Below are 72,089 nucleotides of genomic sequence, written 5' to 3'. Positions count from 1 at the left end.
TTATCCTGGCACATTAGATATTTAAAAATAAACTATTATTTGCCATTATCTATGTTATCAGTACTTTTAGATATGTGAATGGTGAAAGGAGGTAGAGTAAGCAAGCAAAGACAGTAGGGACAGATAGATAGATAGATAGATAGATAGATAGATAGATAGATAGATAGATAGATAGATAGATAGATAGATAGATAGATAGATAGATAGATAGATAGATAGATAGATAGATAGATAGATAGATAGATAGATAGATAGATAGATAGATAGATAGATAGATAGTGTGCATCCGGAAAGTATTCACAGCACATCACTTTTTCCACATTTTGTTATGTTACAGCCTTATTCCAAAATGGATTAAATTCATTTTTTTCCTCAGAATTCTGCACACAACACCCCATAATGACAACGTGAAAAAAAGTTTATTTGAGGTTTTTGCAAATTTATTAAAAATAAAAAAATTGAGAAAGCACATGTACATAAGTATTCACAGCCTTTGCTCAATACTTTGTCGATGCACCTTTGGCAGCAATTACAGCCTCAAGTCTTTTTGAATATGATGCCACAAGCTTGGCACACCTATCCTTGGCCAGTTTCGCCCATTCCTCTTTGCAGCACCTCTCAAGCTCCTTCAGGTAAGATCTCTCCAGAGATGTTCAATCTGATTCAAGTCTGGGCTCTGGCTGGGACACTCAAGGACATTCACAGAGTTGTCCTGAAGCCACTCCTTTGATATCTTGGCTGTGTGCTTAGGGTCGTTGTCCTGCTGAAAGATGAACCGTCAACCCAGTCTGAGGTCAAGAGCGCTCTGGAGCAGGTTTTCATCCAGGATGTCTCTGTACATTGCTGCAGTTATCTTTCCCTTTATCCTGACTAGTCTCCCAGTCCCTGCCGCTGAAAAACATCCCCACAGCATGATGCTGCCACCACCATGCTTCACTGTAGGGATGGTGCCAGTTTTCCTCCAAACGTGACGCCTGGCATTCACACCAAAGAGTTCAATCTTTGTCTCATCAGACCAGAGAATTTTCTTTCTCATGGTCTGAGAGTCCTTCAGGTGCCTTTTGGCAAACTCCAGGCGGGCTGCCATGTGCCTTTTACTAAGGAGTGGCTTCCATCTGGCCACTCTACCATACAGGTCTGATTGGTGGATTGCTGCAGAGATGGTTGTCCTTTTGGAAGGTTCTCCTCTCTCCACAGAGGACCTCTGGAGCTCTGATAGAGTGACCATCGGGTTCTTGGTCACCTCCCTGACTAAGGCCCTTCTCCTGCGATCGCTCAGTTTAGATGGCCGGCCAGCTCTAGGAAGAGTCCTGGTGGTTTCGAACTTCTTCCACTTACGGATGATGGAGGCCACTGTGCTCATTGGGACCTTCAAAGCAGCAGAAATTTTTCCGTAACCTTCCCCAGATTTGTGCCTCGAGACAATCCTGTCTCAAGAGGTCTAGAGACAATTCCTTTGACTTCATGCTTGGTTTGTGCTCTGACATGAACTGTCAACTGTGGCACCTTATATAAACAGGTGTGTGCCTTTCCAAATCATGTCCAGTCAACTGAATTTACCACAGGTGGACTCCAATGAAGCTGCAGAAATATCTCAAGGATGATCAGGGGAAACAGGATGCACCTGAGCTCAATTTTGAGCTTCATGGCAAAGGCTGTGAATACTTATGTACATGTGCTTTCTCAATTTTTTTTATTTTTAATAAATTTGCAAAAATCTCAAGTAACTTTTTTCACGTTTTCATTAAGGGGTGTTGTGTGTAGAATTCTGAGGAAAAAAATGAATTTAATCCATTTTGGAATAAGGCTGTAACGTAACAAAATGTGGAAACAGTGATGCGCTGTGAATACTTTCTGGATGCACTGTAGATAGATAGATAGATAGATAGATAGATAGATAGATAGATAGATAGATAGATAGATAGATAGATAGATAGATAGATAGATAGATAGATAGATAGATAGATAGATAGATAGATAGATAGATAGATAGATAGATAGATAGATAGATAGATAGATAGATAGATAGATAGATAATCTTACTAGCAGTGCAGAGCTTTATTTTGCACATAAATTGACCTTGCAAGTTAATTCTGTATTCATGCAAAGAGAGGACACACATGTAATCCAGTAGTTATTCTCTTTGTTATAGATCTTATTTTTATCCTGGCACATTAGATATTTAAAAATAAACTATTATTTGCCATCCTCTAGGTCAGCACTACTTTTAGATATGTGAACGGTGAAAGGAAGTAGAGTAAGCAAACAAAAACAGTTGGGACCCCAAGTATGAAAATGCCATTTACTGATTGGTTCAAGTGAGGAGAGGGGAGAAAACAGCTTGCTTCAGCAATTAGTGTCCATTTGGTTGACAGAAGACAAACTGATGTTATATGGCCTGGTGGGTGGTTGACACACCATGATGGTTGAGGGCTTAGCTGTGGTCAGAGGTCCTCTTGGGTTAGCTGCTTGTCTGACTGTGGGGAAGAGGCAGACGTAATTTCCTGTATCCCCTTTGATACAAGTGACAGAGTGGTCACATGTTAGGCATGTCCTCCGATGCACAACCAACAAGTGCTAAAGACAAAACTGAGTGAAGGGAAGGAATCTTATAAAGCTAAAACAGAAAAACATTCTCAGTCAGAATAACATGAAAGATGTCTGAAATGGACTGGGCATAATTACTGGACTTGGCCAATCCAGGGCTCAGGTGCTAGAAAGGACATGTCAACAAAGCTAACGCCCTGAACGAATTTTTTAAGAGATTTTTCCCCTCTCACTGTAAACTTCTTCCTTCTTCAAGAGCATGCTTACCTTCAGAAACACAAACGGTGTCCCTTGATGTACATACGTCAGACATTATTAAACTTCTGGACTTTTTACTTGTCCAGAAAGCGTGCCCCTAACCTTTCTGCCCTCTGAGTACAGGAGGAAAGGGGAAACAAAAAAAAAATTAAAGCAAAGGAAATAAGATGAGAATCTGGAATGGAAACCAATGTCCCAGGGAGAGAAAAGAACTGGTCAGCAGAAGTCCCGTGGATTGCTAGTCTGGCGGATAGCAAATCAAACCTGCTGAGCGAGAGGAAATAGAGATGATCGAAAGGCTCAAGGAAACTGTGACAAACAGACGTGTCCGGGATAGAAAGACTGGAGGACTCAGTGGATACCACCTGAGGTGGCAGGGAAAGAGGGCCGAGGGGACCGTGTTATTGACGTCTCGCACCTGCTGAACTCAGAGAGAGATGGGACTCTGGTACAAGAAAACATGAAAGAAAGGTTCTGTTATATTCCTGCTTTGACCTATTTATTGGTTTTTAATGGATTTTTTTTCTTTTGCACTATTAGTTTTATTGATTATTGATTGCATATTCTCATTTTTTTGAAGACTTTTAACTGCACTGCACCATTGACACTTTTTTTTTTTGTAGCTGCGTTTACCCAAAATTACCAAAGTTCTGCAGCTTCAGTATGCTTTATGGGATTCTGGCAAAAAGCTTCACGCATTGAAATGATTCCACAGACAAAGTATCTTTGTTTTAAAAACTTTAGTAAAAATTCAAAGTAAAACAGCTCACACAAAAATAGAGAAAATATTGGTATTGCAAGAAAAGAAAAGTTCTTGTTTTAGAAAAATTCTTTTCAAAGCTTATAAATCTAGTTTTGTTTCTTTAAGTTTGCTTACAGCTGAACCATTTCTAAACAGTCAGAAAACTGTATGCTTATCTCATTTTCATACTCTAAATGGTCCTTTCTGTCTCTGCTAGCACTGGAACACACTCAATGATCACACTCTATCTTAGTTATAGCAGGAAAGTTCATATCTCTTATTAACTTACAGAGGGTAAAAGACTATACCATTGTCTATGGCAATGAAACAAAATTATATTTTCTTCAAATTAAGAAAACACTAATTTCTGTTTAACTTTAAGCATTAACCTTCTAAGATTAGCTCTTACACTATTAATAAATAAGCACTTTGCACATGGGTAGCACGGTGGCACAGTGGGCAGCGTTGCTGCCTCACAGTTAGGAGACCCGGGTTTACTTTCTGGGTCCTCCCTGTGTGGAGTTTGCATGTTCTCCCTGTGTCTGCGTGAGTTTCCTCCCACAGTCCAAAGACATGCAGGGTAGGTGCATTGGCGATTCTAAATTGTCCCTAGTGTGTGCTTGGTGTGTGTGTGTGTGCCCTGTGGTGGGCTGGCACCCTGCCTGGGGTTTGTTTCCTGCCTTGCACCCTGTGTTGGCTGGGATTGGCTCCAGCAGACCCCCATGACCCTGTGTTTGGATTCAGTGGGTTGGATAATGGATGAGTGGATGGCACTTTGCACATATTGCACTAAAACCTGTTGCAGTCTGCTCACTTGTCCTGGTCCATCCTCGGTTCATGAACTACAAGATGCGTCAGAAAATGGCTGGTTCCCATGGCTGCAGGCACCAGGGCATCCCAGTGTGTTTGGGATAAAAGGTCTTCTGTTATCATTTCTTTACATTTCCCACAATAGGCTCCACACCTCTAATATACGGGAATGACTCAGGCGCCACCAAGAATGGCAGCCTTTTCAGCAGCTCCGTGTTAATGTGAATTTCCCCTTCTGATTAATAAAGTATCTATCTATCTATCTATCTATCTATCTATCTATCTATCTATCTATCTATCTATCTATCTATCTATCTATCTATCTATCTATCTATCTATCTATCTATCTATCTAATGTTATATTAGAATATGGGCTCAGAAAATTTCATTGCACGTGCTGTATAAAGAATTGGTAAAGCGAAAATCAAGTTCAGAAAATGGAAATGTGGATTAATGGTACTTCCTTATACTGGCTGACTAAGCACGCAGAACTTCAAATTATTTTGAGCAATGACCACTCAACCAGCACCTTATAAATACTGACAAGAATTCTTTACCCTGTTTCATATTAATGAAAACTGCTACCTTTTGAAGAAATCATGATGAACATACCTGCCAGTATAATTGTCAAAGCATTTCATCAAGGCACAATGACGTTTTTTTCTATCAAGTCTCATTTTTGTGGTGACTCAAATATGTTCACCCTCCCTGTGCTACAGAATTATAATGGTCAAAATTTGTATTTAAACTTATCCTAAAATAATAATTTCATTAAGAAATAAGAAAGCTTGTAACTACGCATAATTACCCAAGCTTCATCACCCCCTTTAGATCTGTTTCACCAGTCATCTAGAATATAACATTGTTTAATGTTGTTCTTAGAGTTTAAATCTGAAATTAACTTATTTTGCTTAATAATGATAATGAATCTATCAATTAAAACTGCTAATGTCGTGTGAAATCCAAAAGCAGTCTCTAATTACCATCTTCTAGTACAATAGACGATTGTCAAAAGGATTACACACATTTCATTTTTGGTCTTTACAACATTATTCATTGAAGTTACAGAATAATAAATGAGCAAAATATGGACACCACAGAAACCAAAAAAGAAGCAGGAAATGGCCACGACCATCACCAGAACTTATATTGAAGTTCTTTAAATGTTCACTTTCCTTATTTGTCAAATAGATAGATAGATAGATAGATAGATAGATAGATAGATAGATAGATAGATAGATAGATAGATAGATAGATAGATAGATAGATAGATAGATAGATAGATAGATAGATAGATAGATCTTTACTTCACACAAGGAAGAAATATGCCTTTTTAAAGAAGCTCTTTAAATAAATAAATATAAAATATAGTATATATCAGCGGTTCTCAAACTGTAAGTAACAAAAAAGGGGGTGCAAATGTTGCCATATGTGGCGTAATTTTGCTATTCATAGGAAAAGTTTAAACTTGTAGCAGTGTATCGGCAGCAAAAAATATAGGAATAAATTTTATTAGGGTTTCAAAAAAATGTTAGGGAGGCGCTATTAAAACTGTTATGAGAACTCGGGTCGCAAATACTTAAACATTGAGAAACACTGGTATATATACACACTTTGCTCTGAACATATACCAGAATGACTAAAAAGGAAGAAAAGAAAATTTCTGACTTGGTAGCCCCAGCTGGTATAAAGGTGCCCCCTCAGTGTGACACACTTTTGCTGAATAATTCGTTGTTGTTATTGTTGATGTGTCAGAGACATGATGTGCAGCATTGTTCATAATGGCATTCATGTTTTGTTTTAATTCTCTTCTCCACTGCTACCTGGAGGGGGTCCAGAGTGCATCCCGTAACTGTGCCTCCCCTTTTAATTAGCCTGTTAATTCGGTGGGCCTCTCTTGAAGTGATGTTACCAGCCCAGCACACCACAGTGTAGAAAATTGCACTGAACAACACAGAGTTACAGAAAATGTGAGAGATGTCACTTCCTACATTAAAGGATCTCCTTCTCCTAATAAAAAAGGAGCCCACTCTGCCTTTTATATAGACCCCCCCCCCCCCAAATAATTGTAGGAGTGCACCACCTCTACATCCACTCCTTAATAGTGACCAGATATAGAGGCTCTTTGGTGAGGTGAAAGTCAATAACCAGCTCCTTGGTTTTGCTGATTTAAAGATGCAAACATTTCTTTTGGCACCAAAAAACAAAGTACTCCACCTGACTCCTCTTCTTTGTCTCATCCTCCTTTTCGATAGAAGAGCAAGCAAACACTCTGAAGAGTTTTGATTAATGAACGAATGGATAAATGAAAGAACACATCCTATGATGCTGAAAACTTGGTTACATTGTCACTGATGTTACTAGGAGTAATAGAAGTTATTCAAACATCATAACCCTTTTCCAGGCGACCCAACCATGATTGATCCAAGTCTAGAGGAAAACGATGAAGTTGATTCCAGAACTACATGGTATAAGTTATGAAGAAAGGGGGAAAGAGCTGAACCATTTCAGTTTAAGCAAATGAAGATTAAGAGATGACAAATGGACCGGAAGGGGCGGGGCCTCTTTGACTCAATTACCCTCTTTGAGTGTCTTCTCAGCACTGTGTAAGAGACAAAAGGAGACGAGTCCATTAGTGACAGCGCCCCCTCTCGTTCCAACAAGGTGTTGCATACCTAAGATGTGGTTAAAAGGTGACAACTATTAATTTAAAATTAGTTTAATGACAACATGGGGGCACAGTGTTTTTTTCTCCTCCAGCTTAATTTTTTCTGTTCACCCTGGCCGTCTGACCTTAAAAAACAATCATATATATATATATATATAGTTTTTTGATTGTAGCAGGTGAGGGGACGCTGGCGCACGCATGTTGTTGCCACTCCTCCCTGTTAACAACACTTTTCACAAAATTTGCCTTAATTCTACACTTTCTTACGCTTGTTTTATTTCTATTATTGTACGTATAGTTCGTGGATACAGCTGACTCAAATTGTATGGATTTGGCTTAATATTTACAGATTTTATGGACACTACTTTGACTGGGAACAGCTGAGTCTGTGGATCATGGGACGAGACCTACGAACATTTCTTTGTACCTGGCGATCTAGGACCTCGGGATGATCTGTCTCCATGATTATATTATATTCACTATGCTGTTCTGCTCCCATTTCATCTCACAGTACTCTACGACTGGGAACTGATCTGATGTTCATACTAATCTGGCTTAAGGCTCCGGGGCAATCACACCTGAAATTACCAAGCGTTACTGTTTGTGGCTGTGTATTGGAACCTCCAAATCTTGCTACCTCCTTCTGCTATGCTTTCTGCTGCTTGCTATCGCCGCTCATCTATGCTACCACACCCGCCTGTCCTACCAGTTCCGCTGTGCTGTGCTGCTTCTCTACTGCTATTCAGATAAGTATTGCCCAGTATCATGCTAAAATACTCTTGTGACAAACTCCTTCTTATTAAACAGTTTGTCCAGAGCAAATGGTCTGACTGGAACATCCTAAAAGACGCCGGTATTTTGCAGCGCCCGAAATATATACATCGCGGGTCAGGTCTCAGCCACCACCGGGCTGCGAATGAAAAGACCACCGGCAGCATTTGCTCAGGAATACGCCGTCTTTCTCATGACCCTGGAAATAGAAGTGTCCGTGTGCCAAATTTGCATTATGTGGAAATAAACCCTGATCACGGCTCTGTGCAAAAAGAAGCCTCATTAACTAATATTGCACTGTTTAACTCGAGATCTCTTAATGGCAAAGCATTGGTGCTGTCAGAACTCATCACTGACACCAAACTTGATATTCTGTGTCTAATGGAGACTTGACAAAAACCAAACAAATTTGCGTCTCTCACAGAGGCGACTCCACTTGGTTTCACTTTCCACACAGAGCCTCGCAGCTCAAGGCAAGGCGGTGGGCTTGCAGTAATTGTCAGAGCAGACTTAAACATCAAACGAACCCCAATTGACTGTCCATTGTCTTTTGAGTGCCTGGCTCTTAAACTAATAATGGAATCAGGTCCTGTCTCACTCGTTGTTCTTTATCCATCCATCCATCCATCATCCAACCCGCTATATCCTAACTACAGGGTCACAGGGGTCTGCTGGAGCCAATCCCAACCAACACAGGGCGCAAGGCAGGAAACAAACCCTGGGCAGGGCGCCAGCCCACCGCAGGGCTCACACACACACACCTACGTACCAAGTACACACTAGGGACAATTTAGAGTCGCCAATGCACCTAACCTGCATGTCTTTGGACTGTGGGAGGAAACCGGAGCACCTGGAGGAAACCCACGCAGACACGGGGAGAACATGCAAACTCCACACAGGGAGGACGTCCCCCAAAATACAGTGCATCCTTCTTATCTGATCTGATTGAACTTTTTACCCACCTAAGCTCTTACTCTCAGAGAATTATCCTTCTTGGTGATTTCAACATCCATATTGACATCCCCACATCTAAACTGAGAAATGAATTCCTATCTTTACTGGACTGTTTTGACTTGACACAACATGTTGATTTTCCCACCCATTCTGGTGGTCATATATTGGATCTGATCTGCACTTCTGGACTATCTGTTGCCAACATTTAAAAGCAGTGATTTGGGACTCTCTGACCATAAATCAGTATTTTTCACTGTTTCACTGCCTTTCCTTCCTCTTACCTGTAAACAACAAATTTCTTATAGAAACCTTAAAAATATCTGTCCCTCTATCCTTTCTGGATCCATTTCTGATCTTTTACTGTCTTCACCTATTTCATCAACACTAGATAGTCTTGTTGACCACTATAACACAGCATTAGAAAAAACAGCTCCTTTAAAACATAACGAGGTTTCCTTTAAACGTTCAGCTCCTTGGTATAACTCAGAATTGCGATTTATGAAAGCAGCTGGCCGACGCCTTGAGAGAATGTCACGTAAGACTGGCCTCACCGTGCACATCCAGGCTTTCTCTGACCACCAAAGAGCTTACAGAGAAGCAATAACTTCTGCCAAGAACACCCACTATGGTAGAATAATAGAAAGTGGCCATGATAACCCAAGGGTTTTGTTCTCTGTAGTTAATAAACTACTCCAACCTGCATCTGGCCCAACTACCTCTTCTACTGTCTGGAATTCCTCCACTTTTTCCGTAACAAAATTAAAGATCTAAATAATTCATCTAACATAAATGCATCATCTGTTTATATCTCTCCCTGTTTTCCCACTCCATCCAGCTCCTTCTCTAAGTTCTCACCAGTCACGTCTGCGTTTGTTAATGACCTGCTTTGTAAGATGAGGCTGACTACTTGTGTACTGGACCCCATCCCCATCACACTACTTAAATCCTGCCTTCATGCCATAATCCCGACTGTTACAACAATAATAAACTCATCCCTTGACACTGGCTCTGTGCCGCTCACTTTTAAAATCGCTTCTGTAACCCCAATGTTAAAAAACTCTGGCCTTGATGCTGACAATCTTAACAATTTTTGGCCTATTTCCCACTTATCTTTCCTGTCAAAAGTTCTTGAGCGTGTTGTAGTTTCCCAACTCACCAACTACTTAACTTCTAATAACTTGATGGAACCCTTTCAGTCTGGATTCAGGGCGCGGCACAGCTGTGAAACTGCTCTGCTACAGGTAACCAATGATTTGCTTATGGCAGCAGACTCTGTCCAAACCAGCATATTAATTCTGTTAGACCTCAGTGCAGCATTTAACATTGTCAGATATGACATTCTACTGTCCAGAATGGAGAACATGATGGGTATCTCTGGCACTGCCCTCCAGTGGTTCAAGTCTTATCTGACTGATAGGCAAGAGTTTGTTAGTCTTGGCAACAGCAGGTCCAGCACAGTGCCAATCACACAAGGAGTCCCTCAAGGCTCTGTCCTCGGCCCTTTTCTCTTCTGTATTTATATGTTTCCCCTTGGCCATATTATTCGTAGCTATGGACTGGGTTATCATTTTTATGCAGATGATACTCAACTCTACTTTAATGTTAAAAGTGGAACTTCATCAGAGCTTTCTCAGCTCACAACCTGCCTTAGTGAAATTAAAACCTGGATGGAGCAGAACTCTTTAAAATTAAATTGCAATAAAACTGAACTCCTGCAAATTGGGACTAAAATGCAACTTAATAAAATGAGCTCCTTCCCAGTCCATCTTGGCGGTGATCTCATCAGACCTGCCTCTGCTGTAAAGAACCTTGGTGTCATTTTTGATTCCTCCCTCTCTTATTCTGCCCACATAAATCACATTAAGAAACTTTCTTACTTTCACCTCCGTAACATATGCCATGTTCGCTCCTTCCTCTCCTTCTCTAATGCTGAGAAACTTGACCATGCTCTTATCACATCCCGCATCGATTATTGTAATTCCCTACTGGCAGGTGCCCCTTCTAATCTTCTATCACATCTCCAGCTTATTCAAAACTCAGCTGCAAGAGTCCTTACTCGAACCAGCAGCAGCGAGCACATCACACCCATCCTGCTCTGTCTCCACTGGCTCCCTGTGTCCTACAGAATCGAATATAAAATCCTACTAATAACCTACAAAGCTTTAAATAACCTCGCGCCAAACTACATCAGTGACCTTCTCCAACACAATGTGCCTGCCCACCCACTAAGGTCCTCTGATTCTGGCAATCTTGTTGTGCGCCACAGTAATCTACACTCCATGGGTGACAGGGCCTTCAGCTGTATAGCGCCCAGACTCTGGAATGACCTACCAAAATTAATCAGGTCAGCTGACTCCATGAATTCTTTTAAAAAAACAACTCAAAACTCGTCTGTTCAGGAAGACTTTTAGCTCTACTTGACTTTATTACCCTTCTCTCAGTTTACTTCTCTGTCAAGATGCTCATGTAACCTGTGTGTGTGTGCGAGACCATCAATTATGTTGTCTGTTTTTTTTTCAGAATTCACTGTCTTAATCTTCTTTACTTATTTATTTGGTTTGTACAATGCTATATACTGTATACCCTGCCGTTCTTTCTCATATTCTGTAAGTGACTTAAGCATGGGAAAGGCACTATATAAATAAAATGTATTATTATTATATATGTGTATATATATATATATATATATTCACGGCATTCGAAGTCTGTGTCACAATCTGATTGTATGGGTGGTTACCTACCAGGTAACGCTTGTGGTTGGCTGTCAAATAAACGAACCACACGCCATGGCGCAACGTTAGGGGCATCGCCTCTGACGCGGACGTCCGAGGTTCGATTCCCGAGAGGGAGTGCAGTGGAGTGTGTACGCCTGATGAGCCCAGAATGAGGGCGAAACACGTGTCGTGTACTCTTTGCATTTATTTGACAGTAAACTATTTCAACCATTCTATGATCTGCTCTTCACAAACTGAGGGCACCATGGCGGATGTTAGCAGATTGCTGGCCAACCACAAGCGTTACCTGGTAGGTAACCACCCATACAATCAGATTGTGACACAGACTTCGAATGCCGTGAATGTAATTACCCCGATCTACATGCTGTCAAATAAACGAACCACACGCTGTGGCGCAACGTTAGGGGCATCGCCTCTGACGCGGACGTCCGAGGTTCAATTCCCGAGAGGGAGTGCAGTGGAGTGTGTACACCTGATGAGCCCAGAATGAGGGCGAAACACGTGTTGTGTACTCTTTGCATTTATTTGACAGTAAACTATTTCAACCATATATATATATATATATATATATATATATATATATATATTCATGGCATTCGTAGTCTGAATCACAATCTGATTGTATGGGTGGTTACCTACCAGGTAACGCTTGTGGTTGGTCAGCAAGTTGGCTAACATCCGCCACGGTGCCCTCTTTCAGTTGCGAGAAGCAGATCATAGAATGGTTGAGAATAGTTTTACTGTCAAATACATATATATATATATATATATATTGTCACAAGCGGTTGGGGGACAGACCCAGCCGGGACGCCTGGAAGGACCGGGAGGTGGCATATTCGTCTTCCGGGCCACGAGGGGGCAACCGCCCTGGACCTGGAGAGGACCACAGGAGAGGAGCAAGGAGGCTCTAGCCCATTGGAGCCCGTGGCCACTGCCAGGGGGGCCCCCCGAGTCTCAGAGAGCCCAGGAAACAGTTACTTCCGCCACACAGGGCTGGATTAAGACGAAATTGGGCCTGATACTGCAGTGCAAAAAATGCCTATTTTTTCTCGCCATTGGTGCATGTGCATTCGACACTCACCGTACATGCGCACTCAGACTGACCAAGGAGCCTTAATTGCTTGTGATGCAATCAGCCAGCCTTTACTGAACATGAATAATAATAATGACGTAGTATCGTAACAACTCAAGATTAACATCAAACTATGTAACATCAACATTCAATAGCAATTGTCTGAAAAGTGCACTTAATGCAGAAAACCTAATAATGAAATATACAAAATTTCGCATTTCTCTTACGAAACTGAGTAAGAAAAATAATTTTGCAGAGACATTGGGTCAAAGTGACTCAGTTCAGGCTCTTGAGGGTAAAAATTTTTCTATGATTTAAATTTCATAATAGACCAGAATCCTGTCGAGGATTTTAAAAATTCTAAACATCCATGCCGGGCCCGCGGGCCGGCTTTTAGTTTTACCTTTACAAATTACCATTTAAATAGCCATCGATTTTTACTGTACAACTAACTTTCAAGGTGAGAAATTTACTACGCAGCACTTACCGAACAATAATAAAGTGGCAAGAATCCCCAAGATATTGCAAAAAACGCAGCTAAATTACTAAGTAAACTGTTTAACGTAAAATTGATAGCATTAACTTGAAATCTTCGGTTAACAATAAACACAACGACGTTATAGTTACGTCACAGTGCAAAGAACAATAGTAACTGTATAAGTAACGCTGTGTCTGGGCGTCCAAAAGTCGAACTCCAAATTTCATTCTAAGAATTATTTTAAGGTTAATATAGCAAAGGAAAACCGTTCAGCTTCCAGAAAATTCTCGTCTGTTTTCATCTGGGCCCGTTTCAGGAATGGGCCTAATGCTGCAGCATCAATAACACCCACCTTAATCCGGCCATGCTGCCACTTCCAGGGACGCCCGGAGTGCTTCCGAGTGCTCTCCTGACACTTCCGCCACACCAGGAAGTGTCGTCAGACGGAGCACCTGGAGCCCATCCGGGTCACTATATAAGGGGCCGCCTCCCTACAGTCAGGGAGCTCGGGAGCGGGAGCAGGACGAAGCTCCCTGGAGAAGAGAAAAGGCGGCCCATGGACATTGGGACGAGAGACCCGTGGAGAGGGTGATTGGTGCTGGGGGCACTGTGTGCTGTGTGGGACTTTTGTAAATAAACGTGTGTTTGGACAAAGTGTAAATATATATATATATATATATATATATATTAAATATATACAGTATATATATATATATATATATATATATATATATATATATATATACTGTATATATTTAAGGGCTTTCAGGCTTACCTTCCCTTTATTATTATCTATCTTATTTAAGGGTGTGTTATTTATTTTTTGTATACTATTTATTCATTATTATTCCTTTTGAATTGTGGTCCAACTCCAAATCTGTACTTTTTAATGCCTGTAAAAATGTTCAGTAGTTAAATTGCCCTCTTCATAGAGGTATACAAAAAATTAGCAGTGTAAATTAGTACATTTGAACAGTCTAAACAAGTAAAAGCCATTCAGCCCAGCAAATCCACTTAATTCTTTCAATAGAACATTGAGTTTTGAAAGTTCCTAAAGTCCTACTGTGTACCACACTACTTGGTTACTTATTCCAAGTGTCTGTGGTTCTCTATGTAAAGAAAAACCTCCTAATGTTTGTGCGAAACTCACCCTTAACAAATTTACATCTGTGGCCCTGTGTTCTTGCTGAACTCATTTTTAAGTCACAGTTTTAATCCACTGGACTAATTCCCTTCATAATTTTACTTAAACTGTAAAGGCTAAGATCGTTTAATCTTTCCTCATAATTCATCCCCTGTAGCCCCTGAATCAGCCGAGTCACTGTTCTCTGGACATTTTCCAGCGCTGCTATGTCCTTTTTGGAGTCTGAAGACCAAAACTGCACACAGGACTCCAGATGAGGCCTCACCAGTGTGTTATAAAGCGTCAGCATAACCTCCTCGGGCTTGTACTCCACACAGCAGGGCGCTATATAACCTGACATTCTGTTAGCCTTCTAATTGGCTTCTGAAAACTGTCCATTATGACTCCTAAATTTCTTATTTAATTTGAATTTTTTTTTCTTTGCTGTTGTTGTTTTTGGGAACTTGTTAAGGATGGGTTTAGCACAAACTTTTTCTTCATGCTGAGAACTATAGAGACATGGAATAAAGTTACCAAATAGTGTGGTGGACAGAAGGATGTTAGGGACACTCAAATCTCATCATTCTGGAGAAATAAGGTGGAGTTTTGTTGAGGTGAATGGCCTATTTCCCACAAAATGTTTTCTAAAGTTGTAATAATCTAATGTTCTTCAGAAATAATTCAGTTACCGTAATGAGCTTACTGGTACACAGGCCATACTATCCATCCATCCATTTTCCAACCCGCTGAATCCGAACACAGGGTCACGGGGGTCTGCTGGAGCCAATCCCAGCCAACACAGGGCACAAGGCAGGAACCAATCCTGGGCAGGGTGCCAACCCACCGCAGGACACACACAAACACACCCACACACCAAGCACACACTAGGGCCAATTTAGAATCGCCAATCCACCTAACCTGCATGTCTTTGGAATGTGGGAGGAAACCGGAGCGCCCGGAGGAAACCCACGCAGACACGTGGAGAACATGCAAACTCCACGCAGGGAGGACCCGGGAATCGAACCCAGGTCCCCAGATCTCCCAACTGCGAGGCAGCAGCGCTACCCACTGCGCCACCGTGCCGCCCCAGGCCATACTAGAAAGACTTTAAAGAAGTGTCTGCTGGCAGGAATGAGAAAGATTACAAGTAGCCTTAAATGCAGTGCCAAAAGAAACATTACATGAACCTTCTTCCACATTTCAATGAAACATTAAAAGCCTTAAAAATTGTGTTTGATTCCACAATCCAACAAAACTTTAAATTGTTACAAGTGTCACACACGTGCGCTTAGGAGGCAGTCAGTAAGCTCAAAGGTGAGTGAAATATCGCGAGATGAAGGGTTGATATACAGTAACGGTGCCTCTCTCTCTTTCTCCCCGTCAGACAAAAAGAAGAAAAATAAATATGCTGTGACGGATTCCAAAGATGGCTGCCGAAAGCATCACATCAGTCAAACCCAGATGACATTTCTTCCAGCCTCTTCACATGACATCAATTCCAGCTCCTCCTGATGATATTGTTACCAATTCCACATCACTTCCAGTCCATTTTTGATGACGTTGCATCCGTCCCACAGCTTCGACATCATCTCCTGCCAACTCACTTCCTGTTTCCATTTTATTTTTGTCTGTATAAAAACGCCATGTTTACATGTAACGATGGTCAAATACTATTATTGCTTTGATCAAATACCAACATGTACATCTGTTTCTTTATCCTACGAACATTATACGGGGACAGTCCCCAAACCTTTATGCTTGTGACTCTTATTTAAGAAGATTTATCACACAAGAAACACTCACACACACATTATCGCATTCATTTATCTGTGGTATTGGTGTAGATGTTGAGATTCTCATTCATTTAACCCTCTGAATATAAGATATGCAGGTACTTGTTAAATTGCAAATGCAATATGCTAGTGGGTTAGTTAGATTATGATGGTTGGGAGATATACAGAATCAAGAATATAGCTGTTTTCAAATTAGTAAATGATTACGTCTATCCATGTGATTGCTTTGATTCTTTTCTTTTTAAGTTTAGAATGACTGCTTTCAGAAGCGCCTCTGATGTATCGGTGACACAGGTCACTGTTATGCATAAAGCTGTCAACAATGGTTATGAATAAATGGGTAAACATATCAGGGAAAGTGAACTTTTTGAAATCCATTGCATTGAAAGTGAATCCAATGAAATTATCTGGTGCTTTTGCCTTGCAGACCAGATTTAGAATTAGAGGTAAATCAAATTAGAGGCTGAGGTGCAATGACTACGCATACTAAGCATCCATAAGCTTGAGGGCACAGGTTTGGGTAGATAAAACAACAGAAGATCTGAGATTAAATCAGGACGTTTAATATGGTTTTTTTTCCAAGTAGAAAAAAATGAAGATTTAAAGCAATGGAAACAATTAGGATTCTATGACTTGCCAGTTCATAACAAATAGTACTAGATGGTGGCAGACCTGCGTATGGTTAGCAGCTCCAGAGAAGTGGGTTCAGTTCCTGATCTGTTTTGCTCTCTGTGGGCATTACACGCTTTCCCTACCTTGCAGGCATGCATTTTTTGATCTTCTGGTTTCATCCCAAAAACATGCATGGATCAAATTTGTGTGACAGAGCACACCATTACAAGTCTCTATAGTGATTTGGTCTCTTTTTGAACTTTTCCTGGTACAATTCTGCACCTTTTTAGGTGTGTTCACATATAATCCACTAAGCACCTATTGTAATAGCTCATATCTGTCTGTCCATCTGTCCGCCCACATGAAACAACTTTGCTGCCCGTGGATCAATTTTGTTGAAATGTGGAATGAAAATTCTTCAAATAAATTTGAGGAGACGGTTCAATATTCATTGCAATATCTGAAACAGATCTCATGCTACGCATATTCAAGTTTTACAATTTTCCTTTGAAAAGCTCTGGCAAATTTATACACCTGGCTGTCTTAAAACAAAGAAACATTCTGTGCAACTTCAGCTATGAATTATTTTACTGTACCAATTTTATCTCGACAGCAGTTACACCAACCTTTTGTATATTTTGCTGTTTTTCACGTCCAACAGCTGCTACTGACTGCAAACAGATCCCCAATACAAGTTAATGACACACCAGTAGGCTGCGTGATTATGATTTTTTGGTTATGATTAGGGTTTTGGTGAAAGGATTGACTCATTAGTTTAAACTCTGCTTGATTTCTGGTTACTAAAATAGATCAGTAAAACTTTAGTTTAGGTGGTACTAAAATGCATCAATTAGTCATTTGTTCTTATGTAACAAGACCTGTAAGAGCCAATCAGGGCCGGATTTATATGAAAAGAGGCCATAGGCTATTCCACTTATGAGGCCCTTTCACCTTCCATTTTTAAGTTTGTAAATTACATGAGAGATAATAAAATTGTGCTAACAATTTGAATGTAGGCCCCTCTTGATCTTGAGGCCCTAGGCTGAAGCCTAGTTAGCCTATAGGAAAATCCAGCCCTGGAGCCAATTTTAGAAAGTTAAAGTTTTGAGTTAAACTCATATTAATGTTTGCTTTATTTGAATAGAACATAATTTCTTCTATAGTCATAGACAATGGTATAGTCTTTTTTTTCCCCTATAAGTTAGTAAGAGATAGAATCTTCTTGCTATAATTGAGAAACAGTGTGATATTAAGTTTAGTTGTGTTTAGAGCAGGTCCCAGTAAAGAGTAATAAACCCATTTTAAGTTTAGAAATGGGATAAGCATACAGTTTTCTGACCGTTTTGAAATGGTTCAGAAATTATAAGTGACTAGTAACAATTTAAGATGTAACAAGATTAAGCTTAGAACTAAATTTTTTCTTATTATAATTTTTTTTCTTTTTTTTGCTATTTTAATTTTTCTTCCTTTATTTTTGTGTGAACTGTTTTACTTTTAAAATTTAACTAAACTTTTAAAAACAAAGATATTTTGTCTGTGGAATCATTCCTGCGCGTCAGGCCTTTGCTGAATCCCATTTTTTTGAGTTTGAGCTGCAGAATTTTAGAAACTTTGGGAAAACGCAGCTACATTTTCGTCAGAAAACTTGCCATTTTAAGGCCTTGAAATTGGAATCTACCATCTAAGGACAGAGGACGCTTCTGCTCCTGAACTTGTCAACGAAAGAAAAAGAACTGAGTCATCACGAGGTACTGTGCTCTTACCTTCTATCTCTGGGTTATCGTAATGAAAGCAAGGTCGCCGCACCTGAACTTGAGAAGATTTTAAGAGACTGTGATATTATAATGACTTTGTGGATGATCGCTTTTGCTTTTGCCTGAGTTTTTGAAGCCTCGCTATAAGGAAATATCTGCTTTGTTGGAACGTTCCTGGTGTGACGTTTGTTGCTGTCAAGAGAACCAGCTGTCAGTCTTTGAGCTGTTATCATGTCAATGTCTAAGCATAATTCCAGTGAAATTAGTAGTGAATTGAGTACAGACTCGAAGTCAGAAAATGTTATCGGAGATCTTAAAGGACACATAAGTCAGAGGAAAGGTAAACTTTCTGTGCTTATAGCTGAAATAGAAAGTCTTAAAGATACTCCAGAAAATCATTTAGAAGTAGCTGAAAGACTTGAACATTTTTTGCGAAACGCACAGTGAGATAGAAGAGTTGAATCAAAGGCTAATATCAATGTTGAGTAAACAAGGCGCGATTAAGAAACAGAAAACGACATTCGCCGAAAGTTCTAAGAATTGGAACGAATTTGTTAATGTTACAAAGCTATGGCTGAAAGATGCAAATAGACTGTTAACACATAAACCCGATGATCAGCTAGTTAAGCAATTCGAAGAGATGCAATTGCTAGAACGGAATCGCTCAAAGTCAAAGACACGAAAGACTTCTCCGCAGTTAAAGCGCGCTTTAGAAATTAAATGTGACTCTTTAGCCCAGAAAAGCGCTGCAGCGGCATCATCACCCTCATCGACAGTCACACTTGAACGCACAGAACTTGATAGTATTCTACAAATGTTACGTGAACTTAAAGCTAAAGTAGAAAAGCAAGAACAACCCACAACTAGTGCACAAACCGGCACTCAAAGCTCCAGAAATGATATACTAGATGTATTAGTACGAAATCAAGCCGAATATCAGAAACATCAAGCTGAGTGTCAGAAAGCAATCACTGAAATGGCTAAATCGTTAACCCAACAAAACAGAGCTACTACTCCACCTCCACCTCCACCTCCACCTCCACCTCCAGCTCCAGCTCCAGCTCCAGCACCAGCACCAGTACCAGCGCCACGAGGTGAAGTACCACATAGACAGGTTCCTTTATTTTCAGGTGACCCACTTGACTATGCAGATTTCATCAGAGCCTTTGATCATGCTGTGGGTGCTGTATTAACAAACTCACAAGACAAATTAGATTACTTGATCCAGTACACCAGAGGTTCGCCTCAAGAAATGATTAAAGGCTGTGCACGAATGTCACCAGATGAAGGCTACTCAGAAGCTAAAAAATTGCTTGAAAGATATTATGGCAATGAGCTATTCATAGCAGACGCATACCTCAATAAAGCATTGAAATGGCCTCAAATAAAGCAAAACGATGGGGAAGCTCTAAGAGATTACGTTAACTTTCTCTCTATCTGCATGAACACTATGAATGATTCAGGGAACGGTGGGGAATTTAATAACAGTAATAATGTGCGTGTTGTGTGTAAGAAATTTCCATCCTCACTGAATAACGAATGGATGAGGTATGCATATAAGCTTACAAGAGACAATAAAAAGAGACCTGGCATACCTGAACTAATTATTTTTTTGCGTGACGAAGCTGAAATGCTTCTAGACCCTTTGTTTTCACAAAGTGACACTTGTACAGAGAAAAAAGAAAAGACTGAGAAAGCTAAGTATCCTCAGAAATACGGACAGAGATCGGGAAGTATTTTTTCCACAAGTATTTCCGATGTCGATGAAAAGGAGGCAAGAGAAACTTTGGTCGAAAAGACTGTTAATGATAACTGTGCATTTAAAAAGCCTTGTGTATTCTGTAATGGGCAGCGTATCTTTGCTGAATGTAGTAAAATCAAAGAATTGCCACACAGAGAAAGAATTGACATTTTAAAATCTAAAGGTTTATGTTTTCGCTGTCTCAAACAGGGGCATCTTGGTAAGAATTGTAAAGAAAGAATGAAATGTCAGACATGTTCTTTTCAGCACCCAGACATCCTGCATATCAAAAAAGATTCCGGGGCAACATCTAAATCTACAGCTAGTGTGGCGACATCTACTGACAAGGAAACAGAGACTTGGAACTTGTGCCTTTACTGGGGCCGGAGAAGAATGTGCACTGCAAGTAGTTCCTGTAAAGGTAAAATCTAAGAAAGGCGAAAGGTATGTAGAAACATATGCCTTTATAGACCAAGGCAGTACAGTAACAGTTTGCACTGAAAGGCTCCAGAAACAATTAAACCTTCAAGGGAGAAGAACACAAGTATTTCTCAAAACTATGAATAACTATGATGATGATTCAAAAGTGCTAACACAAAGTTCTGTCTTATCAGATTTACAAGTCTGTGGTCTCAATGATGATAAATATTTTGATTTGCCAAAGGTCTTTACACAGATCTCCATTCCAGTGGACAGAGAAAATATTCCAATACAAGAAGATATTGATAAGTGGGCATATCTTAAAGAGGTACGTCTAACTCATATTGACTCTGAAGTTGATCTTTTAATAGGAATCAACTACCCAGAAATCTTCAAGGACTCACGAACCATATATAGCCAAGAAGGTGGACCCTATGCTATGAAGACTGTACTTGGATGGGTAGTTGCTGGACCATACAAAAAGATAGATGACCTCACAAAACAAAGTGGTAAGATACCCAAACATTCAATCAATCGTGTGTCAATAACAGAGATTGAGGATATGTTGTTGCAACAGTATAACACAGATTTTCCAGAACGCAGCTGTGAAGAAAAGGAGGAGATGTCACAGGAGGACATCAAGTTCATGCGCATGACCTCAGAATCTGCGAGTCTGGTAGGTGGCCATTACTCTTTAAATTTGCCTTTGAAGGATGAAACACTAAAAATGCCAAACAATCGCTGTATTGCTGAACAGCGTACTATTGGACTCAAAAGAAAACTGAACAAAAATTCAAGTTTCCACGGAGACTATAAAGCCTTCATGAAAGTAGACAAGGGTTATGCTGTTAAGGTACCCAAACAAAACCTAAATAGCAACGAAGGCAGAGTGTGGTACATCCCACATCACGGTGTGTATCACCCAAAGAAAAATAAAATTCGAGTAGTCTTTGACTGCACTGCCACCTACCAGGGAATCTCACTTAATGAGCAATTATTAAAAGGCCCCGACCTAACTAACACACTCATTGGCGTCCTTACAAGATTCAGAAAGGAGCCCCAGTAGCACTAATGGCAGACATTAAGTCAATGTTCTATCAAGTTAAAGTACCAGATAAAGACACTGATCTTTTATGTTTTTTATGGTGGCCTGAAGGTAATCTAAGTAAAGACCTTGAAGAATATAAAATGACGGTACATCTTTTTGGTGCTACTTCTTCACCCAGTTGTGCTTCTTATGCTTTGCGTAGAACAGCCGAAGACTCCAGAGATACATTTCCTGAGGAAGCTGTTAACACCGTTGTCAATAACTTCTACGTGGATGACTGCTTAAGGTCAGTGACAACAGAGGAACAAGCAATAAAGCTGGCAAAGGACCTCCAAGCTCTGTGCCTCAAAGGGGGTTTTCACTTGACTAAGTGGGTGAGTAACAACAGAGAAGTTATATTGTCTATACCAGAAGAAGACAGAGCTCATGAACAAAAGGACTTAGACTTGAGCCACAGTCTCCTTCCTACAGAGCGTGCCCTGGGTGTCCAGTGGTGCACAGAAACGGACAGTTTCAAATTTCAGATTAAGTTACAAAACAAGCCCGCTACAAGGCGTGGTATTCTGTCTGTTGTTAGCTCAGTTTATGATCCACTTGGTTTTCTAGCACCCGCCCTACTGCCAGCAAAACTTATTCTAAGAGACTTATGCAAAGAGAAATTTGGGTGGGACGAAGAAGTAGAAGTCAAACACATTCAGAAATGGAAAAAATGGATGGATGATTTGCAGTTACTTACAGACTATAAAGTGAACAGATGCTTCCATTATGATGGTGGAACCATAAAGACAGCACAAATGCACCATTTTGCAGATGCTAGTGAAGATGGATATGGCACTGTCACTTACCGTGTCTTAACCAATGAAGAGGGCAAAAAGCATTGTTCATTCCTGATGGGCAAGTCAAGAGTTGCACCATTGAAGCATGTCACGATTCCAAGATTGGAGATGACTGCAGCCGTTGTGGCAGTTAAAATGAACAAAATGCTTAAAGGTGAGCTACAAATGCCCTTAGAAGAATCTACATTTTGGACTGACAGCACCACGGTGCTAAAATATATTTCAAATGAAAGCACTCGGTTCAAGACCTTTGTTGCCAACAGAATCTCCGTGATCAGAGATCATTCACAACCTTCTCAGTGGAGGTATGTCATATCTGCTCTTAACCCGGCTGATCAAGCATCCAGGGGGCTAAGCATAGAAACCTTTCTCAGAAGCACCACATGGTCACAAGGTCCAGGTTTCTTATTGAAGCCTGAAAAGGAGTGGCCAAAAAGACCAAATCAACTGAATGATCCACTCATTGAAGATGATCCAGAAGTTAAAACTTGTGCTGTTAACGTGACAAAAATAGAGGATGCAACCGAGCCTATCAACAAACTAATCACCTATTTTTCAGATTGCCATCGCTTGAAGAAAGCAGTGGCTTGGCTCCTCAAGTTTAAAGACTTAATGTTGAACATAAGAAATGAAAGAAAAACATTCCAACTAGAAGTTAGTCAGACTAAAAGTAATCCAGAAGAACAAAAATCACTCATTGCAAAGCACATGAAAAAGTACAAACTGACTCTAAAAACAAATCCAATATCTCTAGACGATTTAGTTAAAGCCGAAACAGAGCTTATCTGCCTCAGTCAACAGCAAGAATTTCCAGAGGAATGGCTTTAAAGAAAAAGACTTGTGTTAAAAAGAACAGTCAAATCTATAAACTTGACCCGATCATACAAGATGGAATACTGAGAGTTGGAGGAAGACTCTGCAAAGCTGCAATGCCCGAAGAAGCTAAACATCCTGCAATTCTACACAAGCATTCACATGTTGCTTCTCTCATATTGCAGCACTTTCATAAACGAATTGGACAATGTGGGCGCAATTATTTGCTTGCACAGCTACGCCAGAAATACTGGATACCTCAAGCAAACTCGGCTATCAGAAAAATAATTTCAAAGTGCACAACGTGCAGAAGATACAACGCAAAAGTAGGTGAACAAAAAATGGCAGATTCTAGAAGATCGCCTAGCACCAAGCCAACCACCGTTTACAAATGTTGGAGTCGATTATTTTGGCCCCTTCCTAGTCAAAAGAGGAAGAAGCCTAGTTAAGAGGTACGGAGTAATCTTCACATGTTTAACAACCAGAGCTGCACACATAGAGATCGCACATAGCTTAGACACTGATTCTTGTATCCAAGTCATACTCCGATTTACCAATAGAAGAGGACAAGTTAAAATCATGCGCTCAGACAATGGAACAAATTTTGTAGGAGCAGAAAGAGAGCTACGAGAAGCTATTAAAAAGTTGGAACACAAAAAAATCAGTGATGCTATGATGCAAGAACAAATCAAATGGATTTTCAATCCACCATCAGCTTCTCATCAAGGTGGAGTGTGGGAAAGACAAATAAGGAGCATAAGAAAGATCTTAAATTCAACACTAAACCAACAAACACTTGATGATGAAAACCTTCCTACAATGATGTGTAGAGTGGAATCAATACTCAATAACAGACTTGTGCAAATGACCCAAATGATTTGGAACCACTCACACCCAATCACTTGTTGTTACTGAAGACAAAACCTAAATTACCACCCAAACTCGTTTCAGAAAATGAACCATACCCAAGAAGACGCTGGAAACAAATTCAATACATGGCTGATTTGTTTTGGAAAAGATGGACTAAAGAGTATTTGCCAATACTTCAAGAACGTCAAAAATGGCTAGCACCAAGAAGAAATTTTGAACCAGGGGACGTTGTTTTAATTGTAGATAAAGCTACACCTCGCAATTCCTGGGTAATGGGGCGAGTCATCAAGACAATGCCAGATGCCAAAGGTGCAGTCAGAAGAGTTTGTGTGCAGACCAAAACCAGCACTCTGGACAGACCCGTGAACAAACTGTGTCTGCTGCAAGAAACAGCCAATGTTTGAAATATGAAATTTTTAAAGTGTTTGTTTGCAGTGTTATTGCTAGTGACTTGAAAACAATAGTTAATATAAAGTTAACTGGCTCATATTGAAGTAAAGAATAGTAATTGTCTCCGCTCCTGCATAGCCAATTAGGGGCCGGAAATGTAAGAGCCAATTTTAGAAAGTTAAAGTTTTGAGTTAAACTCATATTAATGTTTGCTTTATTTGAATAGAACATAATTTCTTCTTGGTTTCGTCCGTTTATAGGAGATGGACGTCTGAAGCAGAGCTCCGCTAGCAGCGGCTTTATTTTCCCACGTATTTCATATTATTTAGAGGTATCCTGTATTTATCCTGTATTTAACCCGACCAAGGAACTTCCAAAAAGAAACTTAAAGCTGCATCGAAGTCCGGACAGACTTCCGGCCTGAGTGCAAGTGTAAGGTATGGCATCACGGAGACTGACCTAGAACAGGCAGAAGAGTGCGCAGAATTCCTGGGACCCCGCTCCATTGTATCGTCTCCAGTCGAGAGTGAAAATGGGAGCGAAGGCGCAAGTGATACAGGTCGCGAGGGATCGCCAATTTCTGAGGATCATTCGAGACTAGAAAGGGCTCTGCAGGACGTGCTCTCATCTACTCATCGCGAGCCTGTAACAGGAGCTGCATTTTCACTTGCGGAGCACGAAAGCAGAAGCGAACTGTCCGAACTGAAAGAGATGATCGCTACACAGAAAGAGATGATCGCTACACAGTCCACTGCCATAGTTACGGCCATGAAGGAGCTTAAGAAAGATAACACAAATGATCTTAAGAAGGTGGCCACTGAGCTCAAGAAGGATAACAAAGATAAGGAAACACGTCTATTTGAACGTTTCGACGTGAACTTTAAAGGCATGTTGGAGAAATTAGTGGAACACATTGAAGAAACTAACTCCAAACTGAAAAGGCTTGATGATCATATTAATGACGTTTCAGATCAGCTGGAAGACGTTAAGCAGGGACTCACGGCTCGAGTGGAAACAGCGGAACAAATGGCATCTAACGCCGATGAAAAAGCCACAGCTGCGAACTCGGAATACAAAAAACTTGGAGACAGACTTGCAGCCCTGGAGGATGGGTGCAGAAGAAATAATATAAGAATTGAGGGTATACCTGAGAAACGAGAAAGCTCAAGCCCAGTGAAATTTGCAGTAGAATTACTGTCTAAAATAATTGGAGATGACTTTAAACTCGACAATGAGATAGCCACGGCTTATCGCACAAAGATACCAAGCGCCTTTAAATCTAGGTCTTTTATTGTCCGCTTCGAACGACTAAGATGTAAGCTTGATGTGATGGCACTTCTCAGACACAAGCAAGAGATTATATTCGAAAATAATCTTATTCGTATTTTTCCCGACTTCTCACCATCAACAGCTGCAAAACGCAGATCCTACAACGACATTAAAAGGATGCTACGGGAAGCCGATATCAAATACAGCCTCTTGTATCCTGCCAAACTGAAAGTGGAAGTTCAAGATGGACATTATATCTTCTTCAGCAAAGAAGAAGCTGAAAAAGAATTAAAGAAGCTGTTTCCGACACTTTTTTGAAAGTTAATTAAAATTAAAGAGCCGTATTCTATCAAGGCACGGGAAAGACCTATGATCTGATCGCTGGATCCATGTTTAAAGAGACTGGTATTATAATTATACATCTTATTTTCTTTTTTTTTTTTTTTTTTTTTTTTTATCTGGACTTTATATGTTATTTGTTTATGTTTTAATCAGAGTTATAGAGTTATAGACGTGAGTGTGAAAATGTGGAAGTGATTAAAGTAGGATTCGTTTTATTTTATTTATTTTTTTTTTATTTATTTATTTTTTTTTATTTTACTATACCTTAAAGTAGACTGTTTAACTTCATACCCTTGGTTTAATGCTTGTTCTACTATTTATACAATTACCATTATACTATTACAGTATGAATTACCAGGTTTATCCTAAAATAGTTTTTAAAATCATTCCCAGGGTTGTTTTTTTTTTTTTTTTTTAAATCTTAATATCTTAACTTAAAAGCGCTGAAGATTATTTCAAGCTTAAATATTGTTAATGAGAACATTTTCGGCAGATAGTATTAAGGATTTAACTGTAAAAGATATCTCTGTTTTAATTATGTAACGCCGCTGCAGGGTGGGGTTTGTTTTGTTTTGGACGTGCTCTGTCTCTTCGTATGTCAGAGGACTGGAACATCGCGAAGTGGGATCAAGCCTCATGTGGGGAGGAAAAATGGGGGGGTGGGGGGATAAAGGGGGGAGAGAAGGAGAGCAGGTTATATCTAATCTATTCTTGTAATCCTTATAATTATAAATATCAATGCAACAACAGGCTAAAATGCAACAACTCATGGGGAATCTTGAAACTAAGATTAAAACTGCCATATTACCAATTAAAACTATAAATGACATTAAAAACTCAGAATCAATGTCTCCATGATGGGACAGTTAACTTTGTGAGCTGGAATGTTAAAGGCCTGAATCACAAATTAAAGAGAAAGAAAGTATGCTCTCACCTAACAGGCTTAAACGCTAAAATAGTATTTCTACAGGAGACCCACTTACTAACCAAGGATCAGTTCAGATTACAAAAAGGCTGGACTGGCCAAATGTTCCATTCTAGCTTTATAAAGAAAACTAGAGGGGTGGGAATTCTCATACATAGAACAGTTCCATTTGTAGCATCAGAGGTAGTGTCGGACCCTGAAGGGAGATATGTGATGGTCATGGGCAACTTATATAACAGTAAAATGATTTTGATAAATGTTTATGCACCCAATGTTGATGATAAGGAATTCATGCAAAATCTATTTGCATCCATTCCCAATGTGAACACTCATAAAATTATAATGGCTGGGGACTTTAATTGTGTTTTAAATCCACTCTTAGATAGGAATCCTGTGACAGGGGGGACAACATCTAATACTGCAAAGATAATTACACAGATTTTAAATGATCACAACTTATCAGACCCCTGGAGGTTTCTTAACCCAAACTCAAGAACATATTCGTTCTACTCACCAGTGCATTATAGCAACTCAAGAATTGATTATATTTTTATAGATAATAATTTCCTGCCTACAATTAAATCATGCAAATATGACACAATTGTTATCTCTGACCATGCCCCTCTAGTCTTGGAGCTAAAATCAATAAGCCCCTCATGCTCACCTCGCAGATGGCGTCTTAACCCTCTTTTATTGGCAGACGAGAACTGCACAGAATTTATATCCAAACAAATCAGCTTCTTCCTAGAGACAAACATGTCCACAGAGGTTTCTGCAGGAACACTCTGGGAAACACTAAAGGCCTTCTTAAGAGGCCAGATTATTTCATATCTTTCCCATAGAAATAAATTAGAAACCAAGAAAGTGTCAGAGCTAAGAAATGAAATTACTAGAATAGATGAAGAACAAGCCAGGCGTCCAAGTGAAGCTCTTCACAGGAAAAGGCAGGCCCTGCATACAGAACTTAACATCTTAACAACTAAAGAAACTGAACAACTTATTTATAAGTCTAGACAGCATTACTATGAACACGGAGAAAAAGCTAATAAGCTTTTAGCTCAACAAATTCATAAACAAGAAGTTCACAATGCAATACCAGTAATCACCAACAAGAATGGAGAAGAAATCATCGACCATAATAAAATAATGCACACATTTAGAGATTACTATAAGTCTTTATATTCCACTGAGCCCAAAGAAGACAACACGCAATCTAATGCATTTCTGGATAATTCACAAATACCACAGATAGATGCTTTAAGTGCTGAGGAACTGGATAAACCTCTAACGCTAACAGAATTACTAGATGCTATAAAGTCACTACAAAGCGGGAAATCATCAGGCCCTGATTGTTACCCCGTAGAGTTTTATAAGAAATTCTCCACTCAGCTAGCTCCACTCTTATTGGTAACATTTACAGAAGCTAAAGACCACCAAATACTACCTCAAACATTTCGACAAGCATTAATCACCGTCTTTCCTAAACAAAATAAGGACTTGTTACAATGTGCATCATATAGACCAATTTCACTCCTGAATAATGATGTTAAGATACTCTCAAAAATCCTAGCTAGAAGGATGGAGAAAGTGCTGCCCTCGGTAATATCACAAGATCAAACTGGATTTATTAAAGGCCGACATCTATCTTCAAATCTCCGACGCTTGTTTAATGTTATATATTCAGAAAAACCAAACACCCCAGAGATATTACTATCATTAGACGCAGAAAAGGCATTTGACATGATCGAATGGAATTACCTTTTCACTGCATTGGAGAAATTTGGGTTTGGCCCGAATATTTGTGCTTGGATCAAACTACTGTATACCAGTCCAGAAGCTTCAGTTTGTATTAATAAAATTTGCTCAGACTACTTTAAACTAGAACGTGGTACCAGACAAGGATGTCCCTTGTCGCCACTGTTGTTTGCAATCGCTATTGAACCACTGGCGGTTCACTGCCGAAATTCTTATCAGATAAAGGGGATTGTCAGAGAAGGACTGGAACAGAACATTTCTCTATATGCAGATGATATGGTCTTATATATATCAGACCCAGAAAGCACTGTCCCCGCTGTTTTAACAGCACTAACAGAATTTCAAAAGATATCTGGTCTTAGAATTAATTTGAATAAAAGTATACTCTTTCCAGTGAACTCACAAGCATATAATATTAAATTAGACACCCTACCTTTTACCATAGCAGATCAGTTTAAATACCTAGGGGTAAATATCACAAGTAAACATAAAGCTCTTTATCAACAAAATTTTGGTGTCTGTATGGAAAAAATTAAGCAAGACTTGCATAGATGGTCAACCCTTCATCTCACTCTAGCCAGAAGAATTAACATTGTTAAGATGAATATCCTTCCTAAACTTCTCTTTTTATTTCAAAACATTTCAATATATATCAATAAATCGTTTTTTAAACAGTTAGATTCAATAATAACCTCATTCATTTGGAACTCAAAACACCCACGTATCTGAAGAGCGACCCTACAAAGACCTCAGGCAGAAGGTGGCATGGCTTTACCTAATTTTCAGTTTTATTACTGGGCAGCAAACATACAAGCCATAAAAACCTGGACACAAATAAATGCACATACACAGGCCTGGTCCGCAATAGAAGTAAAATCCTGTAGTACTTCTTTATATTCCCTGCTCTGCTCTCCAATAAATGAAAGTTATCGCAAATATACTAATAACCCAATTGTGCTTTACTCACTCAGAATATGGAACCAAATTAGGAAGCATTTTAAGATGGAAAATCTTTTATCAGTGGCACCTCTGCAAGGGAACCACCTCTTCCAACCTTCGCAAGTATATCCAGTTTTTAATACCTGGAAAAGTTTTGGGATTAAAATGCTCAGAGATCTTTATATAGACAACATATTTACATCTTTTGAACAATTACGTTCAAAATTTAACCTCCCAGCTACACATTTCTTTTACTATCTTCAAATTAGAAATTTTGTTAAACAGAAATTGCCCGATTTCCCCCACCTTGCACCCTCCACAATGCTGGAAAAAATACTGCTCAATTCCGAGGAAACAAACACTATTTCCGCAATATATCAAATCTTATTAGAGTCCCTACCTTTCAAAGATCCAAGAGGACATTGGGAAGAAGATCTCTTAATCAATATATCAGAAAAGGAGTGGAAGGTAGCAAAGCAGAGAATTCACTTGAGTTCTATATGCGCAAAGCATAGAATTATTCAACTAAAAATTATATATCGAGCTCATCTGTCTCGCTTAAAACTGTCCAAAATGTTTCCAGGCCAGGATCCAACCTGCGAGCGCTGCAACCAAGCTCCTGCCTCACTGGGTCACATGTTCTGGGCCTGCACCAAACTAACATCATTTTGGACAAAAATTTTTAAGTGCCTCTCAGACAGCTTTAGTATCACAATCCCTCCTAACCCATTAACAGCTGTGTTCGGTGTTCTTCCAGATGGACTGGAATTGGAGAAGGACAAGCAAACGGTGATTGCATTCACTACACTCTTGGCACGCAGACTTATTTTGTTAAATTGGAAGAATCCTAATTCTCCTCTTATAAGTCAGTGGGAAACCGATGTTTTATATTATTTGAAATTGGAAAAAATCAAATTTTCAGTTAGAGGATCTGTACAAAATTTTTTCAAAACATGGCAGGATTTAATCAATATTATTTTAGAATAAGAGAAATAATTATTATTGCATTTAACTCCCTTCTCCATCTCTTATTTATATAGATATTTACTTCTCCCCTTCTTTTGTCTAATGTTGCCTTATTAAAAAGCTTAAAGAAATTTTCCTTTAGCTAAGCTCTCCTTCTCAGGGGTGGGGTTTGATTTGTTTTCAAATTTGTTGGGTTATAAATTGATCTGTTTGTATGGAATGATTACAATGAAAATTAATAAAATAAAAATATTAAGAACATAATTTCTTCTATAGTCATAGACAATGGTATAGTCTTTTTTTCCCCTATAAGTTAGTAAGAGATAGAATCATCTTGCTATAATTGAGAAACAGTGTGATATTAAGTTTAGTTGTGTTCAGAGCAGGTCCCAGTAAAGAGGGATTTGATAAACCCATTTTAAGTTTAGTAATGGGATAAGCATACAGTTTTCTGACCGTTTTGAAATGGTTCAGAAATTATAAGTGACTAGTAACGATTTACGATATAACAAGATTAAGCTTAGAACTAAATTTTTTCTTATTATAATTTTTTTTCTTTTTTTTTGCTATTTTAATTTTTCTTCCTTTATTTTTGTGTGAACTGTTTTACTTTTAAAATTTAACTAAACTTTTAAAAACGAAGATATTTTGTCTGTGGAATCATTCCTGCGCATCAGGCCTTTGCTCAATCCCATTTTTTTGAGTTTGAGCTGCAGAATTTTAGAAACTTTGGGAAAACGCAGCTACAAGACCTTAACAAAGACTTCTTTTAAATAATAATAATAATACTATTTATTCGTAGGTGCCTTTCTAAACACTCAAGGCCTGAATTCCACTTAGAAAGCAAAAAGAATTCTAAAAACAAAGTGGAAAACATAAGGAGTGGAATGTGGTGTCATCTGAAAGCAGAAACACCCCTCTTGATTTGTAGATAATAGTCTGACCTTCAAATTGGACACAATTAAAACAGGACGTCCATGAAAGCAGTGTGGGATGTTGGGGGGCAGGTGTTGCTGTGATTCAGCAGCTCAGCCGTCTTTGTTTGAGATGTTAAACATTGCAATGTGGTATTGGAGTATGTAATATAACATTTTACCGATAAAATGCTGTACTTTAATTATAGCAATGAGGAAATGAATAAATGTTTGCAGTTCTTTTTTAATTTTGCATTATTGTTCGGTCCCACCAGTGGGTCCAAAACAAGGGGGTTGAGGTTAAAGGGTCAATCTATACCAGTCTCCTTGTATTTATCATCTGAGGGTGCAAGAGAGGCCGATAAAATAGCATCAATAACTGCAGATGTACTACTGGACAAAAATTCCAGAACACCACCTTTTTCCAGTTTTCATTGGCATTTAAGTAGTTGAAGTCAGGTGAGCAACTTGAAATGGCACAATAGTAAGCAGTAGACTGCTGGAGGATAAAAAAAAGTTTAGATTGCCAACAACTGAAAAATAATTACATTTTCAGAATTTTATCTTTGAACTAGGAACAAGTTAGTAACTTGTAGCTTTTCTGTAGCAATGGAAGTTAATTAGGCATTGGGAGTTCAGGCAAATCATTCCTACAAGTGTCCCAACTTTTGTTGATTACTTAAAGACCGTCCGTCTGAATTAAAGCAGTGCTGGAGCAGTGTGATGCTACACACTCTGAAGTATTATTTGGACAATGTTGCTACTATAATGTAGAGAAAAGGGCAATTAACAAGGAAGACAGGTAGACTATGATAACTCTTAAAACGGTAGGTCTTTTGATAGGAGACATTTCAAAGTAAGCCAACATCAGAAAAATACATTTTTACAGCAACTCCATATTTCTCACTGTTTTCTTTTTGTTTCTAAACTTTGTATATGCATTTATTTTTTTAAAGTAAAAAGCCAAATTTCCCAATTGAGGCAAATAAAGATCTATCTATCTATCTATCTATCTATCTATCTATCTATCTATCTATCTATCTATCTATCTATCTATCTATCTATCTATTGATTGTGATACGAAAAAGAGTTCCACAACTAAGAAAAGGACCTGGGGACCGTCCCCATATAATGTCCAATGGACAATAAATGCAAAAAGCAAAATTTGTGATCAATGTACTTTACAGTAGTTGATAATGGCACATGACAAGGATAGCGTTTCTATACAGTTGAAAAATGGCTGTTGGAAATTGGCAGTTGGCAGTGGCGTCATCAAGTTGGAGCCGGAAGTGACGTCATGTCGAGGGTGCTAGAAGTGACATCATGGCAAGGGTGCTGGAAGTGATGTAATCATCAGGAGTCAGAAGCGGAAGTGACTATTGTAAGCCACCTTGGGAACCCGGAAGTATGGAAGGTGAGTTATATTTCTTCTTTTTGGCTGGTGAAAGAAAGAGAGAGGTGTTACTACCGTATATCAACCCCTTGTCTCGCGATATTTCACTAACCTCAGCGTTTGTTGACTGCCTCATAAGCACACGTGTGTGACACTATCTATCTGTTATCTATCTATTGAGTACATGGTGCCTTATTTTTCCATTATATAGTGCCTTATCAATCTATCTATTATATAGTACCTTTATTATCTATCTAAACTGAGAAATGAATTCCTATCCTTACTGGACTGTTTTGACTTGACACAACATGTTGATTTTCCAACCCATTCTGGCGGTCATATATTGGACCTGATCTGCACTTCTGGACTATCTGTTGCCAACATTTACAGCACTGATTTGGGACTCTCTGACCATAAAGCAGTATTTTTCACTGTCTCATTACCTATCCCACCTCTTACCTGTAAACGACAAATTTCTTACAGGAACCTTAAAAATATCTGTCCCTCTATCCTTTCTGGATCCATTTCTGATCTTTTACTGTCTGCACCTATTCCACCAACACTAGATAGTTTTGTTGACCACTATAACACAGCCCTTCACTCAGCATTAGATAAAACAGCTCCTTTAAAACATAAGGAGGTTTCCTTTAAACGTTCAGCTCCTTGGTATAACTCAGAATTGCGATCTATGAAAGCAGCTGGCCGACGCCTTGAGAGAATGTCACGTAAGACTGGCCTCACCGTGCACATCCAGGCTTTCTCTGACCACCAAATAGCTTACAGAGAAGCACTAACTTCTGCCAAGAACACCCATTATGGCAGAATAATAGAAAGTGGCCATGATAACCCAAGGGTTTTGTTCTCTGTAGTTAATAAACTACTCGAACCCGCATCTGGTCCAACTACCTCTTCTACTGAAGTCTGTGAGGAATTCCTCCACTTTTTCCGTAACAAAATTAAAGATCTAAATAATTCAACTAACATAAATATATCATCTGTTTATATCTCTCCCTGTTTTCCCACTCCATCCAGCTCCTTCTCTAAGTTCTCACCAGTCACATCTGCATTTGTTAATGACCTGCTTTATAAGATGAGGCCGACTACTTGTGTACTGGACCCCATTCCCACCACACTACTTAAATCCTGCCTTCATGCCATAATCCCGACTGTTACAACAATAATAAACTCATCCCTTGACACTGGCTCCGTGCCGCTCACTTTTAAAATCGCTTCTGTAACCCCAATGTTAAAAAAGTCTGGCCTTGATGCTGACAATCTTAACAATTTTCGGCCTATTTCCCACTTACCTTTCCTGTCAAAAGTTCTTGAGCATGTTGTAGTTTCCCAACTCACCAATTACCTAACCTCTAATAATTTGATGGAACCCTTTCAGTCTGATTTCAGGGCGCGGCACAGCTGTGAAACTGCTCTGCTACGGGTAACCAATGATTTGCTTATGGCAGCAGACTCTGGACAAACTAGAATATTAATTCTGTTAGACCTCAGTGCAGCATTTGACACTGTCAGACATGACATCCTACTGTCCAGAATGGAGAACATGCTGGGTATCTCTGGCACTGCCCTCCAGTGGTTCAAGTCCTATCTGACTGATAGGCAAGAGTTTGTTAGTCTTGGCAACAGCAGATCCAGCTCAGCGCCAATCACACAAGGAGTCCCTCAGGGCTCTGTCCTCGGTCCTCTGCTTTTCTGTATTTATATGCTTCCCCTTGGCCATATTATCTGTAGTTATGGATTGGGTTATCATTTTTATGCAGATAATACCCAGCTCTACTTCAATGTTAAAAGTGGAATTTCATCAGAGCTTTCTCAGCTCACAACCTGCCTTAGTGAAATTAAAACCTGGATGGAGCAGAACTCTTTAAAATTAAATTGCAATAAAACTGAACTCCTGCAAATTGGGACTAAAATGCAACTTAATAAAATGAGCTCCTTCCCAGTCCATCTTGGCGATGATCTCATCAGACCTGCCTCTACTGTAAAGAACCTTGGTGTCATTTTTGATTCCTCCCTCTCTTATTCTGCCCACATAAATCACATTAAGAAACTTTCTTACTTTCACCTCCGTAACATATCCCGTGTTCGCTCCTTCCTCTCCTTCTCTAATGCTGAGAAACTTGTCCATGCTTTTATCACATCCTGCATCGATTATTGTAATTCCCTACTGGCAGGTCCCCCTTCTAATCTTATATCACAGCTCCAGCTTATTCAAAACTCAGCTGCAAGAGTCCTTACTCGAACCAGCAGCAGCGAGCACATCACACCCATCCTGCTCCATCTTCACTGGCTCCCTGTGTCCTACAGAATCGAATATAAAATCCTACTAATAACCTACAAAGCTTTAAATAACCTCGCGCCAAACTACATCAGTGACCTCCTCCATCACTATGTGCCTGCCCACCCACTAAGGTCCTCTGATTCTGGTAATCTTGTTGTGCCCCTCACTAATCTACACTCCATGGGTGACAGGGCCTTCAGCTGTATAGCGCCAGACTCTGGAATGACCTACCAAAATTAATCAGGTCAGCTGACTCCATGAATTCTTTTAAAAAACAACTCAAAACTCATCTGTTCAGGAAGGCTTTTAGCTCTACTTGACTTTATTACCCTTCTCTCAGTTTACTTCTCTGTCAAGATGCCAATGTAACCTGTGTGTGTGTGCGAGACCATCCATTATGTTGTCTGGTTTTTTTTCAGAATTCACTGTCTTAATCTTCTTTATTTATTTATCTGGTTTGTACAATGCTATATACTGTATATTCTGCCGTTCTTTATTATATTCTGTAAGTGCCTTGAGCATGGGAAAGGCGCTATATAAATAAAATGTATTATTATTATTAGTAGTAGTAGTAGATGGTGATATCTAAAAGGAACTTGGCAACTGGAGGAAACTCTGACAGGAGCAGATCTCGCAGGCTCAAAGCCACCAGAGAATCAGAAGATGTTTCTGAGAGTCAACAGATTGTGTGAAAGGCACCTCAGCGAACAAAACTTTCAAGCACAGCCTAATAGTGGTTGATTTAAGTAGACATCATGTTTAACTGTGAAAAGAAGACTTCAAGCTGCAGGTTTGACATGTGTAGTGGCAAGAAGAAAGTCACTGCTAAAACTGCAGAATTACAAAAAAGAAGCTTGCCTGGGCCAGGAACCACCAGGTCTGTCCCATTGTACTCTGAAACTAATACATATAACAAATGCGCAATAGGGGATATGGATACTGCACAGCTGTTAATCTGCATTAGATGTCTGCAGTCTAAACTCTAGGTGAAGGTCAAATAAAATAGGTTAAGCTGTAATGTAAGAAAGGAAAAGTAATTTTGACAACAAGTCAAATATACAGGACACATTCGTCCACAAATTCAAGCTGGAATAAATCCTGTCTTAAAGGAATTGATCCAGACATTTACATTAACTGTCACTTGGTTGACAAATATGCCTTGTTGTTTAATTTGGTTTTCAAGGATGATCAATCATACATCATTTGCAAATTATTCCAGGAGGCAAATTCAATTTAGACTCTGTGAAAAATATGTGGTGGCAGGAAGTCAAAATTTTGAAATGTGATGTCTTTCCATCTATCCATGTTCTGTCCATCCTTTGTACTTTACATTGTAGAAATGGGAAATGCTGGGGTGTAGCGTGATAAGGTGCGTTTGGTGAGTCAAATCAGTCAGCGTTGCTGTTTCACAGGGTCAGAGACCTTATTGTTGGTGTGATGTTGTGCATTTTGGATTCTCCTGCTTCCCACAACATCCCAAAGATTTGCCTGTTAGATAAATTGATCACCCTTAAGTTGTCTGACTTTCCATTATATAGTGCCTTATCAATCTATCTTTTATATAGTACCTTTATTTATCTATCTATCTATCTATCTATCTATCTATCTATCTATCTATCTATCTATCTATCTATCTATCTATCTATCTATCTATCTATCTATCTATCAATTGACTTACTTTCCAAACTACCTGAGTTGATCAAGCCAGGAGACTCACCTGTGTCCATATACCCAGGTCAATGGATTTTAGCAGGGGACAATCACCTTATGTGTGCTTGCAAGTACAGGTTGTCAATCCACGCCATTACACTCCATTACAACAGACGAGAACAAAGATTTCCAGTCCTGTCCACTTACTGTATATGCTCACGTTTAAGTTCTCCTGCATTTAGTCGGGGCTTGATTTTACTGTATAATTTCCGGTATTTTATAATGTTGGTGGTATAAGTGTGTAAAACTGACGCTGTTGGTCCAAGAGATTATGATATGCTAACACCCATCTGAGAGAGTAACCACAGAGCACACAGCCTTTTTTTTTTATGTATTGTGCCTACGTGACCACACCATAATACCCAAACCATTCCAAAGCAACTTTTGCACTGTTTTGTGTTTTTTGTATCTCACACCCTCATACACCTTTATCGTAAGAGTATCCCTTATCTATGATGGAACGTTCGATCAGAAGAAAATATGAAGCTGGTTTTAAATTAAAGTTGTTGAAGTGGCGAAAGAAATTGGTAACTGCACTGCTGCAACAAAATTCGATGTGTCTGAGAAACTGGTGTGAGATTGGAGGAAGCAAGAATACCTAAAAAAACATTGTGTCGTATTTTTGAATGGGCGTATAAGTCGGGGTCTGATTCTATGATCGATTTTTCGGGTTTCAAGACCCAACTTATACGCAAGTACATATGATAGTTCTTCCATCAAGTTGAGTTCTGAAGGCCCTAAAGTCCTACAGTCTACCACATTACTTGATCATTTATTTCATGTGTCTGTGGTTCTCCGGGTCAAGAAAAACTTCCTAATATTTTTGTGATATTTACCCTTAACAAGTGTCTAACTGCATCCCCGTTTCCTTGATGAACTCATTTTAAAGTCACAATCTCGAGCCATTGGACTAATTAATTTCATTGTTTTAAACACTTCAATCATGTCTCCTCTCAATCTTCTTTTGCTTAAACTGAAAAGGCTCAGCTCTTTTAATCTTTCCTCACTACTCATCCCCTATAGTCCTGTTTATGAATGTTGATGTAAAACAGCGGTTCTCAAACTGTGGGGCGCGCCCCCTTAGAAAAGGGGATGCAAATGTTGCCATATGTGGCGTAATTTTGCTATTCGTAGAAAAATTTAAAACTAGTAGCGGTGTATCGGCAGCAAAAAATATAGGAATAAATTTTATTAGGGTTTCAAAAAAACGTTAGGGGAGCGTGATTAAAACTGTTATGAAAACTTGGGTTGCAAATACTTAAAGGTTGAGAAACACTGGTGTAAACTACAGTAGGTATGATTGACCATCACTGGGCACATTCAAGCACATAATCTTCTTCATTCAAATATGTTCAATTTATCATGGCAATCAACCTAACATGTATGTTTTTGGATGCAGTGAAGAACAGGAGAAACCCACGTAGGCAGATAAATTCCACATACACCGACTGTGCTGGCATTCTGAATCCAGGTTCCTGGTGTTCTGATAGCAGCTCCGTGCCACCCAGTTGTGAGGCTGCCAGGACTAAATAATAAGAACACATGCATGTTATTCACAACCTAGAAAGCAATTTGCACAAATTAGGAAAACAAAATCATTAGTGAGCTCATTTTCATCTGAAAAAATAACCAATCAAAACTAGTTTGTCTAACAGCTAGAGGTAATGTAGAAATACTTTGTTCTAAGAATTGAGGCCCTTAGTGGCTAATACTCACTTAATTGAGACAACGTCTGGCTTAATGGATGAATCACGTAAAAGTGGATGATTTAGCATGACCTAATGAGTAAAGTCATCAGGCTGGGTACTTTCCAGAATTAGGCTGAGAAAGCCCATCTGAAATGAAATTAATTAAACAGTAGATTGCTGTGAGGAGACCAGTTAATAATCAGGAAATGTGAAAATTAGTCATTTAAGTCTAAGAGGGTCTGAATGTTAAAGGATCTTCCTTCATCCAGTTTTTGACTTAAAGTGTATGTGAAAGTGTGGGCAATATTTTTACTCAATTAAAGACGCACGCCATGAAGTCACAGTGTTAAGTGGAATCAGTCAGTTTAATAAGTGAAGTACATTTTATGATGGACTTAAAAGTCCATTTATTTAGTTTAACATCCCACCATGTTACTGCATAGGTTTTAAATAAGATTTCCTTTGTGCTTTTACAGCTTTCCATTATGCCTTACATAAATGCCTCTAGAAACACAGTTTAGATGAAGTGAATTCTGTACAGTAGTGAATAGTCAAGTAGTGAAGTGAATACTGTACAATATACAAAATGCAAATTTAACTGACTGACTCACTCCCTTGCTCATAACAAAAAACTATTTCTCGTTTACCGTATATACTCGCGTATAAGTCGGATTTTGAAACCCGAAAAATCGATCATAATATCAGACCCCGACTTATACGCCTTTTCAAAAATGCAACACTTGCCTCCTCCAATCTCGCATGACTTTCTCAGACACATCGAATTTTGTTGCAGACCAATTTCTTTCACCACTTCAACAACTTTTAATTTCTTCTGATTGAATGCTCCATTGTAGATAAGGGATGCTCTTACGATAAAGGTGTATGAGGGTGTGAGATACAAAAAACACAAAACAGTGCAAACGTCGGTTCGGAATAGTTTGGGTATTACCGTGTGGTCACGTAGGCAAAATACATAGGAAAAAAAAAGGCAGTGTGCTCCGTGGTTACTTTCTCAGGTGGGCGTTAGCATTGTCACTCACGAGCGCTTGGGGAGCAGCTTAAGGACCCGATTTGTACCGCGACAAATAATGCCAGGGGACAACGGCAGCATACTAACCTCTCTCTCTTTATTTCTTTAGAAAGACCGAGACACCGCTGCCGTAAGACCGCCCAGACGACTCAAAGAGCTGCAACACTTCCGGGTTCCTTTCTTCCCTCTGCTTCCCCATCGATGACGTCAGACTCCCATCCACCACCACGGTTTACCCAGCATCCCACGTTTTGATTTCCGGTCCAACCCTATAAACTGTCCGTCTCCCTACCCTTCAATGTCTTTTGAGTTTTGTTGAAAACATTTGACCAATTTTTGTTTTTGAGAATTTCAGTATACAGGGCAAAAAACCCCAAACCTTTATGAGAGTCTGTCTTCTCTTTACAGCATATTAATAATCTCTTGGACCAATAGTGCGAGTTTTCTGCATTTGACTTATATGACCAACATTATAAAATACTGGAAATTATACGGTAAAATCAAGCCCCGACTTATCCGCGGGAGAACTTAAACGCGAGTATATATGGTAGTTAAAAAGTAAACTTTGGCAGGATTGTATATCTAGGGCAGTAGGTCTCTACATTAAAGGACATTTCTATATTCCAAATTGTAGGGTTAAAGCCTCCCACAACAGAACTACTAAATACCTCAAAATCTTAAAAATGCTTTGACTGATGTGTTTGAAATTTGGTGACTTTATAGAAAACAACAATAGCTGACTTATGTTTTTTAATTTGTCGATACTAATATTAATATTGTAGCTGTACATACATACATGCTTTTTACTGCTCTGAGAGGGGGCTTTATGTAAATGAGTGCTACAGTAGAACTGACTGAAATGTCACCAAAACAAATGACAGTACTTACCAAGAGGATGAATGGATTAGTGAAGAAGGGGTGGTGTCCTGGACAGGAAAAAAGAGACGAGATCACATTTTGCGTGTACAGTGAGATGTGAAATGTAAGGAGGAAGTTCAGCTAAGCTCAAGGAAGACGTGGTTAGCAGGCGCTATAAACCTCAAGTGTCGGTGCTGGGTACTGTGGTTGCGAGTACAGGTGTTGCTTCGCTAGAAGGAAAAATGGAAGGAAAGAGAAGTAGAAGTAGAAGTCGTGTTCTGAGGTCCAAGACAAGCCGGGGCTGACAATGTCAGTTTAAAGTTGACTGGTGTCTCCAGCAGCAGGGTGCTTGCTCCCTGGGAATGCATTCTTTTTTAGAAATGCAAGACTTACTTGAACCTGTATTGTGAGGGACAGCCGACAGTTCAACCCAGCTGGGACGCTGCAAGAGTGGAAGGATGGGGGAAGGCAGCTAATTTGAGACCCTGCTTCCCCCAAGACAATAGATGGCAGCGTCCCTACAGTATAATGGTGCCTCAGACTCCTGCGTGGCATTATGGACTTTGGTGTTGTGGAGTTGTGGGCGCCACCAGGAGACACTGCAGAAACATACAAAGACCTCTATTTTCTTTATAGCTCAGAAGTACAAGCAAATCATGAGGATAGAAGCTCTGAAGTACTTCCAGGCTGAAGAAGAAACTTGAGTTTACTATCGTACAAGTCACGTGATTGGAAGAACTTCTGGGTCAAGAACTATTTAAAGGATTGTTGGGAACCCAGCAGGGAACCGAAGTCAGGAGGTGGAGAACAGAGCGTGCTGGGAGGTAATTACTTGCCTGTTTATTGGTGGCTGTGGTGCTTGTGGGAACTTTAAAGAAGAAAGGAATAAATTAAATTACTTCTTGGTGTTTTTAGCCTGTGTCCTCCTTTTGTCTTTTGGGGTAAAAAGGGGCAACAGTGACCTGTAGTGTCCACACATTTACAGTATATATATCCCTTCAGTAACCATGGTGGAAATAATCAGACAAGAGAAGTATGGTACAAAAAGATATATGTAGATAGATATTAATAAAATGTGAGGGATGGCCGGCAATTTTATCTGGCCAGGACACTTCCTTAAGGGGACAGAGAAGATGGCTTTTGAAGGGCGATATCTCTACTGAACTGCTACTTGGCGGCTCCCCTTGGTTGCAATGGAGCCTCGGATTCCCACAGAGTTGTATCGGAATTGGTGTTTGTCAACTCAGCCCTGTTGGGTTCTGGGAGTGCCGCCAGGGGTTGCTGCAGGAATAGTTGAGCCCTCTTATATAGGGCTCCTGCCTTACCTGGAAGTGCTCCCGGGATTCTGAATAAAAGGGGTTGAACAGTGCTCTATGGACATTCTCTGTGTGATAGAGCATTTTTTTATGAAGAACAAAACCTTTTTATTTTTATGAAATTTCTGTGTTTGCTTTTTTATTTAGCCAGGGTTTGGTGGCATGCCCCCTCTAGTGGGCATCAGTTAAGTGCTTTTCAAACTTTTTGGGACTTCGTGCCTTGGACCTCCTAGTTTAAAACATCTGACCTTCCTTTTAGGGATTAAATATGAATCTGTTTATCTTTGAAAATTATGATTGATTTTTTTGGACCTTTTATTCACCATTTTGTATTTTGACGATTGCTACCTTTTTGGGTTCCCATCATTACGGGTGCTTCACATGTTGTTAAGGAAGTGTTGTCGGAGATTGGGACCTGCTGATAATGACGCTACAGGATAAAAGGTCATCCAGGATTTACTTCCTCATCCAAGTTGTGCCTTTAAAACCCTTTCTGAAATCCAAGAAAGTTGATTCAGTTCATCTGGACATAGTTCTTTTCCAGGGAGATACATTACATCACTCATCCAAGTGACTTCCTTGGAGACTGAGAAAGTCACTTGGATGAGTGATGTAACGTATCTCCCTGGAAAAGAACTATGTCCAGATGATCTGAATAAACTTTCTAGAATTTCCTTACCTGGATTATTGATCATGCATTGAGACCTTTCTCAAATCACTCTTTCTACAGAAATTTTGTATTGTACATGTATGTTGTTCTTGAATTTCTGACCATGATTTGTTTCTCTCCTTGTGGCTTTGGCACTCGTGTTATTTGATCTGCCTGTTTTGAGCCTTTTTTCTTCCAAGTAAATGGGACTTTGGTAATGCGCTCAAAAGTTTGTTACCTAGTTGAGTTCAGATTCTGATTCTATAAGGAAAAATCAAGGAAAGTTGAGTTTAACACAATGTTTGTGTTTGTGTCTATGTGATTCTGGGAAATCAATTTTTTTTTCACATCTTAAAATTACAGTTTTTGTCAGAAATTTTTTTTTTTGCATTATGTAGATCTCCCTAATGACTGCATTACATTCTGTTTGTCTTGTTCCATACTCCAGGCCTATTGTTTTTGGTCCAGTTTAGGAAAGTTTGTATTTTCGTATCCAAAAATTATTTAGATAGATAGATAGATAGATAGATAGATAGATAGATAGATAGATAGATAGATAGATAGATAGATAGATAGATAGATAGATAGATAGATAGATAGATAGATACTTTATTAATCCCAAGGGGAAATTCACATTCTCCAAAACAATATTAAATTAAAGATTGATAATAATGCAGGTAAAAACTGACAGTGACAGTGACAGCAGTCTGTTGCTGAAGCTGCTCCTCTGTCTGGAGATGATACTATTTAGTGGATGCAGTGGATTTTCCATAATTGATAGGAGCCTGCTGAGCGCCCGTCACTCTGCCATGGATGTCAAACTATCCTGCTCCATCCCAACAATAGAGCCTGCCTTCCTCACCAGTTTGTCCAGGCGTGAGGCGTCTTTCTTCTTAATGCTGCCTCCCCAGCACACCACCGCGTAGAAGAGGTTGCTCGCCACAACCGTCTGATAGAACATTTGCAGCATCTTATTGCAGATGTTGAAGGACGCCAGCCTTCTAAGGAAGTATAGCCGGCTCTGTCCTTTCTTACACAGAGCATCTATATTTGCAGTCCAGTCCAATTTATCATCCAGCTGCACTCCCAGGTATTTATAGGTCTGCACCATCAGCACACAGTCACCTCTGATGATCACGGGGTCCAGGAGGGGCCTGGGCCTCCTAAAATCCACCACCAGCTCCTTGGTTTTGCTGGTGTTCAGTTGTAGGTGGTTTGAGTCGCACCATTTAACAAAGTCCTTGATTAGGTTCCTATACTCCTCCTCCTGTCCACTCCTGATGCAGCCCACGATAGCAGTGTCGTCAGCGAACTTTTGCACGTGGCAGGACTCCGAGTTGTATTGGACGTCGGATGTATATAGGCTGAACAGGACCGGAGAAAGTACAGTCCCCTGCGGCGCTCCTGTGTTGCTGACCACAATGTCAGACCTGCAGTTCCCAAGACACACATACTGAGGTCTGTCTTTAAGATAGTCCACGATCCATGCCACCAGGTATGAATCTAATCCCATCTCTGTCAGCTTGTCCCTAAGGAGCAGAGGTTGGATTGTGTTGAAGGCGCTAGAGAAGTCTAGAAGCATAATTCTTACAGCACCACTGCCTCAGTCTAAGTGGGAGAGGGATCAGTGTAGCATATAGATGATGGCATCCTCCGCTCCCACCTTCTCCTGATATGCAAACTGCAGAGGGTCGAGGGCGTGTTGAACCTGTGGCCTCAGGTGGTGAAGCAGCAGCCTCTCCATGGTCTTCATCACATGTGATGTCAGAGCAACAGGCCGGAAGTCGTTCAGCTCACTAGGACGTGATACCTTTGGGACTGGGCTGATGCAATATGTTTTCCAAAGCCTCGGGAAAAAAATTTTTTTTTTGATATGTAGATGTAGAAATTGTTTATTGTCATTGGGATTTTTGCAGTCTGCTCTGTTTGTCTAGGACTAGGCCTATTGATTTGCAAAAATTTTGCATGAGTAGTTTTTGAGATGCATAATTTGTGTAAATAGTGGCCACTGGGGGCCAGACTCCCAAATCCCTTGGCACAATTACTCAGACTAAAGTGCGGGTCCATATAGATTTTATATATATATTTATATAAACAATATACCTCCTCCAGGTTTGTTTTCCTCACAATCTATACAATTGCAAAATATACATGTACAGTACACACACCCACAATGGCACACACAAGCATATGCACCCAAACACACACACACACTCGAAGAAATGTATAAATGAAGATAGCTGACATCTTGTTTGCTCTACCAGAGCAGATGCTTGATGATGAAGAGAAAGAAATGAAAACGCAAACAAGCAAACACAGACCACAATGGATCTGTAAAGGTCGACTTGCACAAAGGCATTAAGACACCACTGAACCCAACTGTCTGTCTAGGCAGCTTGCTTAATTCATTTGATCCACTGTGTTACATTTCAGATTAAATATTACTTAAGATGTTCACTCGATTTTCGATTTAAATACTATTTAAGCTGCTGACTTGATTCAATTTCCTGTTCATTTTGCTCTACATTTATTTGTTCACGTAATATATATTTTGTGCGTTAAGGTACTTGATTGCACATCACTGCACTTTATGAAAGGTGATTCTCACATAATCATGTACGCTAGAGGGACATATGATAACAACAACAACATTTATTTCTAAGGCACATTTTCATACAAATGATGTAGCTCAAAGTGCTTTACAAGATGAGGAAAGAAAAGTTTGTAAAAATAGAAATATAAAAATAAGATTAGGCAATACTAAATAACAAAAGAATAAAGTAAGGTCCAGACTCCAGAAGGCTGAAAAAAATAAAACAAAATCTGCAGGGGTTCCGAGGCCACGAGACCACCCAGCCCCCACTGGGTATTCTGCCTAACGTAAAAGATCTCAATCAGTCCTTGTGGTTTTCAGGCTTCACGTGGAAGAATGAGATGATGATGGTCATGTGGACCTCTGGCCTTCAATCCATCAATGTAAGGACTGCATGGTGCCCTGATTAGGTGGTGATGGCGCAGATCACCACCAGAGAAAACCAGAAAAAGAACAGCAGAGAAAGAAGAGGTTAGTACAGATTGCAGAGCCATGATAATAATGATAAAGCGGTGCTTATACAGAATATCAGGGTTAACTAAATTGAAGCTATGATATGTTATGCCATTGAGTTTTAAGGCCAGTTGGCCTCTGGGTCAGCCAACATTAAACCTGATCTCCTACGTTTTGCCCTGGAGCGTCGACAGCTACTGTGCTTTTGTTTCCTTCACTTCTGCTGTCAATTTGTCACATCTTAAAATATCTTTATTTAAACTTCTTTATTTTCCAACTGTGAGATTTAGTGTAATAATAATAATTCATTACATTTATATAGCGCTTTTCTCAGTACTCAAAGCGGTATCCACACAGGGAGGAACCAGGAAGTGAACCCACAATCTTTCACAGTCTCCTTACTGCAAAGCAGCAGCACTACCACTGCGCCACTTTGTTTCAGATTAGTGTGAATATATCGCTCCTGCAAGCGAACTATGATTGTTAGTGCAATGAGAAAAATCGCGAAATCAACCAGAATGTTCAAGCAAATAATGGAAAAAACCCAATCTAAATCCTTTACATAGTTCTCTCTTTCGCTAGCTTAGCGGAGATAAGGAACGTCCCGAGGCTGGTGCGTGGGTGAGGAGGGCAACCCTCCTCGGCCCGGTGTGTTTCTCTCGGATTCGCGCAAATAAATCGGTACTGCAAGCGAACTATGATACTTAGCGCAATGAGAGAAGTCACAAAATCATCTGGAATGTTCAAGTTCAGATTATAGAAAAAACACAGATCTAAATCCGTTAGGTAGTTCACTCGTGAAAAGTGGACAGACATGCAGAGAGACAGATGTTGGATGTTATATATACAGAGATGAAAAACCAAAGATGCATGTAGACCCTTTTCAGTGGCACTCCAAATTGTGCTCAGGTGCATCCTATTTGCTTTAATTCTCCTTGAGATGGGTCTACAACTTGGAGTCCACCTGTAGCAAACTAAATTGATTGGACTTTATTTAGAAAAGTCCACATGTACCCATGGGTAGAAGGTCCCACAATCCACACTGCATGTCAAGTTAAAAACCAAGACATGAAGTCCAAAGAACTTGTGTAGACCTCCGAGTTCAAACTGAAGTGAAGCAAAGATCAGAATCAGGTGATAAAACCATTTGTAAAGCTTTCAGTATTTCCAGGAGCACAGTGACCCCATTAATTGTGAAACGGAAGAAGTTTGGAGCCACTAACACTCTTCCTAGAGTTGGTCATCAAGCCAAACTGAGTAACCGGGCAAGTCAAGAGTCCAATGGTTATTCTAAGAATTTCAGAATTTCTCTTCTAAGATGGGAAAACCTGTAAGAAGGATGACCATTTCATCACAGTTTAAGGGACTCTTTGAGCCTGTGGAAAATGATTCTTTAAGTCAAAAACTGAACTCTATGAGCAGAACTTCAAGCTCCACGTTCCAAAGACCAGCCCCTACTTTGAAGAATGGTGGAGTCAGCATCATGCTATGGAAGTACTTCTCAGGAGACTGGTCAGAACTGAGTCAAGGATAATTGCAACCAAATGCAGAGAGGTTCTTAAAGAAAACCTGTTTCTGAGTGCACCCCAGACTGGGGAGACTGGGGATGACTTAAGGTAAACAGCCAAGATAATAGTATAGAGTGGCTTTGGGAAAAGTTTGTGAGTGTTGTCAAGTGGTCCAGCCTTGAGTGGCCAGAATAAAACATGTATGGAGAGACCTGAAGATGGCAGTTCACAGACGCTTCCCATCCAATCTAATAGAGCCTGGTAGGATCTGCCAGGAAGAACGAGAAAAACTTTCCAAACCCAGAGGTTCAAGGTGTGTAGAGACTCACCCAAGAAGACTCCCAGCTGGAACTGCTGCTAATGTTGCTTCAACTATGTAATAAATTTGCAAACCTTTCTAAAAATGTGTTTTCACTTTGTCATTAGAGGTTATTGCGATTAGAATAATGGACACAAATTGCAACTTTATCCATTTTAAATGATAGCTGCAAAACAATAAAGTGAGCAGATAGCAAAGGGGTCTGAATACTGTCTGAATCCACTATACATTTATGAATTTATTGATATGCTTTTAGCACAAACACCTTTATACTGGGTAAGAAGGGTGGATGGGTTCTTTATTTATTATTTATGTGGTATTCCAGGAACAATGCATTCAAGGTGGAGGTGGGATTACATCAGGGATCGGCTCTGAGCCCTTTCTTATTTGAAATGGTGATGGACAGGTTGACAGATGAGATTAAACAGGAGTCCCCGTGGACTATGATGTTTGCTGATGACATTGTGATCTGTAGTGATAGTTGGGAGCAGGTTGAGGAGAGCCTGGAGAGGTGGAGATATGCTCCAGAGAGGAGAGGAATGAAGGTCAATAGGAACAAGACAGAATACATGTGTGTGAATGAGAGAGAGGTCAGTGGAATGGTGATGATGCAGGGAGTAGAGTTGTCAAAGGTGGAGGAGTTTAAATACTTGGGATAAACAGTACAGAGTAATGGAGATTGTGGAAGAGAAGTGAAAAAGAGAGTGCAGGCAGGGTGGAGAAGAGTGTCAGATGGGTATCAGCAAGAGTGAAAAGGAAGGTCTACAGGATGGTAGTAAGACCAGCTATGTTATATGGGTTATATGGGACGGTGGCACTGACCAGAAAGCAGGAGACAGAGCTGGAGGTGGCAGAGTTAAAGATGCTAAGATTTGCATTGGGTGTGACGAGGATGGACAGGATTAGAAATGAGGACATTAGAGGGTCAGCTCAAGTTGGACGGTTGGGAGACAAAGTCAGAGAGGCGAGATTGCGTTGGTTTGGACAAGTGCAGAAGAGAGATGCTGGGTATATTGGGAGAAGGATGCTAAGGATAGAGCTGCCAGGCAAGAGAAAGAGGAAGGCCTAAGAGAAGGTCTATGGACATGCAGGTGATGGGTGTAACAGAAGAAGATGCAGAGGACAGGAAGAGATGGAAAAAGATGATGAGCTGTGGCAACCCCTAACAGGAGCAGCCGAAAGAAGAAGAAGAAGAATAATGTGTTATTTCAGGTAGAACAAGTGGAATATTACTGGGAATATTGACCAACAGTGACCTTGGATGAGACCTTTGCAGAAAGTTGTAAAGGTCAGCAGTGATTGACTGGGGCTAAAATTTAGCACTGACATTTAAAACAAAATCATCCACCTCACAGCTATGAACTTCAAGCTAAATGACATGTCTGGTTTTTTTTTATTTTTCTCTCACAGTTTAGCATGCATCAAAAAATAAAAATAAAATATATTGGTTTTATCTCAATCAAATAAAAAATAAACACAGATAAAGATGTGTTAAGCTAGATGGCATGGTAGCTGAGTGGTTAGTACTTCTGTCTTACAGTCCTGGTTACAAATCCACTCCAGTCACTATTGGTGTTGTCTTTACATCTTCTACAAGTGTCTGGATGGGTTTTTTTTCCAAATATCCCCAAAAATGTTAAGATTAGGTTAATAGGGGTCTTCTAACTATAGGGATATGAGCATGAATGGTCCCTATGATGGGGGTGGTGTTCTATCCACAACTGTTTTTGGATGGAAGTGGAACCATTTTACAGATTCTCCAGCCGTCGACCCTTCAGAACTGTGGGTGAAAAAAGAGAGTTGATGAGAGATCTGCTCAGGGTGGTATCATTTACTTTCTGGGATCACTGAAGATGTCCCCTGTGAAACACAGGCGTGACAGCATTCCACTACATCTTGAGGCATTAACTCTTTCAGGGCTGATGTCGACTTTTGTCGAAATTCAGGGGTAGAGGACGGTAATCAGCTGTAAACTGTGACAAAAGTTGCCCTTACATTTAAGTTTGACTCTCTTTGCTAGAAGGAAAGTTAAGTAGCTTTATTGATTTAACCTCGAGTCCCTGTGTGAGTAGCGAAGAGCAAACAACCTCTAAAATGGCATTGACATCTGGCGAGAGACTAAATACGCCATGGACGTTTTACATATTATCACTGAATCGGACTCTGACTTGTCGGACTTGGAATTTGATGCAAGTGATCAGGAGATGGACATCGAATACGAAAGTGAGGAACCAGCATCAGCTGATCAGTCCCCAGTTGATCATGGTGTTCAGCACGTTTGTGTAGCTCAGGGGTCCTCAATCACAGTCACAGATGCAATCAGACCACCTCCTGGCTTGCTTTGAGGAAACAGTAAAAAAAAAATGCAAAGAGTTTTGCATAGGTACTGAATACTCACCTTTTTCCAGACAACACAGTGGCAGCAATGGGGTGGCAGCAAACTGCTGGCACTCTGATGGCACCTGCCACCTCATGACAGCACTCTGGCAGCAGGGAGAAAGGAGCATCCAGGCAACACTCCGGAAGCAGCCAAATAGTGGATACCTCCGGGCCACACTCAGACAAGTAGTGGGGCAGCCTCGGAAACTTTCAAGGAGTCTTTTGGACTATTCTGGAAGCCCTCTATCTCTAGGAAATTGAGGGAAAGGTGCTCATCAAGTCAGCTAAAGGTACTTGGGAGACACAAGAGTAATGGTAGCGATTTTAGTGCAGATGGGTTGGTTGAAAACATTTACAGCAGCAATCAGAAACGGTCAGTCGATTATGGTCTGGAAGAGAAGGCTATGCATGTCAGGGTGATCAGCTCTCTTTCAGGGCTGGTGTCGACGTTTGTCAAAATTCAGGGGTAGAGGAAGGTAATCGGCTGTAAACTGCGATAAAACTTGCCCTTACGTTTAAGTTTGACTCCCTTTGCTAGAAGGAATGTTAAGTTGCTTTTAACCTCGATTCCCTGTGCGAGTAGCAAAGAGCAAACAACCTCTAAAATGGCATTGACATCTGGCGAGAGACTAAATACGCCATGGACGTTTTACATATTATTGCTGAATCGGACTCTGATTTTGATGTAAGTGATCAGGAGATGGACATCAAATAGGACAGTGAGGTACCAACATCAGCTGATCAGTCCCCAGTTGATCATGGTGTTGAACATGTTTGTGTAGCTGATACACCTACAGCAGCATTTGCCTTTGAGGACCACCACTTATGGTGACAAGGGGTACAAAACATATTGCGTCACACTGCCACTGCCACTGCCACCCACCTGCTGTGCGAAGGCAGCCAGCCCACTGTGCATTCCTGTTGGCCATCGAGGTGCCCCAGCGCAGCCACTGCCTCCAGAGATGCTGAACATGCGCCAACAGCAACCACAGCACATAGCAACAGACGTTTTATGTTGATTTATGTGTGAAACCATTGCTTTGTGTGCTTTTCAGAAAACTGAGTATTTTGGAAAAAATATTCAGCCCTCTGTGAGGGATGGCCGGCCATTTACCCCGACCAATACCACCAGGCCGCTAGATGGAGCCCTCCCTGTAGCATGGAAGTGCCCTGAAGACCAGCAGGGAATTATGGACAATGGAGTTTTTATTCCCAACCCTGCTGGACACCGTGGGGCCCACCAGAGGACGCTGCAGGGAGGCTCAAGGACTTATACGTGCCCTATAACCCGGAAGCACGTCATAATCATATGACCAGAGGGAACGTCATGTTTCCGGGTTGAAAAGAAGGACTTTTTATCTGACCCGGAAGTAAGATGGGAAACACTTCCGGGTCAGGGAATATAAAAGGACGATGGGAAATCCCAGACGTTGAGCTGAGCTGGGAGGTAGGAGGGTGAAGTGTCTGGGCGAGGAGGATTGGTTGGAGACAGAGAGAGAATTGTGTAGTATATGAGTAGTGTGGTGTGGAGAGTGCTTTGTGCACGTGACAACAAAATAAACCTGGTGTTTAGAGTGGTACCTGAGGGTTCAAGAGGTGGACAAAGCCTCAATATGTCACACCTCAAAGAGTTAATTAATGCAGTAATATTAGAAACTGGAGATTTTAAGAATGAGACAGCATACCTTGGGGTGAGTGGTTGGATTGTAGTTGTTACCGGTGTGGCAAAGGCGCTTTATTGACTCCGACCCAACACAGACTGACACCAGAGGCACAGGTAAAATAAACTATTTTTTCTTCAGCCGTGGGGCATGTCTTCCCCGTGTCCCACAGGCCCTACACAGTCCCCAAAACACACAAAGAAAAATCACCCCAAATCACACTCTTTGTCTTCCTCCACTACTAATTCCAGGGCAGCTTTGTCATCCTCCTCCCAACTCTGACTGCGCTCCCGTCCAGACGGGCTAGTTAAGCCATGTAGCTCTATGCAGCTCCCCCAGCAGAGGCCACAGAGCCCAACCAGGATGAGCTCCGGTGTTCCACAAAAGTGACCCAGGGGGGCTGCCAACAAAGGTTCTGAGGGACATAGCGTGGCTTCCATGGCTGCTCCCCTGGATCCAGTGACAAAGGGGCATCCCGGCCAGGCATGAGTCCCGGCTGTCCGCCACACCAGCAATGTATGTATAGCAGATATTGTATAGAATGTATGATGTTTTTAGGCAAAGCATGAAATGTCTGTGTTACTTTAATACGCTATATACTTTCCCTAGGCACTGTATATAATACCTGAGCATTATCCATCCATCCACTTTCCAACCCGCTGAATCCGAACACAGGGTCAAGGGGGTCTGCTGGAGCCAATCCCAGCCAACACAGGGCACAAGGCAGGAACCAATCCCGTTGCAGGGTGCCAACCCACCGCAGACCTGAGCATTATACAGAACGACAAATACTCTTTAGGCAAAGTATGAAAAGTGAGTAATGAAAAGGCCTTTATTGAAAAGACATATATGAAAATGAAAAAAGAAATACAAAATAAAGTACAGGACTTTCTTACTGTCTTACATTGCCGAAGACAGAAGTGCAAATGGCGGGCGCACTCTAAGCTGCGCGGGTGCCTGGCCGTGCACTATTTTCTATGAAATTGTGCATTCTATTTTATTTCCTGTGAACTCAACTGATAAACTAATATTAAGTACTGATAGAACACAGATATTGCAGATATTTAATTTTGTCATAAAAATATTTTGCAAAATATAATATAATTATACAAAACACCTTTTAAAATGATTAAAGGAAATATAGATCACTAGCGGAAGTATTTTATACTATGCCAGTTTGCCTTTTAGCATTGCATAAAATGTCTAGGAAATGTTTGAAATTTTCATAGATTCATACTTTGGCCCTCCATTTTTGGCATTCTATAGATTTCCTAGGCATTCTACACATTGCTTAATTTCACACATTGACGGTAACACAGTCATAGCAAAAACTAGAGTTGCAGATTAGGTTGAGATGGTGGTGAAAACTGGAGGTTTGGCTGCAGACACAGGTGTAATGGAGGCGGCAGAGCTTCTTAGTTGAGCCATAGCAGAGCACGGCGCCAGCTAGGCTTTCCGTTTGGCTTTCTACTGTTCTAAGAGCATATCTTTCTAAAAGGTATTTTATAATACCCTGGGCCATAGCATCATCTTCATTCAAATCAAGAAACTCGTTATCATCTTCCAGGTCATTAACCCTTCCTAGGAAATCTGAAGTTTCAAACAGTTTGTACTCCATTTTCTTTAAGTGTTTAAACGTGTGCAGACACACAATTGGAGACAAGCCAGCAGTCAGGCTGTCACAGCAGTTTCAGAAACATCCATCCACCTTCACTAAAGATTCTTTCAGAAACAGCAATTCAATGTACACGTTTTTTTTTTCCAGGCGGTTCATTTTGCTCTGCCAGTTGAGAATCCTAAAGCATACCATAAAGCTCTTTCTTGGTTCACAACATACCTCAGTGATCACCAGTATTATGTCTTCATAATACAAATCTGCCACTACTTCACTCACACAAGGTATCCCTCAAGGGTCAGTTCTAGGTCCAAACCTCTTTAACATCTCTACACTCCCATTAGGTGAGATTATTCGTCAGTATGGTCTAAGACAGGGGTCGCCAACTCCGGTCCTGGAGGACCACCGTGGCTGCAGGTTTTCATTCTAACCCTTTTTTAACAAGTGCCCTGTTTGTGTTGCTAATTAACTTCTTGGGAATTCATCTTAATTGACCTGTTTTTTAAGATTTATTCCCCGAAATTTCTTCATAGTTCCTCTGAATTGCTTAATTTCTTTCCTTAAAAGGCAACCAAACAGAATTGAAATGTGAAGTGAGGGAGCCAACAGAAGACCAACTAAGTCAGGGCCTCAAACTCCAACCAATTTCACTCCAACCAGCTGCTTAATGAGGTGCCGATGCTTGTCGTTAATTAAACTCGTTCTTGAATTCCATGATTCTCATTGTGCAGTAGCAGAGATTTCTGAAATTATTAATTTTCTCTTTTCTAAGAGCACTGTAAAAAATGTTTTGGGAGCCTGAAAAGATGAACGTTCCTAAGACCTTCACCTTTCTTTATTTTCAGATATTGTATGATGGACACCAGTTGTTTTGGTTCATTTTATATCTCATTATTGTTTGGCAGCTAATTAAGGAAAAAAAACAATTAAGGGGTCTGAGTCTTCAAGAACAAGTCAATTAAAATGAGTTCAAAAGAAGTTAATTAGCAGCAAAAACAGGTCAGTTAAGAAAAGGGTTAGAATGAAAACCTGCAGCCACGATGGTCCTCCAGGACCAGAGTTGGCAACCCCTGGTCTGAGCTTCCACTGCTATGCCGATGACACACAACTTTATATAAGTGTTGAGGCAACTGCAACATCTTCACCTGCTGCACTGACTGATTGCATTCGGGAAATCAATCATTGGATGACAGATTCATTTTTTACGACTTAATCCTGATAAAACAGAAATCTTATTAGTTGGTACCAAATGTGTCCTCCCTACCCTTCGTGGGCTAAAAATTGACATCGATGAGATCCTGGTTGAACCCTCAGCATCAGTCTGTAATTTGGGTGTCATCTTTAATCAGCATCTTACTTTCCAACCACACATCAGCTCAATAGTACAGACAGCTTTGTTTCATCTTCATAACATTGCTCATCTGTATTCTTTCCTCAGTGTGAAGGATACTAGAAACACTCATTCATGCTTTCACCACTACCCATCTGGACTATTGCAGTGCATTGTTTTATGGCCTCCTGACTAAATATATCAAAAGATTACAAGATGTTCAGAATTCTGCTGCTCGTCTACTAAACACACTAAAAAATCTGCTCACATCACCCCTGCCCTCTATAATTTGCATTGGTTACCAGTCTTTTCAAGAACCAAATATAAAATTATTCTCATCACCTTCAAAGCCCTTCATGGTTTAGCCCCTCATTATCTGTCTGAGCTGCTGCTTCCTTACACTCCTGCTCGTGCATTAAGATCACTGGACGCTAACTTACTCACTGTACCTAAATACAGGTTAGTAACTATGGGTGGCAGAGCTTTCAGTGTGATGGTCCCTAAAATTTGAAATGCTCTTCCTCTCAGTCTTCGCACGGAAAAATCTATTATTCATTTCAAACTCCTGTTAAAAACACATCTCTTCAGTGAGTATTATTCATTTTCTTGTATGTAATTTCTATTGTCTTATTAATGTGTTTATTGAATTGTAAAGTATCCTGGAGTGTAGGAAAGGCGCTACATAAATAAAACAATAATAATAATAATATTATTCAAGTTCTGAAAAATTCCAAAAAGGCCCATGAGAGGGGAAAATACAATCTAAAAACCCCAGCTATTAGCAGAGAGGGCCACTTAGAATTTAAATTAATGAAAATGCTCTGAAATAACATGAAGCACCATGGAGCACAAAAAAGAGTTGCAATCCAAGGCAAACAAACATTATATTAATCCAAGACAAGGTCAAAAAAATGGAGCGGAAGGTCAAAAATACAGAAAACATAACAAGCATAAGCAGAGACACAAAAAACACTCACCAAGTGTCTAGTGCATTCAAATGAACCACCAGAAAATGTCAGAAATACTCACCTTTATAGGGCTGAGGGCGGTGCCTGGCAGTGATGGGCGGATGGTCCCGCCTCTTGGGGAACCACCCACAAAATACAAAGCACATAATAAGTGTGCAGATACACAGACAATATACAAAACAAAGAATAATGCAAATAATAAACATACACAATATTAACATAAAAGAATCAAAAATGGACTACTTAGAACATAAAATATTAATGTGAACCCCTGCCGGGGACATAATCCTGGCTGATATATAACATCCCAGAATACACTGCACTCCTGTTCAGCTTGACAAGACTTTCAAACTTAAGGCCCACCACCTGAAATAAGTCAAGCAGCCCCCATGCATATTCAAAGGTTTCTTTCCAACATAAGTCAAGTTTTAAAGATCCCTACAGACTTACTCCACATGTTGACAGACCTCTTCCGAAGAAAATGTTAACTGAATTTAAAGGATTTGTAACAGAATTTCTAGAATTAGGTCAAATAAGACAAACTTTAAAGCCAGTGCGCTGGAGAAAGAAGGACATTAACATTTCAGAATTTGGACGCAACATAAAAGCGGACAGAAAAGGCTGAATTGATCCACGCAGCTGTTCATTTGTCATGTTTTCCTTCAATACCCTCAGTTTGCTTTTTTTTTTTTACTGATTTTTCTAAATCTAATCTTGTGTGTCATAATTTCGAGTCCAGACTAGAAAATGAAAAGGCTCCTGTTGATCAAAAATTAATACAGGAAGAAAGAAACATCAATGGATTCGAGTGGGATAGTTCAATTGTAATGTAGAGATGAGTCGCGGCGAACATCAAGAAAGAAATCAGATGTGCTTTTTTGCTTCCTAAGTGGCTTATTGATAAAAAGGTGCTGTCTTAAAGCCCTTGATATTTACATCTGGGGATGATTTCTAGACATGTTGTGTCTTCTTCATGTTTTTCTACTGTTTGTATAGGCTGATTCTGAGAACTGTGATCTCCTCTAACAATCTAAAATCCTGCTGGCAAGTTAATTAGCGACTTTAAATTGTCCTGGTGTGAATAGGCACTGGTGTGTGCATAAATGTGAGTCTCCAGCAGGGGGCACTTTCTCCCTGTGAATGTGTTCTTTTTTACTTTCTCGTATATGAAGTATAGGGAAAGCATTGTAATCGTCCAAAGATTCGATGTCGAGATATTGATGAATCTCGACGTTTTAGACTTCCCTGACTTTCTTGTATACAAAATTCCATTTTGAGATTTTGATGAATCCATCCATCCATCCATCCATCCATTACCCAACCTACTATATCCTAACACAGGGTCACGGGGGTCTGCTGGAACCAATCCCAGCTAACACAGGGCACAAGGCAGGAACAAATCCCAGGCAGGGTGCTAGCCCACTGCAGGAATTTGATAAATCTCAACATTTTACACCTCCCTGAGTCAGAAAATACCATTTTTGAATTATGTCTGTGTGTCTGTCTGGGTGTGTGTGTGTGTATGTAAACACAATAACTTGAGTACGCTTTCAGTTAGGTCAACCGAATTTGGCATACAAGTATTAGGTACAAAATATAGATTTATATCAACTTTTGGGCTATTTCCGCTAACCCGAATGGGTACTTTACCTTTTATTGTTTAAAATGCAGGATGTAAATGGACCTGTAAATATACTCCTTCGGTCACTACGGCGGGAAAAATCTGATGAGAGAAATAAGGTACAAAAGTATACATGAACAAATATGTTGATATTAGGGAATCCATTCCCGGGAGCCTGGGATTCCCGGACATTTTTCTTTCCCGAAACTGCTGGAATTCCCGGGTGCACGGGAATGGCTAAGCTCGCATATATAGTGTATAAAAGTGTAAAAATCAATCAAGAAATAACAGAGTTATAGTTGAAAATAATTAAGGTGGCGCCATTGCTGCAGCTTGCACTTCATCAGACAACAGCTTAGAACAGCAACTTGAAATTGCAATGCGTCAGTCTGTTGCATCCACATTATCTGTGCCAAGAAACTTGCCATCACAGAATGATGACAAGAAACTGGATGCATCAGTAAAAGCTGAAATGGCACTGTTTTGCGGTGTTTCAGAGCAACGGCAAGCGTGGCCGTTGTTTAGAACAAGTATATCAGTATCTGACGACTGTGCCGCCTACTTCAGTTAAGGCAGAGCGTGCTTTCTCAGTGGCTGGCGTACTCTGCACGAAGGTGTGCTCTCGCCTGGACGATCGCACGCTCAACATGTTGTGCTTTCTACGCTCTTATTACTGCAACTAACTAGATACATGTACTTATATGACAGCATGAACTGCTTGTAGATAAGGTTAGTCTTTAATTGGTGTCAACATATTACAGTAGTTTTATTAAAAATAAGTGTCGGTCGTTCTAAAACCGTTCACATGTGAGATGCTCGTGCACTGTTTCATCCCAGGGAGCCTGGGATTCCCGGGAATGACATGTGAGATTCCCGAATACCTGGGAATGGATAAACCCGTCCGGGAATGGATTCCCTAGTTGATATCCCTCCACGTAAAAAAGAAGAACCCATTATTGTCTCTGAAATAACTTAAAGCTGACAAAAGTAATTGGCACCCATCATTGTTTATTTCATATTTAACAGAAATCAGAATTGTTCAAATAATAACAAAAATGAAAACAACATGGACAAAAATGATGGGACCCATAGCCTAATTTTTTCTTGTACAACCTTTAAAGGCCCTCACTGCACACAAGCGATTCCTCGAGCTCTCCATGAGACGTCTGCACCTGTCCACAGGTCATTTGGCCCACTCATCCTGAGCAAACTGCTCCTGCTAGGTCAGGTTTGAAGGGGTCTTCTCCAGCCTGTATGTTCAGTCCTCTCCATAGATGTTTGATGGGATTCAAGTCAGGGCTCATAGAAGGCCACTTCAGAGTAGTTCAATGTTTTGCTCTTAGCCATTCTTGATGCTTTTCGCTGTGTGTTTTGGCTCATTATCCTGTTGGAAGACCTGCAACTGAGACAGAGCTTTCTGACACTGACAGTATGTTTCGCTCCAGAATTTCTTGATGGTTTTGAAATTTCATTGTTCCCTGCATAAACGTAAGGCACCCTGTGCCAGACGCAGCAAAGCAGCCACTACACATTGTATAACCTGAGTCTCCTCCATGTTTTACAGTAGGTCTGATGTTCTTTACTTTAAAAGCTTCATTTTTTCATCTGTGGACATAGAGCTGATGTGACTTGTCAATAAACTCCAGTTTGGTCTCATCTGCCCAAAGGACATTCAGCAAGAAGCATTGTGACTCATCAATAAGTATTTTAGAAAATTCCAGTCTGTCATTTTTAAGTTTTTTTTTTTTTCAATAGTGGAGTCCTCCTGGGTCTTCTTCCATTGAGTCCACTCAAAACGCAATGGACATGGACACTGATGGGCCTTGACCTTAAAGTTCAGCTTGTATCTCTCTGGAAGTTGTCCTTGGCTTTTGTCTACAATTCTCACTCTCCTTCTGCCCATTCTAGGGTCGATTTTCCTCTTGTGGTCTAGTCCAGGGAGGTTGGCTACAATCCCATGGACCTTAAACTTCTTAATAATATTTGAAATTGTTTTCACAGGAACATCAAGCTACTTGTCAATGGTCTTCTAGCCTTTGCCTTTTCTTTCTTATCTTCTCAGACGTCTCTCTCCTCTGCTTTTACCGGTCCATATTCAGTGTGGGACACAAGATGACACCAAACAGCGTAGTGACAACTTTTCTCCATTTAAATCGGCTGTATGACTGAATGCATGATTGGAGACATATCTGATACTAGTTACAGAAAACAGCTAGTTTGAAAAATCACTCAAATCCAATTATTTAGGATCTTTTATAGGGGTACCAACAGATGTGTCCAAACAATTTTAGAATATTTTTGTAGAATAAGCAGTACTTAATCTCTTGTCACACTTGCTTTGCTTTACTTGATGACATGTCAAAGGCAAGCAGGCATAAAGGGGACACTTGCTTTTCATGTCATCACTTTTCAGGAGACATGTGGCACTTCTTCAATGAGCTGTGAGGGGACCAACACATTTGTCCACATCTATATATATATATTTAACTTACTTTAAAATGCAGCTTTCACTCCAAATATACATTGTAGTATAATCATTTATATATACTGTGAGATATGGCTGGCCATTCATCCTGGCCAATACCCACAGGCCGCCAGATGGAGCCCTCCTTGCAGCGTGAAGGTGCCCCGAATGCCAGCAGGGAATTATGGACAACAGAGTTTTTATGCACAGCCAGCTGGCTACCATGGGGGCTGCCAGGGGTCGCTGCAGGGAGGCCCAAGGACGTGTATTTCCCCTATAACCCGGAAGTACGTCTTAGTCACAGCGACAAAGGTAATGACGTACTTCCAGGATGAAAAAGAAGAGTTTTGATCTGACCCGGAAGTGCTACGAAGTCACATGGACTGAGGGTTCAGAAGCACTTCCGGGTCAAGGACTATAAAGGACTCTGGGAAATCCCAGACAGACAAGCTGAGTTGGGAGGCAGGGTGGCTAAGCATCTGGGAGTGGAGGATTGTGTATTGTTTATTGAGTATTGTGGAGTGGAGGGTGCTTTGTGCACTATTATTATAATAAAGTCAATATTTTGGACTTTTATCTGGTGTCTGGCGTATTGTCCGAGGGTTCAAGGGAGCAATAGCGCCCCCTATCTGTCACAATACATATCCAGGCCGAAGAGAAGCCATTGGAGCAGTACAATCAGACATCCAGTCCTTTAGTGGGGAATGCTGATGGTTGTAGAGTTCAGAAGGCATCCTAGTTGCAGATTGCTTCTGACCTTCAGAAGTTCCCTGACCATGCATATTCAGTGAACTATCTGTGATAATTACCAGGTATGGGTGACTACCCTCAGAGTATCTGAATACGTTAGATGGAGGCTGTGCTCTTCTAAGACCCCAATAGCACCTTTTTCCCCTATTCGTGCACAGTGCAGTTGCTCTAATCACTCATGGCCTCTGCTTGAAAATGATGAGTCAGGCCTGCTTTAATCAATCAAGGTCCCTGCCTGAAAGAACTTTCCCCACATCAGCTACATGTGTGCTAACATAATTAGGCTCATAAATCATAGTTATCAAATAGCTATATTTCAGTTCTAATTACAATGTGCCATGAAATGAATTGCCATTTTGTCCAGGAGTGATCTCTGCTACACACATGATGCTGCCAGAGTTCACTGTGAATAGGCTTGTACTGTGGTAGAAATTTAACATCTTATTAAAGAAAGCAACTTGTCCTCTAACAGGACAAATCAGTAATCAGGCAGGAGAAAAGCTGTTCATTGTGTCTTTTAATTACTCCTCGGCAAAATGCCTTGGGGGGAGCATTCTTCAAAAGCAGTCTGTTACAGCATGGTCAGAATGATAAGAGAAACAAAGAATTGAGGTTCATTTTATAAAGTATTGAATTTACATACAGTGTCAATCAATGCATACATTTTACTCTGTTTGGTTCATTGGTTTACACCCAAATGATTTATATAACTGCGGTGGGTTGGCACCCTGCCCTGGATTGGTTCCTGCCTTGTGCCCTGTGTTGGCTGGGATTGGCTCCAGCGGACCCCCGTGACCCTGTGTTCGGATTCAGCGGGTTGGAAAATGGCTGGATGGATGGATGATTTATATAAAATAAAAGTTTGTTACATTACTGTATATTCTGGTTTTTCTTATACCTTTGAGTTGCGCCACCACCCTTGAAATTTCTGTGCATATAACAGCTGTGCTTTCTTGTTGTTTATAACAACAACAACAACAACAACAATATTTAATTCTAGAGCACACTTTCATACAAATGGTGTAGCTCAAAGTGCTTTACAGGATGAAGAAAGAGAAAAAAGACAAAATATAAAAAATAAAATTAGGCAATTCTAATTAACATAGAATAAAAGTAAGGCCCGATGGCCAGGGAGGACAGAAAAAAAAAAAAAAAAAATCTGCAGGGGCTCCGAGGCCACAAGACCACTCAGCCCCCTCTAGGCATTCTACCTAAATGACATTATAGGATATCTGCTGATTTCTTAGCCAGCTCTTAGTCATCCATCAGTACAGTTTGTATATTATATCAACCCTTGTTCTGGTACATTATTTACTTGACCATCTCAATATTTTTCCTAAGCCAATTCTTATATTTCAGTGTACATTTTGCTGTTCACTTGATCTTTATGTGGTTTCCTGGTGTTCCTGAACAGGTTTCTGACATTTATTAAGCCTGTATGCTATTTCTTTAAGATGAATGCCATGTTACCTTAAAATTATTGTTCCACAGTACTTAAAAATCTTCAGAATCCCTAGACACTGGAAGAAGCATCTGAAAATTGTGGTACTTGTCCTTGCTTTGTTTCTCCTCCTACTTAGGTTGTGTTATCAATGTACTTTATAAAATTTTCCTGGGTTTAATACAGTTTTTATCTAGACTAGATCATCTTTTTTATTGACACGTTTAATTCATGTTGAACTTAGTTTCACTTTCATTACCTACTTTCATTTGTTTTCATTTTATTTTGTCATCATGTTTTGAAATTACAGCAAGAAGCAACTTGTTTTTTAGCGGGCAACACCTCTTCAAGTATTCATCACTGTACAGGAAGTACATTTGTATAATGTATTATTGTGTGTGCTTTAAAGTGTTAAGAAGGATTACTGACCTTATCCTCTTTAATTAAATCCCTGTGTGCGTCCAGGTGTCCGTGTGTGTGTGTCTTCTGGTGAAGTACGCATGCGCGGGGCACGGTGCGATGTGCGATATTACTGTCAGAGAAAGTTACAGGCGTTTTGCAGAAATACAAACCAGTATTACTGCGAAAGGAAATTAAAGGTACACAACACAGTGACGCATATTACAGCCACATACAAGCCAGTATTACTGTCAGAGGAGATTAAAGGCATATTACCGACGTGCACGCCTGTATTACCGCCAGAGAAAATTAAAGGTATATTACGCACGTACAAGCCAGTGGACGTACAAGCCAGCAGACGTACAAGACAGTATTACTGTCACAGAAAATTAAAGACACACAATACACGGCGGCAGCCCACGAAGAACGGTCAGCTTAGCAACTAAACATCAACAAAAGAAATTCTGAAAGAAAGAAAAATACGACCAACAAAAAGAATGAGCTCAAAGTCCCTTGCTATTTAATATAGACTGTTCCTACTAATGTTTATGCACTACTGTTCTAGCCCCCGTTATTGTAACGGGCTAAATGACTAGTTTCATTATATTAAAACTGTAAGTTCAGTGACTCTTAACCTTTTTTGAGTCATGAACCCCCTTTAAGAATCTGATGAAACCTACGGACCCCCTTCTCCAGAAATATTCACATAAACACAACATTGTATGCATTCAATATAATGTACTTTATTTATCGAAATTTGATTATTTCATACATATATGACATACACAAATTATTATTAAACTATAAAGTAAACAACCTAAAAAAATCCTTTTTATGCAAAAAGTAATGGCCACTCATTATAATTATGAAATACAATTCTCTTGTGCAAATTAAAACAGATCAACTGGATGGATGGCTCTGTACTTTGCTCTGTTCATCTTTCCATCATTCCTGTTTCATCTCCCACCATTACTACTATTACTACTACTACATCTAGTCTCTTGTTATCTGCTTTATTTTAATGGGAAGGTTGTTCTTGTTTGCTTTGAATAAGAATATGAAACTGTGGAGTGGTCTTCGACAAGGCGACACGTATATCATCTTTGACATCCAATCTATTTTAACTTTTCTTTTTGATAGAAAGAAGTGCTGAAACCCATACAGATGCTTAGCTCTATACTGGGCTGTATAGTGAATATACGTGTTAATTTTTATCTGACCCTCACGGACTCCCTGAAACCCATCTATGGACCCCCTAGGTGTCCATGGACCTCAGGTTAGGTACCCCTGTATAAGTACTTTTCTTTGACTTGAACTTTTGAGCTCTGTTAAAGTAGTTTGTTTAACCACCGAAAGAGAAGTGTTAGTAGAGACCTTAGGCAGGAGGTTAAACTAACCAACATGAAACTTACCACTGCAAAACTGCATTCTGACAAGATCTTTAAATAGTAAACTGGTCATTTTCTGGATTTTCCAAAAGTGTAAAACTGAAGCTCTCAAATTATTGGTTATCTTTCCTGCATGCACACTTCTGGTCTGTCAAGATAACTTTGTACAGAGAGGGGCTAAGCGTGTTTATGTTTTAAGTGCTTTAAGTTCTCCTGTATTAATACCTAAATCAGTGGTGCCTCTGTAACCTTGAGTAAAGTTTGCTACAGTGGGGCTTAGTCAAGGTCTTAAAACTTTTCAAAGGAATTGATAAACTTGATCCTGCTAGAATTCTTTCAATTAAATTAACACAATCACCTGTTGTTTGAAACCTAGTGGAGAGTAAGGCGAACTGCATACACCCTATATCAAGGGACTGCTTACACTGACAGTAAAAAGACAACCCATTTGAAATTGCATTGCAATGTTTTCACACACTTTGAATACAAATTACACCGCATGTATCAGTCTGACATGGGGGAAAGGAGAACACACGAGGTGGCACATTGTGGATGGTGTGAGCCGCGTGTAAAGAGCACAAAAGGAAAGGAGGCTGTCTTGCAATGCTTCCACGGACATGGCAGACCCAACAATGTATGCAAATGCGAGAATGAACAGTGGGTTTTCTTTGTGAACATGGAAAGACTGATGGAATGTGGTAGTTAGCCACATATATGATTTGAGTACAGCCATGCTGAAATGCTGGAGCACTACTGAATCACATACACATGCTTTAGGGCAGATGTGTACACAAGAAAATAAAGACTACTGCTTATTCTTGCTTTTGTATATATTGACGGGGAAAAAAGTGGCTGTGCATTGTAATCTTTTCACACAACTTGGAGTACAAAGTAAACAGCCAACAATTGACAATTTGACATGTGCTGTGCTCACCAGTGCTATGTTCTTTACACACAGCTCTACAATGTGCCATCTCGTGTGTTCTCCTGAAGAAATTTTGATGAAGTACTGGGAGAAGGAATTGTTCAATAGAGTGAAACGGAAAATGGAAAAATCAAAGGATTCAGAAATCCAACCAACTTGCTAAACAGGAATCTAAATCAAATAGGTACAAGTGTGAAATTCCAGAACCAAACAAAGATCTTTAAGCTTTTTATCCCATCACATTTGTATTAAACAGCTGCTGAACCTCCAGATTATAAAAGGTTGCTTTTGTGATGTTACAGTCTTCAACTTCCAGAGCCACGCTTCCAGTAACTTACCAATGCACTCCATACAACTGAACCACAAAATGACGGCAACCCAAAAAACAAAATGACTCAGAGATACAAAGCATAGCATTAACACAAATGTGGCATCACTTAAAATAAATAAGAAAACCAAAATAATTACGAATTCTGAATCTGCAGGATTCAAACTGATGAAAAGAACCTTAGAGCATGGATAATTAATGCAACAAAACTTTTAATATCTGATATGTGGTTCATTTTAATTTAATTATTCATCCCCTGGAACCCCAGCCATTACATTAAATATCTTAATATTGGTTTTCACAGTCACAGAAATCAACTTTGGCATCAGTTTATGGTTTAGACATCATTTCTTATTAATGGTTTTATTTTTTTGTGGACTTTTTCCGACATTGTCTTTGTTTTCCAGACTGGCATACTTTTGAGGATTAATTGTTGTGACCTTGCAATGTAACGCCACTTAGAGGTGTGCAGTGTTAATGTTGTCACTGCGACAGGGTGAAAGGTCAGGGCTGTCCACTTCCTGGTCATCCGAGAAAAGAAATCTTTGCCTGTGGTTGTTAGTATTCTTAATTAGTGTTACCAGACCCCTTTTTCAACTTTGACTGTTGGCTTAGCAATTTAAATTAGAAATGAATTTAAATTTCCCCTTGGGGATTAATAAAGCATATTTAATCTGATCCCAAAGACAGGACAGATTCTCGGTATCTGTCGATTCTACTCCTGGTCACCACCATTATTTCTACTTTTGCCTTTCTTTCTTTTTGACACAGTTAAAGACACCTCAACCAACCTAGTATGAAAAGAATAATTCTTAAGGATTCTAAGACAGGAATAATTTTTCTCTAAATTTTAGTCTATAGCTTCAAGACATGATCATTGCTTATGAGAGAATCTGGACATTGAAGACAATAAAAATAGTTTATACCCACCGGTTTAGAAGTTGGGTACACTTCTTGTTGTGCACAATCTTTTGAATGATCCTGTACTTTTGTCTCATCAAATAGGCAAAAACAAATTTCACAATATGTCAGTTACTGCTGTCCGCACACAAATTTCTCAGAGCAGGCATGACCAATTAAAATTAAAGGTGAAAGCAGATACATGGCTCTGAGCCAAGATAATTTACCTGAAATAAAAACTGAAGTTGACTTAACTTTAAGTGGTGGTGCTCCATGTACAGTGCATCCGGAAAGTATTCACAGCGCATCACTTTTCCCACCTTTTGTTATGTTACAGCCTTATTCCAAAAGGGATTAAATTCATTTTTTTCCTCAGAATTCTGCACACAACACCCCATAATGACAACATGAAAAAAGTTTACTTGAAGTTTTTGCAAATTTATTAAAAATAAAAAAACTGAGAAATCCCATGTACATAAGTATTCACAGCCTTTGCTCAATACTTTGTCGATGCACCTTTGGCAGCAATTACAGCCTCAAGTCTTTTTGAATATGATGACACAAGCTTGGCACACCTATCCTTGGCCAGTTTCGCCCATTCCTCTTTGCAACACCTCTCAAGCTCCATCAGGTTGGATGGGAAGCGTCGGTGCACAGCCATTTTAAGATCTCTCCAGAGATGTTCAATCGGATTCAAGTCTGGGCTGTGGCTGAGCCACTCAAGGACATTCACAGAGTTGTCCTGAAGCCACTCCTTTGATATCTTGGCTGTGTGCTTAGGGTCGTTGTCCTGCTGAAAGATGAACCGTCGCCCCAGTCTGAGGTCAAGAGCGCTCTGGAGCAGGTTTTCATCCAGGATGTCTCTGTACATTGCTGCAGTCATCTTTCCCTTTATCCTGACTAGTCTCCCAGTTCCTGCTGCTGAAAAACATCCCCACAGCATGATGCTGCCACCACCATGCTTCACTGTAGGGATGGTGCCAGGTTTCCTCCAAACGTGACGCCTGGCATTCACACCAAAGAGTTCAATCTTTGTCTCATCAGACCAGAGAATTTTCTTTCTCATGGTCTGAGAGTCCTTCAGGTGCCTTTTGGCAAACTCCAGGCGGGCTGCCATGTGCCTTTTACTAAGGAGTGGCTTCTGTCTGGCCACTCTACCATACAGACTTGATTGGTGGATTGCTGCAGAGATGGTTGTCCTTCTGGAAGGTTCTCCTCTCTCCACAGAGGACCTCTGGAGCTCTGACAGAGTGACCATTGGGTTCTTGGTCACCTCCCTGACTAAGGCCCATCTCCTCCGATCGCTCAGTTTAGATGGCCGGCCAGCTCTAAGAAGAGTCCTGGTGGTTTCGAACTTCTTCCTCTTACGGATGATGGAGACCACTGTGCTCATTGGGACCTTCAAAGCAGCAGAAATTTTTCTGTAACCTTCCCCAGATTTGTGCCTCGAGACAATCCTGTCTCAAGAGGTCTACAGACAATTCCTTTGACTTCATGCTTGGTTTGTGCTCTGACATGAACTGTCAACTGTGGCACCTTATATAGACAGGTGTGTGCCTTTCCAAATCATGTCCAATCAACTGAATTTACCACAGGTGGACTCCAGTTAAGCTGCAGAAACATCTCAAGGATGATCAGGGGAAACAGGATGCACAAGAGCTCAATTTTGAGCTTCACGGCAAAGGCTGTGAATACTTATGTACATGTGCTTTCTCAATTTTTTTATTTTTAATAAATTTACAAAAATCTCAAGTAAACTTTTTTCACGTTGTCATTATGGGGTGTTGTGCGTAGAATTCTGAGGAAAAAAATGAATTTAATACATTTTGGAATAAGGCTGTAACATAACAAAATGTGGAAAAAGTGATGCGCTGTGAATACTTTTCGGATGCACTGTATGATGGTCGAACTGTGCCAATATTCAGAAAGTGGTTTGTGCTTGATTGTCCATTTTCTATCTATTTTCTGAATTGAGACACCCTTCCCTGTTTTATATGTGCCCTCAACAGCTTTCTGTGGGACACTATAGTTTCTTTTTTGTCATTTTTTGGTTTGGGCACATTTATGCAGTGCCTTCATGCTTTGTTTATTTGAGTTCACAAATTAAATGCCGTTGCCCAGATCACATATTAGTTGTAAATTAATTGCCAAAGGTGTTTTGAGGTTCTCTGGGGGCCCTATGCAAAAAACTCCATGGGGCCCATTAACTCACCCAGTGCGAAGGCCTGACATGCTAAAATTTACTGCCATTATTTCAGTCTAAAAAAATAAGATCAAGTGGGAGAATTTGATACACATATCATTTTAATTTTGTAAAAACAGATTATATAAGGAAAACAACAAAATAAAAGTAGCATTTACATTGAAAATAAATAGAAAACCAATAATAAAACAATAAAGTAAATAAATCTAACTACAAAAAGAAAAGAAATGCAAAATAAATGTAAGGTGTACATGGTAATAAAAATAAATACAAATTTCACACTGTTTAATTAAAAAAATAAATTAAGAAATGCACATGATGGAATTTTAAAAAACAAAAAAATGTCCCATTCATGTTATTACCGTAACTTTCAAAATCGCTGTTTGTGGGCCTCAAACCAAAGGTGTACATGCTGTATGTCCTCGACAGGCAGAGAACAAATCAGACTCAAGTTCAGCGTCAAGTTCGTCATCATCTGGATGTGTTCAGCTGTTTCCTTGTTTTTGGAGTTCAGCCAGTCCACTGTGAGACTCTCACGTTGAAGTTTTCACCACATGGGTAGGCAAACGAATCAACACCCTGTCAAGTAAGCGAACCAGCCATCGTGGCACAACGTCTGAGTCTTTGCCTCTGGCAAACCTGTCTGAGGCTCAATTCCCACTTGATGAGCCCCAATTAGGACATGTCGTGTACTCTTTTCAGGGGTGTAGCACAGAACTCTGGGTCCTACACATAAGAAGTCACTGTTGGACCCTTCCTCTCGAAAACAAATTTTTCATTCCAGGCTTCAAGGCCCCAACCCACCCAGTGGGCCCTGGGTAATCATACTTTTTCCCCCTACTATGACGCTCATGACTCTGTATAACTTGGCAGGTACTATACATTATATATACAGTATATATATATCTTAATACATAATTCGCCTGCCTCCTCACTCACTCACTCACTCACTCACTCACGTCCGTCCGAAGCCGAATGCGCAGTCGCCTTCTGCGCAGCTGCCTAAAAAACCTTATGAGACCGACATCCAACCCCAACATCGTGGCAGGCGGCGGATTTACGGCCGCAAAAATTCAAACAGAAAGGCGACTTCGATTAAAGCTCTAGAGGCCTGAAAGGCGATTTCGACTACAGCTCGAGGCCTATTTACGCATTCTGATTCAATTACGCATTCATTCAATACACCTATTTCAGGTTTGTGGTGCTTATACTTATTACTATTCCATATTGTACTGGAACATTCATCATTCAATATTATACTATAGGCCTGGAAAATTCATCAACTAACAGTACAAGCCTGTACAGTAATGAGTAAAGCGGACTACAATCATTACAAACTTCTTCGTTACTTATCATTTGTTCTTCATACACTGCTGATACAAACTCGTGCCCGTTTCATCTTACGTTGTTGAAACGGGCTCTTTGTCTAGTATACATAAATATATATATATATATATATATATATATATATATATATATATATATATATATATATATATATATATATACATACATTGTCACACACATGCAAATAGGAGGCAGCAGAAGGGCTTTCTTTCTAAGTCTCCTGCAGACCTTTACCAGGGAATCCCGCCAGGAGCCGGTGCCTCAGCTCAGAGCACGTCACTTCCGGTCCCGGGCCCAAGTACAACATCACTTCCAGTCCCAGCTCTGAGGACGACATCACTTCCCCCAGACTCCCTATAAGACCTCACTCCCCTCCTCTGGATTTCAGTTCTGTTTTGGACTCAGTCTTGTAAACTGCTTTTGTCTTACAACTCTTTCATTTTGCAGCCAGGAACATATTATACAGGTGGCTGCCCCAAACCTTTGCCATGTCTGGAGTCTCACTGTGTCACAACATATATATGTCAAATGTCAAATGAATAGACAAGAACCAGAAAAATGGTTTGGGGTGCCTCCTGTATACTTGAAATCTGGCTGCAAAATAGTAAATTGGTTGCACAATACCGTACAGATTCATGTCCAGAACAGAACAGGTATGAAGGAGGTAAAGATGGCGGTTTTATGGAAAGGCAGAGGTAGCGACGTCATCAGAGTCTGGGCCATTTGTGATGTCATTGGGGTCAGGTGGAATTTCCCGTAACAGGTCTTCAGAGGAAAGAGAGAAAGGATTAGTGCACTCCGCCACCCCCTGCTCTGGCGTGGAATTATCCTCATTTGAGCCTTTTAGCTGCTTCCCATGCGTATGTGTGTGACAATATATATATATATATATATATATATGTACAGTATAAAGAATGTACTGTACATTCTGTTTTAAATTTAAGTTTAGTTTCCCAGACTCTAGCTCCTGTCCGCACATGGGTGTCGATCACCCGCTTCCACCTGCAATACTGAAAATCAGTCCCACGTCACAAGCAATTGCCTTGGGTCCCACCAGAGTGCTGACCTCTACCCCAGATCTCAGTGATCCTGAACTTGATAAATGGATTAGAAAATAGATGAATAAATTGAAATATTTTCAATTCAGATTGGTACTTTGGCCATTAAACATCAACTGTTTAACATACATTTTTGGTATATGATGGTTATGTTAGATATGTAGGAATTTCATTAACCAGTAAAGTTCACAGAATGCATCATCACAAGCCATTTAACAAAGTAAACAAGATAACAAAATAATGAAAGCTGTGAATCCACCACAGCCCACAAGCACAGAGGGCGCCTGCTTAAAATTCTTATGTGGCCTCTGCAGATGCCACTGTTGTTTATGCCTTTAATGCACAATATGAATTCATTCCAAGGCTTCAGTAGCCACATGTTGTATTTGTCAGATTTGCGGACATTGTCAGTAACTATGTTTAAATGTCAAAATCAGCCAGCAGAGTCTCTGTAGATGCCAGGTTACTTCATTTTGATGGCTCAGGTCTTTTGGGACACTCTGGAGCTACACATTGACATGTGGGTGACAGTGGCAGTCTGATGTTTAGCCAGCCCAACAAGTCTGGCATTAACTTCAAAGCTTCTTTCAAATTCTGATAAATCTTGTTTCTGCCTGTTTTGTGCAAAAAAAAGGCTAAATGCCCATGTCCTTGGACACACACTTGGGAGATGGTTATGAAAATTCTTTTTATTACCCTACGGTGCTTGCACTTTGTAACTTAGACTTTAAAAATATCTTGCCAAAGAATTTGGTTAATTCTTTACAAAAGACATTTTTGTCATTATTTTAAATCTTACTAAAGTTTGCATTTCTTTTAAAGGTGTCACAGATGTAATTGCTTCTCAGTAGTAGAAGTGAGTTCCATTTATGGCCTAATCGCTGTCACCGTGGAATTTACATGGGTTTCTCTGTGTGTGCTTATCCTCCAATTAGCTGTGAACCACCCAGTCTCACTGAGATGGCACAGGTGGTGAACCATCTGAAGGGAGGAAAGGCTGCAGGGATCTGTTTTGAACTTCTCCAGGCAGGTGGTAAGCCTGTCCTCCTGGCATTGCATGCAATCTTTGCTTCCATTTGGGAAGCTGGCATCATCCCAACTGACTGGAAAATGGGACTTGTCGTCCCTATCTGGAAAGGGAAGGGTGATCGCCTGGATTGCAGCAACTACAGGGGAATAACACTGCTCTTGGTGCCGGGTAAGGTCCTTACTAGGGCCATCCTCAATAGGATCTGTGATCACTTGCTCACCTACCAGCAACCGGAACAGTCTGGTTTAATGCCTTAGAAGTCTACCATCGACCGCATCCTGGCACTGAGGGTTCTCATGGAGCGCAAAAGCGAATATCAGCAGAGTTTCTTTGCAGCTTCGATTTTCGTAAAGCGTTCGACTCAGTTGATCGAGCTGCCCTGTGGGACATCCTGAGGATTCGCGGGATCCCTTCAAGATTGCTGGATATCATAAGCGGCCTGTACACTGGTACTGTGAGTGCTGCGCAGAGTGGAGGCAGAACCTCTTGTGTTTTTCCCAGTTGATTCTGGGGTTCGTCAGGGGTGTGTTCTGCTCCTACTCTGTTCAATACTTGTATGGACTGGGTGTTGGGTAAGGTCGTGGGGTCCTGTGGCTGTGGGGCATCTGTTGGTGAAGAAAGATTAACGGTCTTGACTTTGCAGATGATGCTGTGATCTTTGCAGAGTCAATGGAGGCTCTGATCAGGGCTCTCGAGAGACTGAGTGAGGAATCTGAGTGTCTGGGCTTGAGAGTGTCCTGAATAAAAACCAAGATCCAGGCCTTTAATGACCTCTTGGGCACGGCCATCAGCAGTGTGTCTGTTTGCGGAGAGAGTGTCGACCTCATCGAGAGGTTTACTTACCTTGGCAGTGACATTCATGTCTCTGGTGACTCTTCTTATGAAGTCAGTAGACACATTGAGAGAGCACGTGGGGGTCATGAG

This window comes from Erpetoichthys calabaricus, chromosome 5, assembly GCF_900747795.2.
Source record: "Erpetoichthys calabaricus chromosome 5, fErpCal1.3, whole genome shotgun sequence".
NCBI lineage: Eukaryota > Metazoa > Chordata > Cladistia > Polypteriformes > Polypteridae > Erpetoichthys > Erpetoichthys calabaricus.
Note: the sequence above shows the minus strand (reverse complement) of the source record.